We start from the raw sequence: 72,089 nt of genomic DNA, 5'->3' as shown, positions 1-72,089 counted from the left end.
ATTCATCTTGCCTTGGAAACCCAAGATGGTGTTGTTTGCAAAGATCCTTCGACTGGTTTTCTAGGATTTAGTTCCACAGTCTTGTACAAGCCCTTGAGAAAGTTTTATTTTGTACACAGGCAAGCTTTAAAGGTTAGATTTGTGGATTTATATACACAGAAGCCAAAAGTGTATCCAGTTGAAGGAATACAAAATTAGTAAAGGCATAAAAGTGTCCACTTATCTTTTTTATTCTGCATTCCAATAGTACCTCTTGAAACTGGAATGCTAAATGGTTAGGGAAATGTGCAGTTCTAATTGGGGAATTGTAGGAAGGGTTGATGTTTCAGAGCTTTTTTGGAAAGGACTATTCTGAATTCAGGTTCTGTGGAGTTCCTAGTGCTTTCTGAAAGGTAGAACTAGCTAAATAATGTCAAATAGTCTCTGCTTATTCTTTCATAAGTACTGACAGAAAAATATGTTTTACAAATGATGAAATAATGTGTTCACAAACAACTGATCTGAAAATAAGGGAATACATAATTCACAGCAATCAGCTCTACTGTAGTTGTTAATTGATTATGTTGTTGCCTGGTTAAAGTCCATATGCACTTTTACAAGATAATCCCTTCCTGCAAGTTGTTTGAAGAGACAAACAGAAGTGACTTCTCACTAAATTTGGCACATTCCTTCAAAACCTTAAATGATTTGCTATTAAACATGTATGTACGTGAGTAGCCATATTCTTCTAACGGAATGGCCTCTTATTAAACAACATACAAGAGGAAGATGTCACTATAATAATGACAGAAGTTTTGTGGAGATAAAAGCAGCCATACTGGATCTGATCAAGAGCCACTTCTCCACCTAGCAGTGACTCTAGGGGATGCCCAGGCAAGAGTAAGAATAGAGCAAATAAGTGTTAAGTCTCCCTCAGTACTCTCCCAGCCTTCGTTTTCCTTCTGCTCAGAGACTTCCCAAGTTGGATGAGATTTCTGTGTAAAAGCTATGTGAATTCTATATAGTCCTCAATAGATTTCTCTTTTATAAAATTGTTCAGTCTCACTTGAGTTCACCTAAACTTACAGCATCCCCAGTATTCTCTGGCAAGAGACCTATTTCCAATCATACCTTCTTTTGTTTATTCTGACACTTTCTACCATTGTTTCTTTGATGCCTCTGTTTCTTTAGAAATGACATTCACTATCATTAGAAATGACAGAGTTCATTAGAAACAATAGTGAATAGTCAGTCTCTGTTCCCCCTCTCCATGCCACTCCATGGGTATGGAGACCTCTACCAAATCTCCCTAGTCCAAGTCTCTTTTTCAGACTTTTACTTAGGCATACTTCACATAGAAACTAATCTGTACTTTCAGTCATCCGTTTTTCCCTTATCAGGACCTTTTGTAGTTCCACTACACATTTTTGAGAAAAAGACACCAGAACTGCAAACAGTATTCAAGATGTGTGTGAGCCATAGTCTTTTACAGTGGCATAATGATAGTCTCTGTTTTATTCTCCATTTCTTAGCATTCCTAGCATTTGATTTTCTCTTTTGATTACATATAAGCTCAAATTTTCATGGAGAAATCTTGGGAATACACCCCAAAGATTCCTGGTAATGTTCTGCTCAGAGCCCATTAGTTTATATGTAAAACTAGGACATTTTTCCATGTGCATCGCTATTATGTTGAATTTCATATACCACTTTATTGCTTGGTCACAGAGTCTTGTAAGGTCTTTCTGTGTTTCTTCATAGTCAGCTGTTATCCTTACCACATTGGATAATTTCAAATTGTCATTTATTTCCATGAACTCAGCATTTCCCCTCCATAATCACTTTGCTCAATGTACTGGCTACAATCCTGTTGATACAGTGCAGTATGCTGTTAGCCTTTGCCGCTGCCAGGTTGCACTGCTGATGTGCATTTAGCCTGCTAGTCACCAGGACCCTTGGGTCATTTTTGTCAGATCTGCTATCCAGCCAGTCAGTCCCCAGCCTGAATCATTGCAAGGGGTGAGTTGCTCCTGTCCTAGGAGCAGGGCTTTGTGTTTATCCATGTTGATTCCTGTCAATGCACTCCTCTAGCCTGTCTAGCTCCCTCTGCATGGCAGCCCTGCCCTTGGGCATATTGACCGCACACTGCAGTTTGGTCTCATCCATAAGCTTGATGATGGTGCATTCCATCTTCTTTTCCAGGTTATTGCTAAAGATACTAAACAGGATATGTCCCAGAGTAGGCCTGGCCTCAGGATTGAGTACGCACTATTAACCACTGCCTTCTGAACCTGACCATCCAACCACTTCTGGTTGGATCCAGCACATCACATGGTGTTGCCTTTTCAGCTGATGTTGTCCCAGATTTGAGAAGATATGTTAAATTCTGTGCAGCTCTTCGTAGAGCCAGAGCACAGAACTCACATTTCTGTCATGGTTTTGACCTGCTGTAAAGCTCCATCCATAATTTAGACAGCCTTGCATATTAAACTGAGGCGTTATAGCTCACTGAGGCTGATTGTCACCTGTTTTGCCCCATCAGGAAATATGCAGCCTACTGTCCCTTCTGGGGCAGCCCCTCCTCCTTTTCTTTCGCTCTTACGCAAGAGCCTGTGAAGTGATCCTTTAAAGACCCCTTTCTACCTATCATCTGTGATGCTTCTAGGAGTATTTCCCAAATGCTCCTTTAGGCATCTCCAGCTTCTCTCTACGGTAGAATGAGGCCAGAGCAAGAAAGGGGGGGGGAGTGGTCTCACATGGGAACTTCGCTCTATTGAAAACAAGTTTTTGAAACCTATCCTGGTTTGCTGTTAACTTAACTATCACCCAACTACAATGGTTAACTGATCAACCTTAGGTCAACCAGCTCTACCCCATAATTGTTTTCAGAGAGGATCCTCTTTCTTTCATGAAATCCTTCATTGCAATCTTTTCTTTTTATAACATGCTGCATTTAGGGGTAAGGATAACAGGCAGTTTTCATCAGACTCTGAGAAAAGTATTCCACTAGTTTCAAGTTTTCAAAGATCTTTTTGCTGGGTCCAGACATCAGACAATTACAGGTACACCCTGCTTTGGCTGACCTAGCGGCTCTTGCCAGAGGAAAAAAAAAATGTTGGACATTATGCTGAAAGATATAAATCTTCTATGAGAGCTTTTTCTTGACAGTTCAGTGTTACTAATAACTTCAATATTATCATTTTCAGTGCAGGTTTTATATTTTCCTATCCTACTAGAAATGAGCAAGGTGAAAACCCAGTGGATACAATTCCTGATCATTTATTTTATAATATTTACCTTACAGAGCAGTTATTCTTATAGTTATTTGACTGTTTTTCTTTCTGTTCTTTTTATTGATATCTGTCACCATTAGAAAATTCACAGCTCATCCAGACTGAAGTTTCCGAATTCTGTATTAAAGGTAAGAACGTTTTAAATAATAAAAAAAAACCTTAAAAATTGCCTCAGTGTTAGTTTAACTAAGTATTTCCTGATACTAATGTCACTGAAGGCTGGAAAAGCTATGAGTGAAGCCTTTGTAATTTAACAGCAGGGATATATGTGAAATAATGTTGTTTGTAATCAAGCAGTAGATTAGGACTGGCTTCTGGCTTCATGCTTTGCTTCATGTTCCTTGGACAGTCATTTAGTTACTTTGGTTCAAATATATCCCTGAAGTTAGAGTGGGATAAAACAGAGACGCCTAATTAAGATCATAATTGCTTTAGGTTCCCTTGCTTGTCAGTGGAGAGAGAGAGAGAGAGAGCTCAGAGAGGCAATTCAGATTTAAAAGATAGGTTTGCTTACCCTTTGATGTCTTTCTCCAGTGAGTAACTGGGAAGATGAGGACAACTGCAATTTTAATTAAGTGCTTCTGTTACATATCTAAAATTAGCTAACATTGATCTGATTTTTTGTGTCTTAATTTCCTTTTGTAAAACAAAGTTAAATTTTCTTTCTGTGTGTATGCGTAGCACCTGACATCACTATGATATGAATTTTAGTGATTATAAGAATGACAATTACTAGCAACAACTGATTCACATAACATAGAAATCATCTTTGCTTGAAAAATCTGAATCACTAAGATTCAAAAAAGATTTAATGATTTTTTTTTCATTGCATGTATTGTTGATTGTGCATAGTCAGAAAGCAAACTTGTTCAATGGTTTCAGGAAAGCTGCTCCTGTGAACCCACTTAGAAGTACCAAAAATCATGTGATTCTCAGATGAATTTTGTAGAATCCTGAAGATTATATTAAACACTTCCAACTCCTTACATTGCAATACCTACCCACACTACAAAATCCTCACCACCAAAAAAATGTCAGTTGTCCTCCCAGTTATAATGCTGCCATTGTGGCTATTACCCAGAGCTACAATGTCACTGTTGCAACCCACGGCCACAACAGCATAACTACTAATACATACTACATACTAGTACACTATTACTGGACCCTGTTACAATAATAGTCTTATCAAGACTGTTTATGGTGGCATGAAAATATGAGTGCGTATGAGCAATGGAGTGCTCAAGCTAATTCCTCCTACATCCTGCACTACTTAGTTCAACAAAACTCTCACTCTCTCCCCCTCTCTCCTTTTGCTCTCTATTAGCAGCTGCAAGATTAATATTTTTTTTTAAGTCAGGGGAGTTAGGTTGGAGGATCTCCCCCTTGCAGCTGCAGATATGAGACAGGTTTTAGCGGCTGAAGTACAAAGGAGGGGAAAAAAATGTTTAAAAAAATATCACCTGGCTTCTTGCCGTATGAGAACTTTCCTCCTTTTGTTGGAGAGCTCAAGGCTCTCTTCTTTTTGTTCTTTTGGGTTTAATAAAACCTTTTGTACCCCTTTCACTCCCTCTCCCCCGGGTGGTCTACATGGCTGCTGATTGAGGTCAGCTGCAAGAGATGTAACGTCCTGAGTACAGTATAGCAGCCTTAATTCTGATGTTAGACTTACAGCACTCTTGAGGCTTGAGAAATTATTGTTTTCCTGGCTGACTGACCTCAGCCAACAGTTGTTCTGGTCACCCAGTGAGAGCCCACCTAGTGAAGGCATTAGAGGAATGCTTTACACGTGTTTTCTGAGCAGAAACGGTTTTGCTTTTGTAAGGGAAGTGCCACATTGGTAGCCAGGGTGTTGCTGGTACAGAGGGGAAGCTCACTAGCCTCCCGCAAGGCTCAGCATAGGTTTTTGGCCATCAAGACAGATGGAGACTTTGGAGCCCAGAGACCTTCTGTGAGCAACGGTCCACAGGGCAGAGCTGCTGTTGCTATGTGGGGCTCTAGGGTAACTGAAGGGGACAAGAAAGGATAGTGCACTCGTAAGCAACAGATTTCTATCCCACTGATAGAAATCACTTTGTCCTTGAGCACATGTATTGACATCTAGCTTATTGTGGATACGGCTGTCCTATTTCCATTTGTTTAACTCTCAAAGTGGGAAAGGAGATGATCTATTTCCAAATCTAATCAACCATTTACAAATCTGCTTTTCTCTCTTATTAAGAGCCAGATTGGGAAGTAAAAAAGTCCACCTTCCTTTTATGTTCTTATTGGACTTTGGGACAGAAACACAGCAGTTTGTCTGTCAGAGCTTGGACCCACACCAACCACCCTACTAGAGCCGCACACATTGACCAGGAGGTAAGCAGGGACTAGATAATAAATGGCTCCATACTGAGTTATATGCAATTCAGTTTCCTCTCACGCCCCTCTCTTGATTAACAACGAGAAAGTTAAACCATGCAACGATTTGAGTCTGATGAAAACTAAGTACAGAGGTGTGTGTCAGCTGTGTAATAGTGACACCAGAGCCTGTATACCTTGGTGATGTGTGGTGATAAGTGGAAAATCAATATGCTCCACGCCCATCTCATCATATCTATGAAATATGTAATATATAACAGAAAGAAAAAAATACAGGGTTTTGGTTGGTTGGTTGGGTTTTTTGGTAGATGTAGCAAGTGTTTACCATGCTGGCAATCACCTGAGTCAATTAACTGGGCAGATTCCAGTGGTGGAAGTGAATATTTTCTTTCTTTCAGCCACTGGCAAGATAGAGGATTTGGAGAAGTGAAAAATAACTTTGCACAACCTAACAGCATTGAACAAAGCCTAAGAAATGGGCACCTAAGCTAGTGAGAAACATCACTGTGATGTTTTCCATGCATTACACTGTTTTTTGGTTTTGGCAACACAATCATGAAATGCTGAGTTGCGAATCTATTGTGGGGATACTGGAGAGAGAGGGGGAAGGAAAAGCAGTTCCTCGTATTTCTGACTGTAGGAAGAGAAAGACAAGAGCTTTCCTTTTTTTGTTACCCTACATGTAACTCAGTACAAGTCACCAGTTCAAATTCCTGAAAGCATGAAGCAACCTTCCCTCCTCCAGAAAGCATTGACATACTTCTGTGTCCTCTCTCTTCTTTGGAGTAAATACGTGAACTTTTTTACAGTAGGTTTGTTTTTCAAGACTAGGTTTAAAAATAAACCAGAAGAGAGACAGAAGGGCTGCAACTCAATCCACAGCCTAGAGGAGCTTTCCCCCAAAGGACTTTGTATATCAGGATCCCAGTGACAATGGGTTTACAATGGGCAAATCACCAGACACCTTTTCTTTCCCCCTATATAGTGTCTACCCTAGCTAGCTGAGGGACTACCATGATGCAGGAGAACAGGACTATAGTTACGAAGTTCTCCATCTGACAGGTGAGTTGCCACTTTTTTGGTTTGCTTGTTCCTAATCTTTTCTCAAACATATCCTTCTCATATGCAGCAGCTGCTTCCTTGTGCCTCTGTAAATATAGGAACAAGAATTTCCTGCTGCTGGAAAATGCCTTCCAGTTTACTTGCAGTTCTTACCTAGGGCTCTCATTAACATTCCTTACTGTTAAGACAGGAAAGTTGTGAAAAGTTTTCCAACTTGGAGTCATGGATTTAAATGTTTTTTAAAGCCAGTAATTTAACAGGAGTGTTAGCTTCAGTGGTGGACTAGTTGAGTGGATTTTCCCCCTTGGCTTCAGCATGCCAGGAAATCTAGCACATGGTAAATATACATAACTCTGAGGTCATTGTTGCTCAGATTTTGATGTTTGCTGTTCAGCTGTTGACTCCAGATAGATCAAATCCTGATATTTAATAAACACTGCTGCTGATTTAACTTGGGGACTTTTAACATAGTTTTGGGGATTTTGAGTCTTACAATATTGAAGCTGTTAAACAACAGAGCTACTTGGATCAGTCATTAATACTATGTGTTTTTGGCAGGGATGGGAAGGGGCCAGAATTGCACTAGATTCTTGGTGTTTTGAGTGCAACATCTGGGAGTGTTAAAAAGGTGAAACAGCATTTACAGGTGCTGGATTGTGGGAAAAAGAAGGAAGGTTTATAGGAAAAAGTTCACAATGAAGTGTCCCCTCAAGAGTCCTTATTTTTAATTACTGTTCTGTATTGTTCCTGTCCTGGTACCTTCCCAACTGACTCAGCAAGCTCATTGACATGCTTGTGGCAAACATGTACCAAGAAGAAAAACTGACCTGCTCTCAGATGAGATGGAGTCACAGAACTGCAGTTATAAAAACAGTGGATATTTGCTATTTAGTGTGTCCCCTCACTCTCTGGCTGGGAATACAGGTGAAGTGTGGTCCTCAGTGACCAGCAATTCCAGAGTTATAGTCCCAGCTCTGAAAATTACTCCTCCTGTGGCCTTTAGACAAATTACTTTTCCTCTCTAGCTTGGTTTCAATATTTTTTAGAAGTGTTAATAATACCTACTTGCCATAGACATTGCCTTTGAAGCTGGAAAGTTCTTTTCATACAGCATATTTATTCTTGTATTTCTCCAGTAATCTGCATCTCTAAGCAATCTCACTAACCAATCAATTCTGTGCGTTGTTACTGAAAAACTTACAGAAGAGGGAGATCAATACATGGCTGAATCTCCGCATCATCTGTATACAAGGATATTTGGGGTGGAGATTAGCACAGTGAAAGCATGTCACATGGTTGTGTTATTTGTTATGCATGTACTGGCAGTACCTAAAAGCCCTAGTCAAATCTGAAGTCACCATTCAACTTGACGCTTATCTGTAACAAATGGACACAGCTTCAAAGATCTTGCAGTCCAAGTGTATTTTGGAAAGCACTGCAATAAAGCAATCTTCTGGAAAGCTACATTTCTGAGGCTTACACCCATTTCAGATAAAAGCTCATCGGAAAGTTTAGCCTGTGAATCAGCATAAATGCTTGGTCCAACCCCTCATTGGAACTGTACAGCAGGGTTTGGTCCACATATGGCACATTATGAGGAATCCTAGAAGACAATTTGAATGCTACAGAACAATCCTGAATAAGGAAAAATCGAAAACACCATGCTGTGTTTTCAAAGGAACTCTTTGAAGCCCAGCTTTTAATCTTGTGGTGTTTTGAGTGCAAACATGTGGCATATTTGTACTTACCCATTCACCCAAATGTTTTATAAGATAGTTTGGGGGGATTTTTCTGCTGCTGGCATGTGATTCTTCTACAGAGACCCTGTTAATTCTGAAAAAAAAAAGTAGTTGTTTCATAATCAATATTAATTAGCTAGTTAATAGTAAATAAGCAAATAAACAGATAAAAATATCTGGAGCTGTTTCACAATTTGTTTTGAGAAGGGTTCCTGTGAGATTGTACTACAGATAAAGGCAGTGGCCACCTTCTACACAGACGTCTGCAAAACCCAGATATATGTTTTTGAGGGTATTAATTAACATAAGATTTCTTTTACCTCCCATAGGAAGATACTTCCTCACACTCCTTGACTCTGAATATTCTTGTGCTCATTTTTCTTTGAAGATTATCTTATATGATTTTCTTTTATTTTTAAGTAAAAAGATCATTCTGATCATTTTTATGTAGGAAATATAACAGACCATATTTTATATAAGAAATATACCGGTCAAAAAACAGAGAGAGAGAAGATTGAGAAACCGTGAAGAAAAAAACACTCACTCACAGTCAGTGATGTTTAAAAAGTTGAATCATTTTCACTGGGGGTCTCTCCTTATCCTGAAGTGCTCCTTTCTCCTTTACAGCAGGCTTTTTTCCCTTCCCACCCATACTGAAGCTGTCCTTCTTCCTCTTGCTGTTCTTCTGAATCCGTTCCCTAAGTGACCTTCCCATACTATCTCTAAACCTCAGACCTGTAAATTTTAATCTGCATGTATTCCTTCCATAAAATAACTTCTGCACCTCTGTACTGATCATGTTCCACACTCTCCTGCTACCTCATTTACTTCCTTCACCTGGGATAGTTTGCTACCACTATACGAGAACATGTAAGAACTTGCATTCTGTTAAAAGCAGGCAAAAATGGGTGTTTGCTGTACTATGTCATTTAAGTGGAGAGCTGATTCATAAACTTCAGCTCGTACCATCTGACAGTTCAGAAAATCCAAATCTTCCTCTATTGCACATTATCTAAGATATAATTAAATAGTGCTATCTAAGAGCTCTCGGTATCTGCCTGCTGGGAAGCTCCAGGGTTCATATCCCTGTTACCCTAAGAAAGTAATATGTTCTGGATCCCAGTATGATACCAGTTTTGCAACTTCTGCCAAGACTGACTATCTAATGAGACAGGGGAAACTTTTGATAGTAGTAATATGCTTTTTCATAACTGGTTAGAAACTGTAGTAGTAGAAATGGGATTGAACTGGAATATCAATAATGCATTGAAGCAAAGCTTAAAAAGTCCTGTAATTAATTAGTTTCACTTGAATTTTACTACTGAGAGCTTCTCTACAAACTCTTGGAATTTAATGGCTGGACACTAATGCAGTAGACTGGGGAAAAAAACAGGCAACATCTATAATAGAGACAGCCAGTTTTTGTTGTAAATTATATAAGTAAACTATGAGCAGAAAAGTAGGAAGTTCTCCATTAAAATAAGAGCAAAGCAAGTGCCTACAAACCAAAGTACAATAAACATGATTACCTGAGGTTTTTTTCTGGGAGTTAGCAACCCAGGTCTTGATATTTATAAATCACCCTAGATTATTTGAGAAGACTCATTTGACTAAAAACATTCATCGTTTGCTTAAGTAGCCTGTTTTTCTAAGAAGAAAATATTTTGTAATTAAATTGATGCAAAACATTTAATTTTACAGAACTGTGCTAGCAAATATGTATTGTGGTGGTGTTGTTGTTGTTGAACAAAGTTTAAAAAGGGTAAGTTTGACCAGCTAAACATATGCCAGATCTATCCATCTTACCAGTGTAATTCCCTTGCTACTGTCCCTATCTTTCTTCTGGGTAGATGGACAACAGAAAAAAGGAAGGTTATCTGCTATTCGTTTAAATGTTAGAGAAGAACTGAGGCCTAAACTTTTTGCAGGAGATCATAAGCAAAGTTTACATAACTGTCACAAGGGAAATAACACTCTGATAGTATGTTGATAGTAGAATTAAACATGCTGCTGTCAAGTACAAGCAGATCTCATCATTTATGTTTGAATTGTCACCTGTCTACCATATTTCATTATTCTGGCATTTTGCTTGTGTATTCCAAGGGTATTCAGGTCATGAGGCCTGATCCTTCTCTTTTTTATGTCCTTATCACCCCATTTCCTAGCTGAGATGTAGAGGTTTTGGTTAGCAGAGAATCCACATGTTTGTGTGGAAACTTTATATGCCACGTTCAAGTAGGACACTCTGAAGCATGATGGAGAAGAAAAGTAGAAGCAGAAGATGATAAAAAAGGAGAAAAAAGGGCAAAATAAAGCAAGCAGGTGAAAGGATGGCACAGTAAATGAAAATGTAATTGTAGCTGAAATGCAAAAATAATCAACTTCCAAAACTGAGGCTACGACACTATCTTAGGCTTATAGTAAGAAAGAAATTAATTCATACCTTCTTGTGATTTATGATGTCACTGTTAAACCCTTAAATAGCATTAAATCCATGCAATTCAAAGTCTCATGGCATTTTTTTGGTATACTATATATAACAACTTTGTAGATATTTCTCTGTTTCATACACAGTCACAAATGTGATTTTTTTAAAAAAACATTGCATCATGGTAGCCACTTACTGTTTAATTAAAAGGCAAAGATGCATGTTTTGAAGGGAAATCAGCTGAGAATCAAACACCTCTGTAGCATTCTAAAAATATTAGCTTTGTCAAGAAACATTAACAGCAAGGTGCATCTATGGAAAATACAATGTCCCTAATAATTCTAGCAATCTATTTTTAAGTATTGAAGGACAAAGTATTTGTAGGGTCAGCCAGAAGTCATCACTGACGGGAAATATGTGAGATCACACAGAGATTAAGGAGGAAATACATTCGATTCATCCAAACATTATAATAATAGGATTAGAAAATAATAGGATTATAAATACTAAACCTTTGAGGATAAATTCTACTGTTGAGGAGATCTGTGACTGGATCTCTTGATTGTCTGCAGATCTCTTTACACAAGTAGAGGGATAGGAATCATTTGGAATGCTTCCTGACTTAATTTGGGTGGTGTTTCAAACGTGATTATTTTTGACCAACTCTGACATATGATGTAGGTCTCTCTAAAGCCTTTTCCAGGGGCTGTATATTTTTCTATAATTCTATGATGGCTTAAGTGTGAATTATTAGTATAAGGAGTTTTGTTCATCATGCCACACACATAAAGAAGAGTTGCGTAAAATAAAAGCTGCTGCTTAACTTCTTTTTACAAACAAAGACCAGGGTCGTAGGACAAAAATGATTGTTTCATGATGGATTATCTCAGACAATGGATGTAATTCTCCACTACTTTTCAGTCTGTTTTGTCTTAGACAAAGCTATAGTTTGTATATGATTCTGTTTTATGTTGCTTTTGAACAAGTATTTCCACTAGTTATAGTGCCAAGTATAGTCAGACTCATGTTTTTTAAAACATATAAAATATAACATAAAATTAGACCTCTGTCATTTAACAAAGGGATAGGTTCCAAATTTCCTCTCCTAGCAGAGTACAAGGCAGGCTGCATAAGAAGAACATAATATGGACCATAGTCACAGGTTTGATATTTAAATCATACTTATTTTGCTCTTGTGTTGAATGCCAGACTGGTGCAAGTTGTAGTCCTTAGCCATATATATTTATTTTGGGATCAATTTTAAATAGAAGTCAAGTGTATATCATGGCAATCCTCTGCTGAATTTGATCTACACATTCCAATTATACTGATTTATTCTAAGCTGAAATTCACACAATGTTTTAAGAACACTTTTATGAAGTTTTACTTCAAGACACTAGCTTACAAAGTTGTTCATTTCTTTAGACATGCATGGTTTGAATTCTTGCTGTGTATCAGCTATTCTTCGTAAGTGATGGGAATTTAAGCCAGGTATCAGACAAGGCCTTCCAAAAACTGAAGAAAAGTGAACTAATGGGGAGCAGTGAGCAAGCGTCCAGGGGCCAGTGTGATGGGGGAAGGTCTCAGACTTCCCTTGTGAAAGCAGCAAGGCTGGGAGTGCATCATGCGTGTATGTACATGAATGAGTGTACCATGGGGAACAAATGAGGTATTAAAAGTCCATGCACAACTGCAGACCTGTGATCTCATTCGTATTACAGAGACATAGTGGGATAGCGCACACAACTGGGTTGAGGCGATGGATGGACACAGGCTCTTTAGGAAAGAAAAACTTGGTGGACAAGAAGCTGGGGTTGCAGCTTAAGCAGAGGAGTGGCTCAGATGCACGAAGCTTTGCTTTGAAATGGATGGCAAGCCAGTCAAGAGTTTATGGTTAAGAGTCAAAGGACAAAGAAGGTGCCACCATGGTAGACATCCACTTCAGAGTATCTGAACAAGAAAAAGAAGGGGATTCGGAGGTCTTTTCAAACCTAAACTCTTCTGTCATTCTTCTCTGTTCCCTACAAGAGTAGTGCAACACTGAAAAGATTTTGCAAGAAAGATGAAGGAAACCCCCTTGGAGGTTCTGAAGACCCAGTTCTAGACAACACCATGGCTTCAAGAAGAAGAAATGCTTCAAAAACTCTTTCGTGAATTGCAAGGAGTGTGATAGGAATTGCTTCACAAATTTTTTGTTTTAGAAATACAATGGGATGAGACATAGGCCTTCATCACAAGTCACATTTTTGATTGCATACATCCTGTTCTTATTACATGTAGACAAAATGGTAGAGGAATGGAAATGGGAAGAAGTTACAGAGTCTTTTGCACCCTGTTGTACACTTGTTGAGTGCCTCAGAACAGGGAATGTGAGAATTAGGGCAGGTTTGCATTCTCTACACAGCTAGCTTTTCCAAAGTCTAAGCATAAAATGGGCTGGCCGTTGCAAAATATGCTGCTGTACTACAACAAAGTGGCACCGGCACAGTCCTCCCTGATGTTCCAGGCACAGCATTCCCAGCGCACCTGCTGAGGTGATGCCTCTCCTCAACATGCCGCGTCCTCCACTGAGGCCCCTGCATCTCAAAAGCTGTGCTCAGAGCACCAGCGGCTTTTGAAAGAGGTGTGTTATTGCTCAGTATCATAACAACAGGCTGTCTCTAAGCTGACATGGTTTTCATTGTTTGATATTTTAAAAGAGGAGGCCCATGAAGAAAAAATAAATAAATAAAACTACAGAACGAGAGAGTTATCTGTTCTGGTAATAGCTGTGCACTCGGAACTCATATCCACAGGTGACTATACGTCAGTTTTGATGTGTCTTTTTCTAACAGGAGGGATACCAATCTTGAGGAAAGATCTTTCTGAGAGATATGAGTGATTAATAATGACCTTGCATAGTAGTTGTTCTGGTTTTGGGTTTCTCTCCATAGCAGTGTAAATAAAATATATCTTTTATATTAAGTTCAAGAACCTGGTGGAAAGATTCATACTGCACTAGAAAGCATGAGAAGAGTCAAGAGATGTTCATATAAACAAAATTAAATCCATATAAAATATATACATTTATAGGTAATTTTTTCATAAAATTTATAGAAATTAACTTTGACAAATTTGGAGGAAGCAAAAGCTTTTTTCTTTGGCATTCAATGAGCTTCAGAAAGTAAGAAAGTTATTGGTCGTGCTTGCAGAGATTTTCTGAATCACCCTTAAGCAAGAGCTGTCTCTTGGCAGTAAAGCTATTCCAATGTATGGAGTGGATTAAAGGAAACATTTCTATTTTTTAATAAAATTAGGCAGAATTTTGTCAATCCACAGCAAGTGTACTAACCATTTGTCTGCCGAGAAACATAAAGCCACATTTGTCACTTTCTTCTCCTCAGTTCTGTAAATGATATCTAAGCTCTCTTATCAGTGTAGCCCATCATTTAAATTTCTTCTGTTTTTATTAAAAATGTCTGAATTTGTAATGTAATGTAATGTTTCACCCCAAAGATCCTGTTTCATTATTTCAGGTTGATATGGTCTTTTTTTAATTTATTTTTACGTTAGCAAAAATGTCAGTTATTCACATAAGTCTATTCACTATGCAATCCAGAGGAAGAACTCTGTTATTGCATTATTAATTGTCTAATGCATCAGAGACAGAAAATGCATCAAAAGTTATGCTCTAAGTGCTTTAAAAAGTTGATTCCCAACAATAAAAATATAGATGGCCTAGAAAATTATGAATGAGTTAATTCATATGTTTTTCCCTGGTTTTGATCAGCTGTCAGTTCTCAGGCTACATATACATATGTTTTATCTTGAAGGTATCATAATTTAGCATATATCATGTATACATATTACAAGAAATGCTGAAAATTGCTGTCCCTAAGTTTGTGTGGTGGAGCATGTCACATCTTTCATCCCAGACCCCTTTTCGTACCATCTCCCTGCTACCTATTTCAATACATATCAGGAATATTAGAAAAGTGATATTCCAGAGCTTGCTCTCTGATGAGGAGGTGCCAACTGCACTTTTTCCTCAGTATCCCTCATGGCAGATAGCTGATGCAGCATTAGCTGTTGCTGAAGAGCTTTTTTCCTTTTCTTCTCAGCTGCAGTGACAGATGGTAACAGGGATGACTGGAGCGAATATTAGTGACCCATGTGGTGGAGACCAAAGGAGGAATTGGAAAACAGAAGCACACGTCATTTTTAGCTGTGGGTGAAATTAGGTAGGCACTCTGACTAAAAAAAGAAAGACTCCAGCAAGGGCTGCTCTAATAATTTATATTTGGAGGGAAGAAATATGTTGTTATAATTATCCTGTATTTTATTAACCAGCTGTGTGGTCACAATTTCACAGTTAAGTTGACAATGAAGTCAATATGTTTGCCGTGAAAAGACAGAAACTCAGGATGTGTCATTCAGTCCTTAGTACTGTACAGTCTTGTAGTCCTAAGGGGTTTCATGGGAATCCTGGCTATAAATAAAACTAGTTCTCCACTTACAGGACTGAAGGGAAGGAAAATACTGGTACTGCTACCTTCACTCTTTAAGATGAAACCTCTCTCTGAAGTGGAAACAGAGGGTCCAAAATGAGGTAAGGGAATGATAGAAATTCAGGTGAAAATGGCCTATTATATTGGCTTTCTTCATATACCTTTGAACATTTGAGGTCAATCTGCCATGTATTGACCTCCCACTTTTGCATCATTCATCGCTGTTTTTAGAATGTGTTGCAATAAACTCGTTATTCCTGCCAACGTGCCCCGCTCATCCGTCTCTGGAACATTTTCTAAAGTGGGCAGTAATTTTGGACTAGATGCAGAACTAGCTATATAACAACTTCTGCAGCTCAGTGCAATTAAAAATAACTGTTGACCCTGACACCTAAAGAAAAGCTCAGTATTCGAGTACACTTTTGCTTTTCTCCTCTACTGAGGCATTTGGTTTAATACTCTCCTTTCTGTCTAATAGTAGAAGTAAGTGAAGTCCAGGACAAATGGAGGCAGAGGTGTGGATTGTGTTCTTTTGGTGTCTTATTTCTTCAAAGCCATTTTTAAAGCCTCTGTTTGGTTATAAGAGATGCCAGACATTCAAGTATGTAGTTCATGAAAAGAAAAAGAATTGCATGAATAGGAATGGAGAAACAAGTACATTTTTTCCCCAAAACTTCCAGAAATGAACTTTAAAAAGTTTTGAAATGTTTATTTTATGTTACACTTTATTTTTCTTAATTTTTTAACCGTATATTGCTATGTTCTGAGAAGAGCCAGAAATACAAAGAATAAATACCTTTGAGAGAAGTTGATCCTCTGATATTTCAAGCCCAGTCAGAAATAGAGAGGGAAAAAAACCATAATTAACCCATAATTATAGTTTTTTTGCAGGGTACCCAATAACATTTTTTTTCATAGGTTGTTGTAAGTTCTATAATCCTGGATTTCAAAAGAGATACTTTACCAGTGTATACCCTTTTAGATTTTTGAAGCAGGTCTTTGATTCTTTGCCAGGCATGGCATTGGATACAGCAATTGGTTCTAAACAAATAGTTATTGATATTTGTACGTATCATAGCCAAACATCAGATCTTCCAAAGTTTATTCATCCATTTAATGCTTATTATGTAGTATTGTGGTCAAATACATCGTAAAGTATTCAAAAAGAGAGCAAAAATTAAGTCAATCTTTCAGAAAAAATGCATACTATAGCTTTTGTGATATGCATATTTTGGAGAATATCAATTTTTTAATAACAGGAATGTTGTCTAAAAGTACTGAGAATAATTTCTTCATATTTACATCCTTCTGAAGGATGGATATAAAAACAAACATTCTTGGTCCGATCTTTCCTTGGGAAAATACTAAGGGGGAGGAAAGCTTTGATTCCCTGAATAGGAGGTTGTGGAAATAGAAGTGTTTTGGAATTTATGAGATTCAGACTCCCAGTATAAATTAAAGGATTTTTGAATTCAAACAGTCTAGAGAGCACTTCTGAAATGGGCCATAAGTTCTTCCAGGAAAAAAAAATGTCAATGCTGATTGACAATGAACTATAGAATACTTTCACAATTTCACAGCAAGTTGAAGAGAGACAGTATTTTAAGGGACTGCATGTATTCCACTTTAAACAGGGGATAAAATAAATCTTTGAAATGTTTTTGTAATGTAGGCTTTGCTAAACATCTACCCCATTTGAGGTTTTGTTAAAGGAAGCCTGTTTACAAAGTCTGAAGCTGATGAGAAGCAGAAGAAAATCAAGAAATGTTAGCTAGGTGAGTCAGTATGAACAGTATGAAAGTCATCTGGTCTCCTTCAGACATTTACAGAGGGCTCAAATAAATGGACAGAATGTTTAAAATCGGGCTGCACTTAATGAAAGTGCCTTGTTATAAGTACTAAACACCGAAGACAACACAAAGCTCTTCAGACAAGTACTGAAGTCTGAATAGCAGCTCTGCATTGAAAAGCTAGGATTGTAAACCAGCAGGGAACCATAGCAGCATTTCATATGACTTACTCAGCATCCCAGCCAGGGCAGGTTTTATGTGTGTGAATTGACGTTAAATTGAAAGGAAGGAATGTATAGGTAAATATCTATTTAACTTTGTCATTATCATTGCTTTGTTATAGAATTTAGTTTCCATCTTTTATAGATTATTGTCTACATTCCACTCAGTAAATATCTTTCCAGGGATTCATTTATTTATGTATGTGTGTGTATATGTATGTATATATGTATGTATAATATGAATATATATGTATGCATGTAAGTATGTGTGTGTGTCATTGTAGAAGGACAGGCTTGAAGTACCATAAATCATCTGGGAGTAAACATACTGTGAAGCAGTATATTTTGTGATGGTTTACACAGAAGCATCAAGTGAGACATACAGATTATTCTTTGTGAGTTCAAAAAGGCCTATCCATCTTTACTTAACCTTTGACATAGAATTTAAAATGGGTTTAAAAAGACCTTTTAAAATGATAAATAATGAAGTATTTGGCCACTTCCTGAGATATATTACACATTATCTGAAGAGAATTCAAGGATTCATTTCTGTTAGGTGAAGAAGGACAGTACTGGCATGCCAATAATGTATCACAGAGACCCAACAAAAGGAAAGTTTTTCTTATGCAACAAAATGGTTCAGGTTTTACAAAGTCCCTTTCTGGAGCACAACATTTTTTTTATGATATTGAAACATTCTAAGTAGTGCATTAATTTCTTGCCTGTCTTTTATGCTGTTCTTAAAAAGTAAGTCTTCTGCATGCTCTTTGCTAGGCAAGTCCTTAAAAGATAATTGTTGAATGTGCTTTTGCAGGCTCTTCTTTCCAGCAGACAACTCCACTGGTTTTGGAGTAGATGACAGCCAATATGCATAAAGTTTATTGTTGTTATTGCCCATTTGATGAGCCTGTGTCCCTAATGACCGTCTACTGGCTATTGAAATGAAAAAAAAACTGGCAAATTATATTGCAGTATGAAATAAGACTCCCAAGGGGAAAACTTAGCCTTACTTCTTTTTCTTACCCAAAACATAAACCAATTGTGAACTGAGCATGTCCCAGTGTTCAAATGCTTATCACAAAGCACCATATCTGACTGTCAACCTTTCCTCTCTGAACTGCTCACTGGTTGCCAGATGCATAATCATTGTACCAGAGGAAACTAGTTTCCTGACATTTTCAAACCTCCCTTTATCTTTATTCCATTCCTCAGGAACAAGATAGCAACCAAGTGAGCATTGCTGAAATACTTCTCAAAATGGACCTGATGGGAAGCAAAATTGCAGGGCTAGTTTGTGCAGGGGGTTGATGACAAGATACAGGCCTTTCACAGCTAGTCTGCCATTTCTGATCTGGTCTAAGTCATTCTGTTGAAAAGGCACTACCATCTACTAGCTATTTCGTAACTACAGAAAATGAGTTGATGGTCTCAGTCTGCTCTCAATGGACAGATATATTAACATACGAAACTTGCTAGTAATGAAATTGTAAGTTGATTTCAAGACCATGGATTCTGTTTGTGAATAAAAAAAGAAAACACAACTTTCTAGGGAAGTCTTCCTAGAAACGTCCACTAACACTAACTTTATACCAGAATTGGAAAAACGACTAATAATAAATGTTGACAATGTTCACTTTTGGTTGATGCTGTTAATCAAATTGTCCACATTTGGTGGAACCACTGCTTAGCAGAGCTGAAGGTGTGGTCCTTTCATTTAATTTCAAAACCACTTTTGCTACTATTCACATGAGAAAATACATCTACCTGAAGAAGGCTGGCTAGTCATCCCCCATTAAAATTTACCCAGAAAAGTTGTTATCATCGATTAAATCAAGTCATTAATTTGACCCCCAAGCTTCAATAAAAGTAGCATATTTTCTCAGTATTATCATAATCCAAAATAAAAACTTTGGGAACCATAGGAAATTTTAAACTAATGAAAGGACAATATAAAACAAGACATCAAATTATCTTGTTGCAGGTGAGGAGGAATGTTGGCACCTTTTTCATCTTAAGCCATGATGAAAGCAATCTGCTTTGGTCAGATAGGAAACATGAGAGTTGTTTTTCACTGTGGGCTTTCTGACTGCGCTTGTTTAACCTATGTGCCATCTAGGAATCTTCAGGGTCTCCCTGAAGCCCAGCTTCTGTGTCTCTTTATTCTAACTTTGAGAAGCAAGACGGGACATCAGGACTTTGAACGCCTCCATTTGGGAGGCTCGTGATCTGATTTTTTCATTTTGTTTTGAGGAGGGTTAATCATTTGTCCAGCAGGGCCTTCTCTTGGTTTGTATAATCCTTCATTTTCTTTTATGTTTTTATTCTAACATTGGAATTCATTTTATAGCCAATCTCTGTTTTCCTCTAATGATACGAGCATAACAGATTCTGCTTCCCAGAGTTCTTTTCCTTGCTGTACAGACCATTTAACAATGTACTTTAGGATCAGTCCAACTTACTCAACCAGTATCACAGCAGAGAAAGATTTCTGATATGCTTTGTTAACAAGTATTAACATCTCTTAGTTAACAATCTCCCATTTTAATAGAAAAGGGTTGAAATTTTCCTGTCTGTTAGAAAGTCACATCTAATAGCCCTGTTGTACAGGTTTCACAGACTATTTAAAAAAAAATTTGCCATGTTTCGTGTTACATCAAAGTAACAGAGGTAATTATGGATCTTGCTGTCAAACTGTAATGTAAGTATAGGACTCTATCTGTTTAATAGAGCTATGTTATCATTACTTTCAGTCAAGGTTTTAGATGTTCTAAAAAGTATTCAGCACATGTTTACTCTGTTGGAAACACAGGTTGAAAGTAGAATCTAGGTTTAGTGCTCTCATTACAAAACTGGACTTTTCTTTCAATGATAACGCTAAATAGAATTTGTACATATTTCTAATACAATCAGGAATTAATTGTACAGAAGGCTATTCAAAACTTGTATTTTTCCTTAGCTACTTTTTCTTTTTAATGCTAATTAAAATAGTAATCATTTGCCATAGAAATTTTAACCCTTGCTTATCCTCAGTTAGGCTATTAAAAAGCAAAAGTTCTGTAATTTCTATTTCCCACCAACAAACCAAAATGAAGCCATATTAAGAACCTGCTTGTTTTCAGATACAGTCTATAGTGCTACATGTTCCGCAGTTCCATCTGTCTTTATCTTTTCTTTTTCTTTTTTTTTTTTGTTGTTTTTTGTTTTCAAGTCCACTGAGTCCATTGAAGAATTGGTACTCAGAGAACTTACATTTTTAACAGGGCCATATCCCGTGCTGAACCAATCCTACAAGGTCTTGAATCGCTTTTGAGATGCACTAACTTTTCTGAGCTCCAGTTGTTGTCAATAAAAGAAGGGGAAGTTCTGCACCTATCAAGAGTCCTTGCATTCTCTGGTCCAAAAGGAAATCTGTATCAATTCTGTGTCCAGAAATAGTTTGCTCCCTCTGCCATCCAGAGGTCCAAGGGTCTTTTATTGCTTTGACCTTTGGTTTTCCTTTGGTCACTCTACCTAGATACGAGCATAGAAGTGACCTATCAGATGCAGTGAGGCATTCAGGGAATGTAGCAGCATGTGCTTTTGGAAGCAGGGAATGATATATAATACAATTATTAATAAGGCCAGTTCCGCAAAGGTATTTGGGAGCCCAGCTCCCACTGATTACCTTTGTGCATCTGGGCCTATGTCTCTTTCTTGGCAAGGTGAGCTTTTATAGAGAGGAGAAACCAGTCTGGTCTTAGAGATGTAAGACTACATACACATGCTCCGTATATCCTGGAAACAGATGTTTCAAGGATAGACTGGGTATTTCTTCCACTCTCCAGAGATTAAGCATAACTCTGCTCAGCAGAAGTAAGATAAAGCTTCCTGTAGTCTGGGAAGCTCTAATCCTATTCTGAAGGTTATTGGACAGTAAGTCTTGAACAAATGGAGGTAACTGTTTTGGTGTGGATGATGAATGTACCTACAGCAATCGGGAAGCTACGTCAAAACAGGAAATACATCTTGATTACCAACTGTATTCCCAGGGTAAAGGCAAAGGAAGGGAGCCTACTTATATCCAGAGATTTTTCTCAGACTTTCAGCTCAGACAGGATCTCAGGAGATATATCTGTTTTCTAATTCTTAGAAGAATATATTCTCATATTTCTTTTGGTTGCTTTCCTTTGACTTGCAGAGAGGCAGGATGCATTCTCATTCCTGTAGTGAAATAGTCAATTCCTGGAGTTGTTAATATCCTTTCAATGCACCAGAAAGTGCAGACAAGAGTTACAAAATACCAGACAAGTCTGCCAAAGTGTCTCTGTTCATTCTCCAAACTGGGATCTCATTCTCTTGTTCCCGATACAATTCCCATCACTCCCGAAAAAGAAAAAAAATTTTTTTGAATGAATTTCATGGGATTAAGATACTTCTGCAGAAAAGGATTGTCTTATGATTGGGTATTTATTATCAGAGTAGCCATGCAAACGGTGTGGAATATCAAGATCATACACTGTACTCTTGCAACAACTATTACTTGGTGCACATACTCTGTGTGAGGTGTTACGTGGACCTTAACAGCTAGGTAAAGTACAGTCTGCTACATACAGATTAACAGCTCCAAGTATTATGTCTGTGCTACCATAGATGAAGACCTCACATGAATTTATAAAAGCTCTGTGCCTCTCAGGATTTTAGGGACATTGCTCCATCACTTAAGAAGTTGAATGAAGTCTCTGTTGACAGGAGGAAGGGAGGGATTCTAACCTCTTTGCTCTGCTGAGAACACCAGCAGCAATGTCAGCCCTAGGTTTCCTTGACCTGAAAATTCTGGGAAAGCAAGCTGCTTAACAGTTAGCCAGGAATTCTCATCATCCCATTTTAGGCCCTGAACACGGTCAGGTAACCCAGTACATGAGTAACTTCCATCTCTATACAAGTAAGTTAAATTCCTTCTTCAGTCAAAGGGGAGAGAGAGTCTCCTGCAAAAGTCAGTTTAGAATTAAATTAGTTAATTTAGCCTTTGGGAAAAGCCTACCTATTGACTGAAGAGGGAGCCAAGGGACACTGGGCAGCTAACTTAGCTAACCAAGTTGCATGCTTAAGTTGGAAGGTATAATAATGTCCCAAGATACTAAATTATTTGTCATCCTGCAAATGCCAGCACACCTGGCAGATCACGTTTGCCTTCACAGAACCTGAGGCAGGGTTATTCAGTGTATTTCTTTCCCTGTAGGTATTCATCAAGGGCTGAACCCAGTTCACATTTATATTTTTTTCATTTGTTAATTCTGTATATATTTCTTTCTCCTGCAACCCATATGGGGTTCTTAGTTTAGCAGGCATTCTATTATTTCAAAATCAATTACAAAGGGAAGATAACTCCTGAACATGGAAGACTAGAGCAACAGCTGATTACATTAGATGGTCCCTGACTGTTATTAAAGGGCTAGGAAAAATTAGCGTGTCTTTAAAGAGAATTGAATGTTCTTAAAATTCAAAAATAATTTGCCTATGTTTGCATTGGAAATCTTGATCCTTTTTCTTCTTTGTTCTCTAGCAACTTCTTACGTGACATCTGGAGAGTGCAGCTTGTAGTTATGACTAATAGTCCTACTAAGCTGACAGAACCTGTTCATGAGCTCTTTGTATAACACTGCATAAGCAGATTTCCCAAGCCTACCTGTAGAATTCCCCCTTCTCCACAGCTTCAACATAGTAAAGCCCTCAAAAGCTCCTTGCAAATTATTAGGCCTATTCAGCAAGATTAGATGCTTCCTTTACATTGTATTTTTGTTGTTGCTGTTTTCTTTTTTTTTGGTATGGGTTTCTTATTATGTCTTTGTTTTTTATACATGCACAGATCAGTAAATGGTGGCCTCACTACAGACAGTGAAGCAAAGCTGCAAAGTTCAGTGGCAGGTCCATGCTAGTTGGAGCAATGGTTTTGCACAATTTTTGCCCCCTACCCTGAAAACATTGTCTTTTTTTTCAGAGTGTAGCTAGATTATGCAAATATATAAATAACTTTCTCTAAAACTCTGTCTACAAACATCCTCTGTTTGTAGGTGTTTATTTTATTGGTTTTATGCAAACTCTGGAACTTCTAAATACCATATCTGTCAGTTACAGGAACCTCTCCCTTTTAGCTGGAAGAAATGAAGCCTGTAAATCAACTTTCCTCCTGTTTTTCTTGTTGCATTTCACTTACACTCCCTCCCTCATTTCTTCATTTCTCTCTAAAGATTCATAATGTACAGTAACACCTGCTGGGGTGGTAACAGCAGTTTGAGCTTTCCCATAATGGTGTTCTGCTAATGTTTAAAGGGATACAGATCAGTGTCTCAGTCCCTCTCGCTGCCCACTTTTCAGGTATATCCTCCCTCTCAGGGATAGTCACGCTCCAGAGCAGCCCTCATGCCTAGTGGGGCAAGACCTAGAAACTTGGTGCTATTTGCAGTTGTTATGAACCCTAACAGGCTGATGGAGCTGAGAATAGAATCATTGTCTCTCTAGTACAGATGGTCAACAGACTTAAGTGAGCTAATGCTTTGAGCACAGGCCAGATCTATTTTAATTACTAAAAACCCTATCATTCCTGGGTGTCTCTGTCATGAGCTGTCACTCTGCTCAGGTAGTTCTTTTTAGTACATAAACCATGCAGTTAAATATCTGCTAACTTAAAATGCATTATTTAAATAACCTTAAAATCTTCCCTGCTTTAGCTTTTTCAACCTTTCTCAGGAAAACCTGTGCATCATTTGTATGGATTTATGGAGATGTAAAAGCCTAAAGTAATGTTTCAGCACTAACAAATGTCGGTAGATGTGACTTAAAAACAAGCTGATCATGCATTGGAACAACAAAGACTGGAGGATTAAGGTAGTCAGTGAAGATGAAAGTGTAGGCAAATCTGCAGGAAAAAGAAATCAGCTCATAAGGAGATCCTAAACAAGCTGAACAGGCAGGAAATGTTTAAAGATTGGCCTTCATGGGTGTTTTGGGTTTTTTTTTTTATTAACCAACAGTTAGATAACAGTGTTGTGAAGGTATATGTTTTCTCAGCTTTAGATACGTCTGGTCTTTATCTGATTTCCTTAAAGGAAAGTAGTTTTCTGACCCCTGTTGTCTTAAGGCATCCTTTAATGCTGGTACACTTAGAAAAGTTTTTAATGAGTTCAGTTGGGAAGATTTCACAGAATGATATACTCATGAGGGAAAAATCCATGTGGAACTACTAGTTACCTTGACTGTTTTGTGCAAGTCTGAGTATACCCCCTCATAAAGAACTTCTGTGATATTTCCTTGTTAAGTGCACACACTTTTTTCCTATTTGAACAATGCCAAAAAGTGGTAACTCAGACTCTGAGAATTGTGCTGACAGTCAGCTGTCATTCATTGTCCTTTATTCTGACAACCTCAGGCATTCAGCCATGGATTCATGAGTTTTCCCCTTTCTCTTTATTTTTAAAGGGGATGGGGGATGGGTGAGTATATCAGAGGATTCAGCCCTGAATAGACTTTTGTTTTGCTCTTTCTTTTGCCTCCTTACTGTGTCAAATGCAGTGTGTCTCTCATGCAGTTTCACTCTTTAGAGAGCCTTGACTGGGCTGGCTAGTTAGTATTCAGAAACAAGCCAAAGAGGATAAAATTCTTCTCTCTGGCTTGCTGAGACTGCAAATAAGCAATTAGACTAAAAGCTCGGTATTGGAAAAAAGAAGACTTTTGCAGCCTTTATTGTTGACTGGGGCCTGCCAATATACTTTATAACTTTCAGAATTGCATAAGAGAGAAAAATTTTAGACACTGTAAGGGACATATGCTAGTTAATATGCTTGTACTGTATTTTCTTAAAGACAGTTCAGCAGTGTACCATACTCTGTGAACCGTAGGATTTGCCATTTAATGTTGTTTGCTTACTGTAATGAGAAACAAGTGGAAAAGGTTAGCAGTGGAAATGGAAAATTCATCTTTTCCTCATAAGTAATTGAGATGTTTCAAAGTTAGACGTATATGGTAGAATACAGATTTCCATCCCCATTTCAATCTGTGTTCCACACAGTTTCTTGTACTGCCAAACTCTTCTCCAGGAGATCCATGTCCAATCTCCTTGTCATCACCTACATGTCTCTGCCCCTTTTTACCTACCTAGTGTTGTCTCTGATTGTTTCATCCTCCATTGTTATACTCAGTGTCTTTTTTTCAGACCTACCCTTCCATACCAAGTTTCCTCCCTGAACTGATTGACAAGGTTACAAAACCATTCTCCTCTAAATTCCTTCTTGAAAACCATGCTTTTTATATTACCTCTGAAAACTGGTGATTTAGTTGGGAATTGACTGAGTGGTTGGGGGGTATAAGTGATGCTTCTATATAATAATGTACAAAATTACACTGTAATTAATGTACAAAAAAGAGCGCATATCCAAATGCATCACCTCATCTCCATGTATTGTTAGTGTGTAAATATGTATGTATGTATATATGTATACACACACACATATATATATGAACAACCAGAAAAAGAATCTATTGTTAGTTTAAGTTCAGTGCCTCATGTATCACATCATTGGTAAAAAGAAACTGAATCTTTATTAAGAACAGCATTCACAGAGATGTTGCAATTGTAACTAGCATCCTAGCCATGCAAACATGGATGGATTTCTCAAGCCTCTTTCCTCCTTCAAGCTGCACTCTTGCATCCAGGTTCTGTCCTTGTTGTTCCCATTTTCTTTGTGAATTATTAAAAAGTTTTTGTTGACTTGCAAGGGTCAAAATTTCTTGTACATAGTGGACCCTGGGGACATGGCTTTTACTTCTATCTCACTGTGGTCTGTTAGGCCTCATTGCCCTTCATGAGTTCTGAAGTTCAAACTAGCCTCCTCGCTTCTTGTTTTTATCATTGCTGGTAGTGTGGGATTCTTCCCCTCCCCACACTTCTACCTTCATAGATGCCCTGAATTACTTTCGTATATCACTTCTTTTCTCCTATCTCAAACAATGAATTAGTGAACTTTCTTTTATGTCTGCATGTCCCTGGCTTTAACCACTTCTCTTTAGTTTCTCCACCATTGCTGTACTGAATCTGTAGCAACCTTATATGACCTGTGAGCCACTCTGGTTTGGATGGTTACTTTTGATAATGTTTTGTTTAGCTCCTTGATAGATGGTCTAGGTTCTGCTCAGCTGTGCATAGCAGCCTCAGGTTCCTTTCTTGTAACAGGCTGCACATTAGCTCTTGATTGTGTGCTTTTAGTCTTCCTTTGGCCTCTAGTAGGCTGTCAACAAGGAGAAACAGAGTCTTCATTCTCTGACCTGTCACTCAACATGGTCTCAGTGTCCTTTGCATCTTTCTTGGTGATTCCCCCTACAATCAGGATATTCAGTGCCTGCTTCAGTTGATATTGGAACACCTCTGGGGCTAGGCTGTACCCATGGATGTATGCTACCCAGCATCATTTATGAAACAGAGATAATTTTGTAGATAACTCATCTAGCTCAGCATGCTAGGGCTCGCTCTTGATATTACCCTCAGTAATGTCTTGCAAAAGTATGTCCTCTACCTCAATATAGCTTGTGTCCATACTGCAAGCGGAAGCATGCCTGAGGGGCAAGTTTGAGGGCAAATGTGCCGCCTGCCTACATTACACTAGCCCGCAGTAGTATTGTGAGGGAAGGCTCTGCAGCAAGCCAGGGAGCACTGCCTGGGAGAAATACTGGCTACAGCCACCTGTGTGTTAGAGCGCACACAAGGGTGTGCATGCCTACCCAATCGCCAGCAGCATGCAGGCCTGCTCTGTCTTCTCATCTTGTGGTAACATCCTGTGACTGACATTAGGCAGAGAAGAAAGTCCTGGGTTTTCTATCAAAAGGTCTTGAATTTGCCCCCATTGAGGGCAGACAGGCTTTCTGGTCATCCTGAACGGCACTGTTATTGAATTATTAAAAGACAAGAGTAGGTAGTGTAGTTGTTCCCATACGCTGATACCTAGGCTATACTGAAATACTTAATCTCTGGAGGTCTACAGCCTGATGTAACTCCTGATTTAAAGCCTGATTGACATGTTAGAGTCCGATTTAGACAGGTGGCCCTGAAGTCAATGGGAGTATGAGCTGGCCTTTAGGAAGGAGCCCTTGTGGTAATCCCTGGCATGCTATGCAATGCCCACCCATCCTGAGGGAGTTCAAGGCTCGTAGGTAGAGGTAATAAGATTTAGTAGACTAACTGGTATAACTGGAAAAATTAAACAAGTTTGGAGGCTTTCTGGCTCTTCTTTAGATCTACAGAAGCTGCAGCTTTCAAAGCCCAATACCGTTTGAGAATGATTGCTCAGAAATCAGTTAGAAATATACCAATTAGACACCTTCAAGTGGCAAGAGAACTTATCTGTGGCATAGAAATGGCATGGGGGTGGGGGTGGGTTGAAGAGAAAGTCCTTACCCAAAGGAAAGAGAGAGAAACAAAGCCTGAATGTATGGCGGGAGATAATAATATGTCATAAAATCAATAACTCTGTTGAGTCCATGTTTTTTGATATCCAATAGAATTATGAATTTTAGTTCCTTAGCTTGTCTTTATAAAGAAGAAAGTTGTAGGCAAGGAAATGTGTTTCTTTAGACCAAGTGATAGATTTCCTACAAAACAGCTGCAGATTTATCTAATGAGAGGAGTTGCCTGTACATAGAAGTCTTGTTCTGTTTATATCCCTTGGTGCTTCACAATTGTAGCAAAATACTACTATAGCTTTCCAAAAGTTGTGCAAGTTCTTATCTCTAAGATAAGCCCAAAGAACTGATTTTCAGTTGTCTAAACTGTATCCAGAGAACTAGAATAGAATGACTGCTATTAAATCAAGGATCTTTGAATGATAAATAAGTATAATGGGGAGTGTAATGAAGCAGTACATGCCCAAATCTCTCTTGCTGTTGATGTTGTATTGGAACTGGAACTGACTTAAGTTAGCAGAAGATTTGCTAATCCTCATAGTTCTGCTTAAAACAATTTGTCTACAGATATAGTAAGCTGATAAATACCAACCAAATGCTAAAATGAAAAACTCCTTTGCTGTGATACTTACTTAGGACTCTACATTATATTTTACATTTTTATGTATGCAGTATTACTTTTTACTATAAAGAATCATTGTAACTTGGGTGGCAGCTGAGATGCTCTGAACTGTCTCCTAGGAGCAAGAAGACATTGCAGTATAACAACTTTAAAAAAAAATTGCATTGCAAATCAGAATTTAAGATTGTCAGAAAGGGTTGATCCAGGCAAGTCGTCTTTCAAGACTATTTTAAGCCAGACAGGACTTTTTAAAAAAACTGTCTTGAAGCACAGACATATGTTGCTCCATTCAGGTGAATACATTTAGTGTTTCTTTCCCCAGTACTAATAAAATTCCATGTTTCTTAAGAATCCATCAATAAAATGAAAGAATATATTTTCAAGAAAATGTAGTGTTCAAATGTTTCATTATTATGTTTAATTGCTTACTGTTATATGGAATTAAATACATGCATCTGTATTTATGTTTCTCTCTTTCTCTCTCCTGTATACAGACAGGCTTTTCCAAGCATTTAGGGATTATTCAGTTATTTACGAGATAGAGACATAATCTGCAAAATGTATAAAAACATATTCATATTCATATTGTTTTAATTTGTATATAAAGTATCTGATTGAGAGAATTGTTCCAATATCTTGCCTAGTTTTACAGTGTGATTGGCACAGATAAGGCTCTTTGCATGTGTGAAACCCAGTTGACTTCACTGATATTCTGCAGAGGCCCAGCAGATTTATTTACGCAGTAAGATCTAGCCTTAATGATCAAGTTAAATAAACAATGTAGGCACATAAGCTTAGGAAAATCAAAACAAAAAGCAGCAGTTGCTGCTCCAATAATTTTATATTACTTTTAAGTAATATATTTTTTAAGGTACTTAGAAAATAGAAACAATAGAATGTTTTGTAGGCACAGAAACTTATCATAAATAGAAGTGGAAGAGAGGTTCAGCCACTGTAGTTTCTGTAAATCCTGACTTCTCATATTTAATCTCTATTTCTTTAAAAAAATGAAATCATAATAAATCCAGTCTCATAAATCAAAAGGGGAAAAGATATGATTCACTTGTCAGAATGAAATCCAAAGCATATACAGGCACAGGTCTGCGCTAGTCATGCTAGCTGTTTAAACATGGTACGTGGATATCATTTCTATATGTGCAAACCTTCAGAAGTAATGTCTACAAGGAAAATAGATGCATCCTTATCTGTAGTTCACTTTACAAGGCAACTTTATTAGTTTGTTTTTATCAGAGGATTTGCAGAATCTTCATACTGTACTAAAAGCCATATATATGGATTGGATTTTTCTTTTTATCTGATTAGATATTTTTCCATGTAACTTTTGCATTATATAAACGTTTTCTAACATATTACTGCTTTCTGCATTTTTCTTAGTCCTGAATGGTAGTAAGAAATCCATGAAATCAAACTGTGAAAGTAAATGTCTTTTTCTTTTTTTTTCTTTTTTTTTTCTTTTTTTGTCTTCACGAGGACATTCTATAGTAGGCAGTGAGGTATTTAAGCCATTCCAGAGTCATGTAAACTATCCTAAAAATGCACTGGGAAGAAGAAGAGGTTGTAATTCATTATTTTTTGCAATGAACTGACATGAAAGACTACATTTTAAAGAATCCGGTGACTTCATTTTCTTTGCTCACTGAATATCAATGGTTCCATACCAGGGATGTTTTGCCTAGTTAATATAGAATGAGTTCTTTGATAAATGAGGGGTTGATTTTTGGTCAAAAAGAAAAATGTTTGGGGGGATTGTGTTTTCTGGTCTGTCTTTTTCTGATAGTAAATTGTAGCGGGTAACAGCTACTTCTTTAAAATCTTTTGGTTTTTATGAATAGCTCTTCAAGTCCCATTAGAATTTACTGTTGTTATAATTCCTAAAGAGTGGAGCACTAAAATAGTTAGGAAAATATCTTATTCCCAAGACAGTGTAGTGCACACAAAGTCATAATATGTCACCTCTCCTCACATGGATTAATGTAAAGCCCTAGTTCAGCAAGGCATATATGCAAATACATAATGTTAAGCTCAAACAGGAGTCTCATTGACTTTGATGGATTTACACATGTGCTTAAAGTTATGCCTGTGCTTAAGTGTCTTGTTGCTTGGGGACATAAAACACTACTTCATGTAAAGGAGAATGGCATAATCTGGTCCATGGATACAGAGAATTCACTCAAAAATTTCAAATACTAATCTAACCTTATTTCCAAATCAAATTCTAGAGCTATAAAGGAATCAGGAACTAGGTGAAGGAGTGGGAGTTATATAAGCAATACTGCTTATGCTGTTGACTTCCAGTGTCTTGGTGTAAGACTATGGAAATATAATAGCTTGCTGTTGCCAGATAATCTATCAACTTGTAATTTTTTCTTTTCTTTTCAAAGCAGGGTTGCTTATCATAGCAGGGTACAAGATTCTTTCTTTTTTGCATGGTGTATCCGTGACGTTTTTGCCATTCAGAAGCAATGCTGACACACGCAGGAAAAGACAGATAGCATTAGTGTAATAAAAGAGTTAAATCAAAACCAAAGCACAGATGTATTTCTAGTTGTTTTTGAAAGCACTGACCTAAGCACCTCTGCAGGATTTTATTAGTAAAGTCTAAAAATATTTGGAGGTGAGCAGTGCTCTCTTGTAACAGCCTAAAAGAGCTGACTTGTCATCAAGTGTGTTTGAGATGCCTTTATCTAGAGATAGTTTCATGCCTGTTTGTGAAAGAGGAATTTTTTAGGCCTTTGTCCATGACTGCTGAGAGGTTATTGAATGTCAGGTGTTAGGGCTCAGACCAGCCTGCCACAGATGCAACACTGTGAAGGGGAAAAAAAAAAAAAAGGAAAGAGAGAAGAAAGGAAGGAAAGAAAAAAAGGAAAGAGAGAAAGAGAAACAGCTAGAGAGCCAAAAAGCAAAAGCTGTATGTGGAAAAGCTTTAAGAAGCCCTTATATCCTGAATCTGAAGGTCAGCATGTAACTGGACTAGTGCAGGCTGTGAGGAGATGTGGTCACTGCCTCTGAATCTTACTGTATTAAACTAAAATGAAAAATGAAGGGTTCTATTTGTAGAATTATATTCAGATTCTAGCATTGGAGTCTGAATTTTCTTCTTGGGATTAAGTGGCTTTAATGTTCCTCATTTATTTTTATGGCTCAAAAGACATGCAAGGCACTTTACTGAGCTAACAGCCTCTGTCCCATAGACATTGCAAATCAAAAGCTTCATACCTGCAGCCCCAAATTCCTGCAATCTGTCCTATGCAAGGGGAGTTCATTGTGTGTGTATTCCCATTACAAGGGGCAGGGCTTAGGAGAAGCAGTGTATATGCCATCCAAAAGGAACATAAATAAAGAGGTTTTGCCCCTTTTTCTTTCTCCTCAGAATGAATTGGGAATTCTTCAGCTTTGTTACTGCTGAAGAGAAGCTGGTGTGTTGCTGTTTTTGTTAACATCCACCTTTCCTTCTACATGTGCTCTGCTTAACACGGAAGGAATTAGCTGGAATTTCAATGTGACTTCTTCTACATGATTTATATGTGAGCATGCTCTACCACAGCCTACCTGTAACTAAATATCCCTGTATCATGCTACATTAGGACCACTTTCAGCCCAAATGCAACTAGGCAGAGAACTGTTCAGTAAGGCTCTGTAGTTACTTTTAATGAGGGCTGTGATGGAATAATTGAAAACACGTGTTACCCATGCAACACCCAAGTGACTACAGAAGCAGGAAGGGAGATGTCCTTTTGCTATTGATTAGGACTGATCCTCCCAGAACTGAGTAGCAGTAAGATCCTGAGAGTTCTTGATTTCTATCTCACTTAATTGTTCTTGAAAGTCTGCACTGCGATCTACTTTGGACATTATTATATGTTTTTCAATATGTTTGACTGTACCTAATTAATAACTGTCCTATAGTACATTGCCCTCTTCCACCAGCTACAGCTTGAATTCATTGATATCATCTCCTTAAAAGTTTGAAATCCCCCAGCGACAGGAATATTAATGTGCCAACACTGTCATATCTATTTCAGCTCATACATATGCAATGTCTTTGTTTTCAAAGATTTATGTCAGACTTTGCTGAAGTGAGGTAGTCTACCATTTTAGATAATAGCATGCCAAAGTGATGTTATCAGGTACATTCAGCACTCACTCGAGCAACGGGATGGAGCATCCATTCCTTCAAAGCTTAAACACAGAGAAACTGTTATTTATCCTTATTTGATGAAGAAATCTTTCAGGGGGAAATGGTGTATTTTTAGAAGAAGATTTTGGTCATCCTGTGGATTATCTTTTAATTAAGAATGGATGATTTGTGCCCACTCTGCTGTAGCAAACATCTTGCTGCTAATGAAGTTTAAACAGACTTACTTTATTTAATTACAGCTAATCGCTAGGGTAAAATGTGGAATTGTCTTTGATACGCATGTAAGCCTTGTGGCAGATAGCATCTCTTATTCCCTCAAACTCCTTTCAGTTTCTCCAGGAGGTCCCAGCTTAACTAAGGGTTAATTGAGATAGCTGGACTGGTGTGATTGATGTATTTTTGCTCAGGGATGCCATCCTGCTTTTCCAAGGACTTTCTTTTTCTCTCCCTTTCTCTCTGCCTCTCTCTGTCTGTGCAGTCACCTTCAGGCCATGTAATGTAGTAGATGCCTGCTTGTTTGACATAAGGGACCTGAGGGGGCCATGGTCCTGCTGGATCAGTGAGTGAAAGAACAGAAACTGCTAGAGGGAGAGCAGAGGTTAGAAGAGGGCAGCAGAGACCGATGTAAAGCAGAAGAGGGCACTAGTAAACTGACCTATTTCAGCCACAACTGTTATACCCCGAGCTGGTTATAAAACAAAGCAATTGATCTAATATTGGGGACAATAATACAGTTTGGCAAGGGAATAACACCGAAGTTATTGTATTTTATTTATTTTATTTTATTCTATTTTACTTTATTTTATTTTACTTTACTTTACTTTATTTATTAGGTAAGTGATCCTCACATCCAGGTAAAGCCTTTACACATCAGTAAAGCCTTTGACTTTCAGTTTTTTAAAATGTGGCAAGTAAAAGCCAAGGAAGTGAAAAGTCAGAGAAAGAAGTGGGAATTCTTATTTTTTATAGAGAATTTGTGACCTCATATTTTTGTCTTGTGGCCAGGACCTTTCCCCAACAAGTTTCTTTGCTTCCTACATTCACAAGTTTCCAAGACTGGTGAAAACTGTGGAAAGAGCCATCCATTATGTTTGTCTTTTGCTTCAGACTTCTAAACTTTTCCAGCTTGCTGAAGCCAGTGCTAGGCCCTAACCCCACAAATACTTACATACACAAGTGACTTCAGAGAAATTATTCTCAAACATAACATTTCCTATAATGTTACTTACAAGGTTAAAGTTGGTACAGCTGGCTTCTTTCTATATTTTGTATTTCACAATAATGTTGATTTCAAATTACTGGACTTACTTTTATCTTTTAAACTAATTTTTTCACTTTGTCTTTTTATTTTGTTTGTCTTCCTGATCTGCATTGTAAAAATATGTCTCCGTTGTCTGGACATATTCTAGTTTCTTGTTACTTCTCTGTTAAAATAGAATAACATTGTTTATTTCAGTCTTCGAGCGCAGGAAGTCTGGGCTTCTCTGTTTGTTTGTTTGTTTGTTTGTTTGTTTGTTTCAAAGAGTAATTTGAAATGGAAACATTTATCTGTCGGCCTGTTCAGAAATATTAACAGCTTTAATTAGCTTGGTAAAAAAGTTACTTGCTTTTATTTACAGGAACTATTAACTTGCACTCTGGCAATAAAGGCAAAAGACACAGAATATGCCTTTTGTATAAAATTTAAATAATTAAAATAGAATAGTTTGTAGTTAGTTTCCACAATAATGTGTTAAACATCTGCAGTTTTGTCTCTCCATCGGGATGCATAGTTGTGCTGAAGTCACATCCTGATAACATCTGCACATTAGTGATAGCTTTTGCTTTATTCTTTATGGTCTGCTGATGAGGGATTCTTCAACAGTCCCTCAGTCATCAGAAGCACTGTTGAAAATTTTGCTTGTGACATCCTGAAGGTGGCTTGATTTACATTTACCAAATGTCATAATATGTGAAGATACTCTCAGTTTAACATCTCATCCTGGCCCCTTTTTTCCTTTGCTTCTTTGGTCTGGGTTTTGTTTTCCTTTCACACGGTTGATTGTGTATCTAAACTAAATTTTCAATGAGATTTATTTTGTTCCAAATTTACTTCAACACCAGAAACGAAAAAAAGTCATTAAAAAAAGTTTGCAAGGAGGAACAGCACCTTCATTCCTGCCTGCATGGCAACAACAGCTGCATTCACATGAAAAGGCCAGCTTGTTAGACATCATGTAACACTGAATGTACTGAATATTTTAAAGGTCAGGTATTGACAGGCACTGAGCTGCTTATGTTTCCCTAATGACCCCAATTACAACCAAGCTGAGTAAGTAGTCAATAAACAATGGCATTAATATATGTAGAAAAAGTGTTTATTTTACATTTCCAAGACAATTGGCAATCTCCTGGTTGTCATCTAAATACAGAAGTTAGATCTTGGACCCTTTGATGAATAAGAAGAACAAGAGAGTGGTTGTGGGTCTTAAAGACCTCAGGCCTGTCTGAGAACTTTCAGGCAGGCTATCTCACACTCGCACACAAAGCTGATTTCTCTCTGATTATGCAGAAGTACAGAATCTTAAGGGGAAAAGATAAATGCAGAAGTTTCCTTATAATGCACCTTATGCAATGTAGTGTGCAGTCAGTCATATATGTAGCAGGAATGTATTCTAAGAATCCTTAAAGACTCAAGCCTTAAATTAAACTAAAATGCTGATGATTTGTATTGACTGCATATTCTCAGTGCTGCTGTGGAAATAAATCCTCCTTCTTACTTTTGAGCACTTTTTCTCATTCCGTGAACAAAACTTCTAACTGTCTTTGGAAAAGTATAGTAACGTCACAATCCGTTATTTGAAGCATGCATAGACCTGTCAATTAATAAATGAGGTATTGGGAGGCCCCATGCAATACAGTATAAAGGGGAAAGAGAATTATCAAAAGAAATTGTAAAATATTAACAAATAAGACAAAAGACTGCAGATTCATTCAATTTCCTTCCCAAGCTGCAGGCCAAAGCTTTAGTGTAGGTACGTGAGCCTGCCAGCTGCCTCATGCTGCAGCAATTATCACTGGCTGCTGAAGGAGCAGCTTGACTCCTGTCCCAGCTAGCAGTTAGAAGTGGTAGAACAGCAGCCAGGAAGAGAGGGGCATTTAAACTGCATCAAGATGCAAGCTAGAAGAAGCTGGTAAATAGCTAGAAGAAGCTGGTAAATACCCCATGAAGTTTCCATGTGAATGATGTTTTCATAGCAGTATGTTGCTTCCAGAAGATGAGGAGAAGCTAGTTCATTAACCATCATTGCTTTGCAGCATATTAATATTTACAGGCTTCAGCTGACATCAGAGATCATTTGGTTTCAGTGTTGCACAGGTCAGAGTTTTTGCACCAGAAGTTTTTCTGTAAAAATAAACTATGGCAGAATGTAAGTATTATCTCCATTTTACAGCTAGAGAAATGAGCTCAGACAGACTAAATCTCCCATTCAGCAAGGACTTAAGTCTGTGCTTAACTTTCACGGGACTACTCCAGGGTTTTAAATTAAACACCCATTTAAGTGCATTTCTGGATCACAACCAAAATCACAGAGTAAGTCTGTAGCAGATCCAGAGCTTGAAACATAAGTCTCCGAGTTCCAGTCCAATGCCTTAACTCTTGAGAACATCCTTCTTCAATTTAGGTCTTAATCTGATGATTTTTCAATGAGAAATGAACTTTCAAAAGGTTTAGAAATTCCCAGAGATCAATGACATATTTGAAGCTTTTCTGAACGTGTAAAAAGTGCATTGTTTTTAAAATTGAGGAGAAAAATATGTTCATATTTTACATTGCATTCTCTCTCTCTCTTTTTGCAGAAAAAAAGAATCAAGGACTGCAGATTAATTCTCATCCACTTTCAATGTCTGGCAAAGCTTGTCTTAGGTCTGAATATTTTCTCATTTTGTTCAATTTTTTTCTAACAAATTGATAAATAGAATAACATGACTTAGTGATGCTTTGTCAACATCAATTTATTTGAAGACATTCATAAAGTGTTTCAAGATAAGAAAGAAGTGTTTCAGCCTGGTTCACTGAGTAAAATACAGACCAACATCCTCCCTTGTACCACCAACAAAGTAGTATTCACTGATGGGTTGTTTCTGATGAAGAATCCCTTCAGTCTGTTAGACCCTAGACACTTCAGTGAACTGCTGGAGAAGTTTTTCCCTCTGGAGTTCAACTCAATCAAGACTCTCCTGGTGTTTTTTAGACTGATTACAAAGTGCAAGAAGGCTGGGTGGGAAGAGTATATGCTGAGCCGTCTGTCCCATGCTCAAGAAACACGTTGCAATTATCATACTGTTTTCTCCTGGTTTCTGCAAGGCTAAAGCCATAGTGGGGAAAGTGGCTATGAATGCTGCCTTTCTGCTTTCAATATCAGATATTAAATGACCTTAATTTCTTTTTTATGACATATGAATTCCCAAATAATGAACAGTTATCTTTTCCCACTCTTTTCTGTTTACCACCTTTTTAATTTCTGCACTGTTTCTCTTCTCAATTTCATCAGTCCAAGCTACAATTTAATCAGTACATGCCTGTCACCATGCATATCCCGTGGTTCAGATGGCCCAGTATCATGGCAGCCATAGACAGATTGACTTCTTTCAGACTCAAGTGGAGATAACCATAGAGCAGACATGAGCGGATAGCAGGTAAGGAGGAGAAGTCCAAAAAAGTAAGTATGAAAGGAATTTTCTGCTTCTGACTGTTGGCCAGTTTTGAATGAATGGTAAATTGACTGAAGGCCAGAAAGACAGTAGAAGGCACAGTAGAGAGCTCAACGTTGAAGCAACGTCAAAGTAGGAAATCCAGATTCCTGGGGTGCTTCTGCATAATATGCCAGTTCAAGTGGTACTTCTAATAGCAAATATGAAGCCATATCTGAAACTGCTGATGTCCAATGCATCAATCGCCTTTTAGTTAGTTTTATTGTAAGCTGATTAACTGTTCCAGTTTGGGGATTCATGCAGCAAAGAATAATGAAACTGGTCATTTTCAGAGTTCACAATTTTCATTATCATAATTGCCTTTCAATTTTGCTGCCAGTGATACGTATCTCTACATTATTGTGTGAGTGTGCCCTTCCATTGTTGTTTCTAGTATTCTGGGAACAGATGGCCTTTTACAGCAGATATATTATGAAAGCCAGAAGAAGAAGTGACTCTCCTAAAGAACATTTAGTCTAATACTAGAATAATTACAGTACCAATATCAGAGAAGAAGTATTAGATGTAGATGTATTAGAAGTATTATTCTATCTGGACTTTAGGGTATTATCCAAGAAGTGAAGCTTGGCAAGTGATCAAAAACAAGGAATGATGTATAACAGATACAGCTTGATACAATGCGTTAAGGGCAGTAGCAGCACAAAAGAAGAAACAAAATGTGGGGGAATCCTGGGTGTAGAAGGTGGACATTGCAAGAAGTATGGCAGGAAATAAACTCAGGAAGGAGAGAGTGAAGGTGTAAGAGCTGTGAAGAAGAAGGATAAGAATCCTGACATTTGTGCAGAACAAGAAAGTCAGAGCTTATGTAGTAAGAAACATAGTTTGAGCAATAGGAAAAGACGAGATTGTTCCATTTATTTTTAGTGGACTCTCTCCTCTCCAGACTGTGCTGCTCTTGTGCTTTTCTTCTAACTCCTAATCTGATGCAGATTTCTATTTCCCTTTTCAGCTCTGGCAAGCCTTTAAGATCAGGCCCTGCTTTGCAAGACAGTGTTCAGAATATTGTCCCTGAAAAACAGGTACCCAGTCTGTCTGTTGTTACCCCTTTTCTCTCTGCAGTTCTTCCTTGGCTCACAGTTAGAATGAGGTTGGGAGGTACAAACAATCATTCGGTCTCTCCCAGTAGACCCCGAAGTGGTGTTTCTAGTAAACACTGAGCCTCAGCAAGTCCATTTCCCATGTAAAGTCTAATTCAAATCTATACTGCTCTTTGGGGGATTGGGGTTTTTTGGAGCCTTTCTGCTTTATTTGTTTGGAGCAGTTATTTTAATTTTTGCTGTCCCTTCGAGTGTCTCTAGTACTTTGTTTTCTGTGAAACTTTACTTGATCAGAATCTTTCTAGAAAGAAGCATCATACAGAGCTCAGAATAAGAGCTCCAGTTCGTGTTTCTGAACATGGTGGCAGAGATCCTTGTGTGCAGCTGCAATCTGTGAAAGTATGTAAGTGGTGGCAAATTTAGCCATCACACTGCCCATATGGCTGCCACAGGAGCACTAGGGTATGAAGGTCATGAGCAAAGTCACGCTCTGCCGTGCCTTTGTTTATAAAACTCCCTGGGCTTACAATACATGACCATGCAACTGCTGAGGTGCTGCAGCCCAGGGTGTCAGGGAAATATCACTTTCATTAAGACTCTTGAACCCTATCACATTACACTTCAGAAGTAGTGACCAGCTTATTTAAAACAAAGAAGCTTTGACCTTTCTCCCCTTTTGAAACCAAAAACATATGAAGCTGAAGTGACTCATTTCCGGCTTTAAACAAGCTCTAAGAAACATTTTTTACCAAGTACAGTTTGTGCGCTTTCTCTTCTTCCTCTCTTTTCCTTCTCTTCCCCCCTCCCCCCTTTTGCATAAATATCTCATTCCCTTCTTGTCAAGGTCAACATATTTATCACTTATATTCACTGTGTAGTTCTTTTTTACTTCTAGTTTTCTTTCTTTTTCCTTCCTTTCTTTCTTTTTATCTGTGTGGTTTATAACCATGACCCTTGATACTCCAAGTCTTAAAACAGCTTGGCTTTCAGCAGCTAAATCTGACAAGGTCAGCATTTTTCTGTTTATTCTGAGAATAATGTTTACCCTCTGGGGTTTTTAAAAGCAATTCTGTAAAACATCACTTGGAAAAAGTTTGTAGCATTCAAAGACTTCCACAAACCTAGTGCCCAACCAATAGTAACTTTTAATTCTGATTGCAGAACTCAGAATAATTAAATTTGATTTTCCACCTCCCCCCGCCAAAGATGTCTACACAAACACATTTTCCAAAATTATTGTTTAGTATTTCATTCTAAACACACTAACAACCTACTAGTAGTTAGCACAATCTTTTCCAGCAGTGGCAGATTCATGTATAATGAAATCAGACCTATTGTATGACCAGCTAGTTCCTAGAATAACCTTATTGTTATATACACAGAGCAATATTAATTTCTCTTTCATTGGAAAGAAGTGTATGTTGTGTCAGCTTTCTGTCAAAATAGTAAACAATCCTGTAATCTTTAGAAAGTCAGAAAATGACAGAACCAATGATACAAAAGCAAGGTGTCCTTGGGCTAATACCCAGACTCTTTGTAAATGATGTTAAATTTATACCCACTTAAAACAAGCCAATTTAAACAACCTGACTGTCTCAGAAGATTTTCAAGAAGAAAGTGATTGCTCAAATGCAAGTGTCCCCAAGGCCATAAAAAAATGACACTGCTGTTAGTGCCTCTTGGGGACTGCAGAAAATTGAAGATTTTCCCTCTGCAATTTCCTTGCCTTGCCTTTCTGTTTTCCTTTCTGTTTTCCTCTCTTTTTTCCTTTACTTTCCTCCTCCCTCCAGCTATCCATTCATTGGAATCCAATGGAAATGGAGCTCTACAGAATAAGCAGAGGGTAGGGATACAAAGAAGTAGCAGAAAGACATCTGCAGCAAAACTGGAGGATTTCTGTGCAGAAACTAAAGTGAAAAATGCTGCTGTTTAAAAGCTTGTTTTATGGGTCTTCTGCATGCCTGCTATGAGGACACAGCAGAGAAACCTGCCAACAGTAGCCAGATTACTAGGAAGCAAAAAATATCTTCTCAGAGCAGTCTGTTAGAAAAAGTGATGGATGGATAGATAGTCAGACACACAGGTATACAGATTAAGAAAGTATCTCCCCAAAATCTGTGGATATAAGTAAGGTGCAAACGTCAAAATCTGTGGCCTCTAGAGGAAATAGTTTCAGAAATATTTTTAGAGTGAACTTGGGAGTTTTTTACCCAGCTCAGTGCTACTCAGTACCTCTGCTGTGAACATTTCTCAAGAGACTGAGATCTCCTCCACTGTGAGAGCACAGTGCTCATCCATCTTTTATTTGCCCCCTTGTTCTTTTCTACAAGGAGGTGAGATCAGTAAGAGTAAACATTTGAAGAACTGCCCTGAATTTTCCATGCTTATTCTCAGCCTGAAGGTAAATTCTTCTGGAAAGTTTGGTAAGATTCTGTTTGGCTGATTTTGAATTAGCCATGCATGAAATAAAATGTTTTTCATATTTTAAGATGGTTTTCAGGATGCATTTTTTTGGCTTAGATAATTTCAAAGCTGGCTTATTTTAGAAGAGATTGCTTTCCAGAAGGAATGCATGCTTTTTTCAATTTGAAAAAGAAATGGGGAGTGGGGGGAAAAGAAGCTGAAATCAAGTTAAAATTGCATAGAGAATATTAAGAACGTATCTTTTTCCTTGGTGAGGGACTGAATTTCAGCTTGCATTGAACATGCACGTGACTGAGTATTTAAAATGTGCTGAAGGAAGGATGAGATCAGGCTGATGTTTCAGAAATGTCTTTCTATCAATGACTTGCTATGAGTTCTTGATAAATCACTACAGGTCTCTGGCTCATATTCCATGTCTGCAAAATGGCACTATGGTGCTTACCTACTTTACCACAGTATTGTGAGAAAGCATTAGGTGGCTATACAAGATGCTTTAAAGCATCTATTTTGTTATGATTGTCATGATTAATGATATAAATGATACAAGTTACATGTTTAGTTGTCAAACTATTTGAAATCAAATGATTGGATAGACAAGGAAATTCCCCTTGGTAATGAGGGTTAACCCAAAGCCAATTTGGGTTAACCAGTACAGTTTGAGGATGCTTGAGTGAATGGCTTAGTTTGACATACTGCACGCTTGGCAAAATCTAATGTCACCATAATCAGGCCATACTGAACATGCTTTCACAGAACCTTTATTCTGGTAGAAAAACTTACTGCAATGCACCGGAAAATACTGCATGCAGGGTGGAGGGCTCAGTTATAATTGTTGTGAGAACCACAAATTTGATTTAGAAAAAAAAAAAACTTTTCTGCATGAAAATTTTCATCTAGAGTGTTGCAAGAACAAGCTTTTAATCATTATTTTTTCATGGCCTTTCTTGAAATGAATACATTCCACTGTTTTAACATTTTATATAAAAGCATGGTCTAGACATGTACATGTACCAGTGGAATGAAATCATCAATAATCACTATCTAAAATGAATTACATTCCAAAAGCACAGACTAATGATTTATCTTTTTTTCATGGGACCGATCTCTATCAGATTGATTTATGTAGCAGCCAATCATGTTTCAGTAAACTCCAGCATGCTCATGCATCTTTAAGTGATGATAAGCTGTGACTGTCAATTTATTTGTACACCAGAAGCCAAAAAAAGAAGAACCAACCTGCAATAACAGTAGTATGCTTCTCCAACAGAAAAGCTTGCTGAAAAGCTACCTTTTGTTATTGTTCTTTACTTTCCATGTCAAATAGATGGACAAATTAATGTAGCGAAATAGATATTCAACCAGAAAAAAGACATTTCCTGAGGGGGAGGGCTAAAAATGTATACCTTCCTATGACAGCTGATAAACAAGCTTTTTTTTTTACTTGCATGTTACATTATTTGCTTTGATAGTAGACGCTTTTGTTGGTTGTTGGAGTGATTGACAGCTTCAAGCTGTTCTGTTTAATTGCCTTTCTGCTATGCAAAATTCTATGTTTAGAAGACACCATTTCACAAATAAATCAAGTGTGTAGATGTGTGTGTGTATGAGAGAGAGAACTGTAGAGAGAATTTTTTTCAATTGGATTCACTAACCATTCTGTTGCATACTTATCTGCATTTCATTTGACTGTATGTTGGGTTGTTTCTATCTATTTTTCAGTCCCTCTCTGAAGAGTCAACATGGTACTCATTTGGATTAGGACAATCTGTAGTAGCCCTGCTTGTTTCACAGGAAGCAGGGGATATGATGGTGTCTTAAAAAAAAAACAGACTAGAGTACATCCAAAGTTCATCATTTGTTTTTGCATAAAAAGAAAACAAAACATACACATAGAGAAAAAAAAAAAGATGTCTCCATTGTATTCTTTGTTTTTTTGTGCTTTATCCTTTGGACTAGTTCTTAGAGGATTTTTTTAGATTTTGTTTTGAATCCTAATTAAATTAATTGTTCTATCTCCTCCAGACCAGAGGATATGGAGCCTTTGGAGAGTTTATTTTTGTTTTGTGTTTTACTGGCAAAGGAAAGTGAGTTCTGTTTTATTGATTTACAAGGGTTTGGAAGCAGGAGAAACAGTGTTTATAGCATGAGTGACTGCTGCTTGAGTCTGAAAAGAGTTGCTGCAAACAACCAACTTGAAAACTTAATGTTTGGTGACATCTTCATGTTACAAATTAGCCAGGACAGCACTGAATTTACTATTTATTTTATTTTATGGAATTATAATGGGATGTTCAGAAGGTGTTTATTTCAGTGGTGACATTATTTTTCTTTGATTACCAAACTTGAACACTTTTAGGGGTTTCATGAATCAATAGGCATATGGTTTAAATGGAAACATTTCCAACAACGATATCTAAAAAAGTATTTTTTCCTTACAGTCAAGTACAGAGATTTTATGAAATGAGGTAGAATGGTAAGATGGAAGTCATGTTATGTTATTCTGTATTATGAAATGTAATAAGTAACATTGATGTTGAATGGTAAGGGTGCAAGACTTTTTCAGGAAATCAAGGTTTTCAGAAAATGTTGTTTCTCTATCTCAGGTTAAATTGTATAGGATATTAATCATTGAGCCTACTAGTCAGCAGTTCTTTTTCTTTTTAGCATCTTAATAAAAGCTATCACAGTTGTTTCAAGTAAAGTCTTTCCCTTTAATTTTTCAGCTGAAAAAGGAGTAAAACAGCATAAAGAATCTCAGAAGAATAGCATTCAGTAAACGTCATGAATAAGATCCAGAAGAGACTGGGTATTTCCATTTAAAGCCATTGTCTTGGATTAGGAAAATACACATGGTACTGTGTAGGTGATGCCAATGCCATAGTGGATAGGATAGCATGCTCTTTAGTTACAGAGGGTTGTGTAGTGTATTTCTACTGTACTTGTTTTATCTCATGATGAAATTACATTAATAAAGCATAGAGAAGATAGAGATGGAATATGAAATAAATATGCAAACAAAAAGCAGAGATGGAAAAAGTAGAGCAGGTTGGATACTGTGTTTTTTCCTGAGAATTTAATGTCTGTCTTTAATAAACATTTGTTAATAACACATTATTGATACCTTATCTGGAACATGAATGAAACAAAGGCTGATCAATGTAATCATGCATATTTAAAGAATCTAATATGTGCCAGTTTACAAATTTACCTTGGAAAAGCAATGCACAGCAATGAATACTCATTTTTTCAAAACATCAACATGTCTAAGTAATTCTGACAGATTTCCTTTCTCATCACCCCTCAACCACCTTCCAGATTCAATAGGCAAATGAGACAAGGTGAAAGCCAATGACATCAACTGAATATAGATAGCATGCATAATATATTGCATTAGTGTCCTCTGCATGACATTAGAAAGCTGTAGTCATCTGTTGGACAGAGAAATAAACAACAAACACATGTTTTTTCCCCACAGTGAAACAGCAGAATAAAAACAATCTCCTGTTACACATGAACTGTTCACACGAACATTATCACAACAGCCACTTCTTGCCATTCAGCCACATAGCTGAAAATATTTTGGTCTATATGACTTCCATGGCCTTGATCCAAAGCCTTCTGAAGCCAATTAAGAATCTCCATTGCCTTTAGTGAAATCGGACCTAGCCCATTAAGTGATTTTGCCCTAGGGAAATAAATGGAGGATTTTTAAGGGCCACCCTCACATGTCACTTCAATTTATCACAAAGAAAAAATACTTCTCTTCATTAACACTGTATACGTTAGCTTCCTTTTCCAGTAACTCTGTTGTGTGTGTCAAATTCCTTCCCTTAGCTCTTCGCTGATCTTTTATACCAAAGATGACTGCAGATATGTTATAATATTACTTTTCATAACAATCCTTAGGAAGTTGGTGTTTCCAGAAGTTATCCATGTGATTTTTCCCTGCCCCAATACTCATGTGGGTAGTTTGTGAATGACGAGAACTAAATTAAAAGCTATCCTATCTGAATGAGCTAAAAGAATGACAAAACTTGGGAAACTATAAGCTAAACAGAAGTGACAGTTATGGTCCCCTTTCACACAAAAAAATTGTAAACCATTTCCTGTTGTGTCCCATTTCTCAGCTGGAATGTACTGCAAGGAGCAGGAGTGGATTAGGGAGCTAAAACACTTCTTCATTCTTTTTAAGGGTGTACAAACATAATGCTGAGTGTGGAATTTTACCAATGATTAATTTAGCCTAATAACTTCTGATTTCTTAACTGAGTATGGTTAACCAAGCAGTAAAACTTAATATAAATATGCATTCCAAAGATAGTTTCTTTAGAAATAACTTTAAAAAGCAGTGCCTACATGCAGTCCTTCAGATATATTCTTGTGAATGTGTTTCCTGTGATTTGTCTGATTGCACACAAAAAGGCTGTCTCAAATAAGGTTACCACTGGTGTGAATTAGTAACAAAAGCAGACATTGCTGACTCACCCGCAACAAGCCAGTCTTTGATTCTTATAATGGTCCACATTACTGTTATAACTGATAATATGTCTATTTTGACATGGGTGGTAATAACCAGGAACCTACTGAAATCTTTGATCCGGCTGGTATGCATCGGTTGCAGTCACACAGGAGAGGTTTCAGGGCCCTTCTGAAGCTTCTTCTCTGTTGCATCGATACTGCGTGTAGGACCCAAATGATCACCAGCCTGTCCTCTGCACGTGAGTTTTTTCACCAACAGTCAGATGGTACATGTCAAAATGAAGTCCAAACATGTAACATCAAGGAAAGAGCATGGCCAATCTGGAGAAAAGGATGAGAGAGCAGCTGGAAATGCACCAACATTACAGATGCTTTCTGAATGCCGTGACACGCTTTACTGCCTCTTTCCTTGTAAGAGGCCTGTAAAGCAGGTGTGCACTCTTTTCCTTTTTTACATATAGGAAACCAAGGTAAAAAGAAACATGGGACTGTTTCGTTTTGTTTAAGATATTTACATTCCAGAGGGTGGAAATAAGTCCCTTTGAGGATTTACAAATTCATCTAGATACACTTAAGTGCTGGGACACTTTCAAAATCCTGGCAGGCACCTTTCTTAAAATAGTTTCAAATCTTGAAAGTTGAAAATCACCCAAAAAGTGCCTGGTGGAATAGGAAACCAAAGATTAATCAAAGGCTACTGCCCTACCTGCTGCTACCTTGCACTCCCAGCCCACAGAGGTGCAGAAAGAACAGTTCTGTGAGAACATCCCAGCCTCACCCTGACCCTTGCAGAAGGCACAGTGCACATTGCCTTGCTGCGTAATGCACAGCTATAAGTTTTGGTGATATCGCATAGGAAGAATGACACTCTTCTGTTAACAAAAAGTATAAAACTTTTCCAAAAATCATTTCCTAGGAAGTATGTTTTGAAGCTTTATTTTGTCTGGAAAAGGTATATCAATGTTATTTTATTACATTCAAGGAAAACATGTTTTAGTTACATCTCCTGCCCTTAGGAAGATACTGTAATGGAATACACAGTTAAATAAATTCAGAAAACAATTAAATGTGATTATGACTCTCTTAAAGAATAAACATGTCAAGTGTCAAAAAACATTGCAAATCTTCTGTACTTCAATTTGAGTCAAAATAGATTGCCTACCATTTGTTCCTTTTCAGTGAGTACTTGAGAAAATAAAATGATACACCTGTTAAATTAACACATTTATTGTGTACCAAAGCTGTTCATTTGTACAGTAAATAAGTTAAAAACTTGATTCTCATATAATCCACTATTCAACCTGACTGACTGTTGAACCTCCCTAATCAAATACATTTACATGATATTGTAAGCTACATTACAGCGCATTATTAGCTTGTAAAATGAAATTGCTGCAACATTATGTACTATGTATTTGAAGCAGTAACAAATTTACCAGTGATGTGCTAATGGATATGTTGTATTGCAATAAATATAAATTTAGAATAGCAATTGGAAAACATTAACATTTTTATATATGAGATTAGGCTTTTATGAGGCTGATCCAGCTAGCAGTAAAAACTGAAGAGGTGTACTTGCTAGCTGCCATTTCTGTTTTGGACTATTCTGAGCAAAAGATGAGTGATCTTTCTTTGCAATAGAGCTTTTATAACCAACATAAGAGACTTACGACTGACAGAGGTTTTGGTAAGTAGCTATCATTCCTTCTTCTAAGAAAAAGCGCTCTATATACCTGATCCACAGGTCAAATCTAGACACCACTTACCAGCAATTTCCTGTGGCCTTACTGACAGTGTTTCTTCTTCTTTCCCCCCACCTCTGGCCTGTCTCTCCCGTTTTCCTCTTGAGCTGCAAATGCCACCATTAGTTTTCCAACAAATTGTTGATTTAAAAGAAACAAAGCCATAAATAAAGTAAAACAGCTGAGGGCAAGCAGAAAATAATGCCCACAGCAGCCAGCAAAAAACGTTGGAAGGAAGGTTGAATATGCTGCATCTCTCTCCTGGTGTTTGGGCATGTTTCTTAGAAATTTCTGAGAGAACAGGTCCCCTGCTATCCTGTGCTTTTCCTGTCATGCAGCTGGTACACCTGCACCGAGTTTTGGAGCACTGCAGGCAATGCCCCATGCCAAGGAAAACTGCCAGGACAGCAGGATCCCTGCTGAAACACAGGACAACAGCAGCTTCGCTAGCCAGAGCTGGGGCTCTCTCTCCAGTGGGCCAACAGCAGCTTAATAAGAGACTGAGATTAGGGCATGAGGTATCGAAGAAAAAGAAAGAACAGGGCTGCAGGCACAGGATTTGCTTTTGGCAAAGGACTGTAGGCTGGATGAGGAGGAGGTTGTAAATTGTTGGTTTGTGATATGGAAACGTGAAATTGGTTAGGAACCATTGGCACAGTTCTCTTGCATGTTCAAATCTCATCTTGTGGGCACACCATTTGCATGGCATGTTACAGATGTGTGTGTTTTATTGTGTGGTGATACTTTACTTGAAATATTTACTCTGCATTTACAGCCAATATTTTCTCCACATGCTATCCTTTTGTTTTCAACTTAGCAAAATATGGAGTATATTTTAGAATCAGATGCCACAATGCATTTATGATATCAACAGAGGCATGTCAGAATGTGGATGCAATTATAGAGTTACTGGAACTGGCAGAAATACAATAAAGTGGTTATTATAATTCAGCTTAATGTGAAGTGCTGTTAGTTTGCTTGTCACTGAATATCCTTTTAATTAAGGAGTCTTGATACCAAAACATGCTGTATTTGGGTAGAGACCAAAGATATATGCCACCATTATTCTAATCTTGTAATGATGATTATAGTAGACAGTCACCTATCTTGTTTAGAAGCAAAGCACAGAGGCTGGTGAATTAATCAAAATCTGTAACCTTAACTCACTGAAAGAGCTGTAATATACTTTTTTCATGGACACAGTCCTGTATTGACAAACATTCCTTCCAACATAGGGGTGGAAGGAGCATAGAGGCTTCTGTAGTGCAAGATCTACCCTGAATTTGTCCTAGTGTATTTATCTCATTATGTGAATTACTTCACTTTAGTGGACTCAGTGGATAGCCAATTATTTTAGACTATGTAGCCTATTCTGCAATTAAACAAATTATTGCCAAATCATTTCAGATTCTTACAGCTAAGACTTTTTCTAATTCACGCTGCTAAAAATTACTCTTGTACAAGGAAGAAAAGAACAATATAGAGAAGTCAAAAAGTTTTCAATGCTTTCTTTGATGAGCAACTTGTAAATCTGCCTTTTGTCTCTGCCTTTTGTCTACTTTTAAGACCTATTCCTGTAGTATATGTGGGCCTCACAAGTGTTTGTGAAAATATCTTAGCACACAGGTAGGAAAATATTATCAGAATTCTGCGAATGGAGACACACAAGAACAATCTACCCTGTGGGGAGCCAAAAGTGCCTCCCAGGTCTGGTAGCACTACCTGGCTGCGCACCAGCTCTGTGCTGTGACAGGATTCAGGTGCGCACCATACTCCTTGCAACCCCCATCTACTCATACATTCAGGTTTCCAAAGGACAGAAACTTGGATGTGCGGAGCAGAGGGAGTCGTGGTGTGCTGATCCAGGCTGGAAGACCAGGACACAGACCAAGCCACGCGACGCAGCCACCTGGCAGTCTGGGCAAGCAAGCTTTTAAGCAGTGCGCCTGAAGTAATACTCTGTGTTGTAAACCTGGGAGTTGTTTAATACAATCACAAGAAAGAAAGAACTTGCTGGATAATGTTTTGTAGCTTTTGCAGGGGTAAGTTCAATAACTGTAGGCCCTAAAATTATCCTTTTAGCACCCCAATAACAGCTCTTCCAAAGACAGTGGTTTGGGGCTGGATGTTCTTCCGAACTGATTTCATATTGATTACAATACCTAAAGAATTCAGCTTTCAGTTCTTAGTGTGTCCTTCTGCCAAAGGGGAAGAAGGAGAGTTCCCTCTCTCTGGAGTGCAGTCTTGTTCCTCCACTTCCAGTGATGAAAACTATTGAAGTGTCTGAGCTTTTATCTTTTCTCCTAATGTTAAGACACCTGTTTTGGCATATCATCAGATCCCATTGGCAAACTTCCCCAAATGATACCTCTTTAGTAGTCTCCTGATAGATGGTTTTCTGGCAAGAACTGTAAGTTGTACAGTGCCTTTTATTTTTCAGTACTTTCTTATTTGAGTAATTTTAATTCTTCTACAATTGTCTATATTTCTTCATTCTCAGATGCAGTGATTGGAGCCTCTCACAACTTCCTATGCTTCATTTCCCTCCTGTGATCTGAGACCATCCAAAGTTGTAAGACTACTCATACAGAATGTTTATGAAAAATGGAATGCAGATTGCCACAGATACTGGAAAACACCAAGTCTCTTGCAGGAGAAAAATATCCTGTCACCAGGTCCAATTATGACAGAGGTAAAAATTCACTCTGATTTTTTTATTAGTTTCTCTCCTAACATATTTTGGAAAGAGTTACTGGAACACTGGAGCTTAAATTTGTCTTGAAATGGTGCATTGACCAGCCAAATATAGTTTATCTGCAGTGAGTGTCCTCACAAAATTCTGTCAAAGATTGGTTCAAAAAGCAAACCTGTTGTGTAATTACTTCTCCAAAGATTATCTGAATTTTTTGCTCTTGAAATCTACCAGCAAATCTTAGAAGGCTCTATTTGGCAAATCCCAGTTCTGATCACATCAGAAATAAGGGCTGTTGGGGTTTTTTAAAAAAAGCTGTTTTTATATTGCCTCACCAAGTCTACATAAGCAATGAAGCATAAAAGCACACAGTAATGTATAGATAAAGTGCCTCACTTTTTTTAGTTCATTTTTAATTCATTTTGAATGGAATTTTAAGCAAGGGTTCAAGTTGACTCCTTTTTTAAACTAATTTTCTTCTCACAATTAATACATTTCATAGTCTTGACTTTGAAATACATTACTTATTTAACACATCTCTCTGCTAGCCGTGAAGAATTAATTCTTCAAACTCTGCAGTAGACAAATATTCTGTAGCTGAGACTGGCAAACTCTTTTTCACTTGTGGATTTGAACTCGCAGGCCAGATTCATCAATGAGATAATGAGACATTTTCTGTATTTCAATTTTTAACAATTTTCATATCCGTATTCATTAAATTTTAAAAGAAGATAAATAATGGATGGTTCTAGTGATGTCTGTTAAATAAATTCCATAGGAAGAGAAAACAAGGACTTCATAAATGTTGAATTGCACTATTGTTTACATTTATAATGGTTTCCTTAAATGGATAAATTAGGTCATTATTACCAAAATTTTTCATTATTTATTAGTGTTTGCATTTTAAAGACAGAATTACACATGTTTCCTTGAGATTTCAAAGGGAAAGATTTGTAGTAGTTATTGCTTGTAAGCAGTCCAGTTTTGTGTCTGTACAGGTAAAATGCAAATACAATAAATGTCATCATTCACAGAATCACAGAATCACAGAATCGCTGAGGTTGGAAGAGACCTCTGGAGATCATCTAGTCCAACCCCCCTGCTCAAGCAGGGTCACCTAGAGCACGTTGCACAGGATTGCATCCAGGCACGTTTTGAATATCTCCAGAGAAGGAGACTCCACAACCTCTCGGGGCAACCTGTTCCAGTGCTCTGTCACCCTCACAGTGAAAAAGTTTTTCCTCATGTTCAGATGGAAGTGTCTGTGTTTCAGTTTGTGCCCATTGCCTCGCGTCCTGTCGCTCGGCACCACTGAAAAGAGTCTGGTCCCATCCTCTCGACACCCTCCCTTCAGATACTTGTACACGTTGATAAGATCTCCTCTCAGCCTTCTCTTCTCCAAGCTAAACAGGCCAAGCTCTCTCAGCCTTTCCTCATAAGAGAGATGCTCCAGTCCCCTAATCATCTTTGTGGCCCTTCGCTGGACTTGCTCCAGTAGTGCCACATCCCTCTTGTACTGGGGAGCCCAGAACTGGACGCAGTACTCCAGAGGTGGCCTCACCAGGGCTGAGTAGAGGGGGAGAATCACCTCCCTCGACCTGCTGGCAACACTCTTCCTGATGCACCCCAGCATACCATTGGCCTTCTTGGCCACAAGGGCACATTGCTGCCTCATGCTTAACTTGGTGTCCACCAGCACTCCCAGGTCCTTCTCGGCAGAGCTGCTTTCCAGCAGGTCAACCCCCAACCTGTACTGGTGCATGGGGTTGTTCCTCCCCAGGTGCAGGACCCTGCACTTCCCTTTGTTGAACTCCATGAGGTTCCTCTCTGCCCACCTCTCCAACCTGTCCAAGTCTCTTTGAATGGCAGCACAGCCCTCTGGTGTATCAGCCACTCCTCCCAGTTTGGTATCGTCAGCAAACTTGCTGAGGGTGCACTCTGTGCCTTCATCCAGGTCATTGATGAAGTTGAACAAGACTGGACCCAGGACTGACCCCTGGGGGACACCGCTAGCTACAGGCCTCCAACTAGACTCTGTGCCACTGATCACAACTCTCTGAGCTCTGCCATTCAGCCAGTTCTCAATCCACCTCACTGTCCACTCATCTAACCCACACTTCCTGAGCTTGTCTATGAGGATGCTATGGGAGACAGTGTCAAAAGCCTTGCTGAAGTCTAGGTAGACAACATCCACTGCTCTCCCCTCATCTACCCAGCCAGTCATTCCATCAGAGAAGGCTATCAGATTGGTTAGGCATGATTTCCCCTTGGTGAAGCCATGCTGACTACTCCTGATCACCTTCTTTTCCTCCACATGCTTGGAGATGGCTTCCAGGGTGAGCTGCTCCATCACCTTTCCAGGGACGGAGGTGAGGCTGACTGGCCTGTAGTTCCCTGGGTCCTCCTTCTTGCCCTTTTTGAAGACTGGGGTGACATTGGCTTTCTTCCAGTCCTCAGGCACCTCTCCTGTCCTCCATGACCTTTCAAAGATGATGGAGAGTGGCTTAGCAATGACATCCGCCAGCTCCCTCAGCACTCGTGGGTGCATCCCATCAGGGCCCATGGATTTGTGGGTGTCAAGTTTGCTTAAATGATCTCTAACCCAATCCTCCTCCACCAAGGGAAAGTCTTCCTCTCTCCAGACTTTCTCTCTTGCCTCCAGGGTCTGGGGTTCCTGAGGGCTGGCCTGAGCAGTAAAGACTGAAGCAAAGAAGGCATTCAGTAACTCTGCCTTCTCTGTATCCTTTGTCACCAGGGCACCCACCCCATTCAGCAAAGGGCCCACATTTTCCCTAGTCTTCCTCTTGCTGCTGATGTATTTGAAGAAGCCCTTCTTGCTGTCCTTGACATGCCTTGCCAGATTTAATTCCAAACGGGCCTTAGCCTTCCTCGTCGCATCCCTGCATACTCTGACAACGTTCCTATGTTCCTCCCAAGTGGCCTGTCCCCCTTTCCACTTTCTGTATACTTCCTTCTTCTGGTTGAGTTTTGCCAGGAGCTCCTTGCTCATCCATGCAGGTCTCCTGCCTCCTTTGCTTGACTTCCTACTCATAGGGATGCACCGCTCTTGAGCCTGGAGGAAGTGATGTTTGAATATTAACTAGCTCTCTTGAACACTCCTTCCTTCTAGGGCCCTCACCCATGGGATTCCTCCAAGTAGGTCCCTGAAGGGGCCAAAGTTTGCTCTCCTGAAGTCCAGGGTTGCGATCCTACTTGGTGCCCTGCTGCCCTCTCGCAGGATCCTGAACTCCACCATCTCATGATCACTGCAGCCAAGGCAGCCCCCGACCTTCACATCTTCCACCAGTCCTTCTTTGTTTGTTAGTACGAGGTCCAGCAGCACACCTCTCCTTGTTGGCTCCTCCACCACCTGTGTCAAGAAGTTGTCACCGATTCTATTTCTTGATTGAAAATATACTGCATATTTTTTATGTGACCAGAAAACTCAGTACACTGTTTCAGTTCTATTCAGTATACAACATTCACATGGCTTTGCATGTCAGAGAAAACTATGTAGTCCTACCTCTTGGAATGTACACATAAATGACTTGAATATTAAGTTCTTTATATGGTTTATATCTCTGTACTCTCTATTTGTATTTTGTCTACCTTATCTATAACTCTAGAATGCTGTTATAGAGTGGAAATGAAAAATATTACACTGCAAAACTCAGTTACACAAGCAAACGGACAAAGATAGCATTGCTCATCAGTCACACATTTCAGCTTCAGAAACAGTTTTATACTCATACCAGAAACATGTGCTAAAGAATATGCTCAACTTTTTTTCCTTTATAACTTCATATAGTTGTTCCTTTGGTCCACTGTTAACCAATTAAGGCCTTTACAGAATGTTACCCTCAGTAGGAGAAGTGTGCCTAAGAATTCAGTGACACCAGCGAGTACTGGAGTACAGGTTACAATAATATTGGATGGCACGAGTTTTTTCCTGCCTTTGCAGAAACTGTTTTACTTTTAACTGCATTGCTAAGAGTAGAATGCGCATATACCTACCAAATCCCATACATTGCCCCTAACCATTACACGAGAAGGAAAAAACAATGCACATGAGCAGTTATGGCACTGCAGAGGAAGCCCTGAAAACAAAAGCAGTTAGAGATCTAGAAGATCTTTGAAGAAACCTGTGTGGCTGTAGGCTTAAGTGTCTCTGTCCATCTCTAGGCATTGTGTGATGAATATGCTGCTAATAGTGCACAGCCATCATAAGAAGCATCACTGCCTGCATAGCATAGACATTTATGTAAAAGATTCTGAAGCCTAATGTTAACCTATAAGGAAAGTGAAGAAATAGATCAGTTTCAAATCTTGAATGAGGACAAATTAACATCATTCAAGTATTCACAAGACTGCGCAACAGACTAAGAAAACAGAAGGAACCCTATCTGGTTAAACTGAAAAAAGGTGCTCAGAGCTTTGTACTCATCATGCCTGAGGCTACCTTCTCTAATGAAAGATGCCAAAATGAGTTTTGCAAAGGAGCTATTGATTCAGGTGATAAGCCTGTCACTGGAGCATCCCCAGTTAGTAGGATTAAGCCTCTTGGATGCACTTCCATATGTATCAAGCTGCTGGAGCTCCACAAGTCTGTGAAATGAGTACTTCTCCACACCAAATACAAATACACAAATGCAAATACACAGCAAGGTGATGAAGTAATGTCTTGTTGTGTTTTGGGAGGTACTACACCTTCAGGTAGGTGAACTCTGTTCATTACTCCATTTGGGAGAGACAGATTCAAAAGCCTCCTGTTTGAGATATCCTAATATTTCAGAGGAGAAGATGACCTAGAATTTGGTGGGCCTGGAACAGTAGGACCATCATCAGATGGTAAAATGGTCTCATTTTTAATAGCATGCAATCAAGACCCATGATGATTGTCTGCTCAAAGCTTTACAAATATTTGAAGAGGTAGGATCCATTCTGAATGTGAGAAAACATGCATTAGAAAAGATGGCATCTTTTTTTAACCCAATTGCTTTGACTTATGGTCCATTTTAAAGGACAAAGGTTATTCTGTGCTAGATATAGGGTAGAAAAGGTAACTCTCAGCATGAATCTTGATAACTGTCCAGTATGGACAGAGTTATTCACAACTACATAATCCTGCTCTGATTTAAGCATTTAGATATTTTCACAGTTTCATCAGAGGACTCACTATATCTTTTGAAATGAATCATAAACCTATTCCCCTACTTAAACATATCAGCTCCTCTAAGCACATATGCAATAAATGGTTTATGTCATGATGCACTCTTTCACAGTCCTCCATACCCTGGACAGATTTTCCTTGAAATAAATGCTCTGTCAAGATGTCCCATTTAAAGAAGACTGATGACACATGCAAGGTATTATTGGCATACAGCACTACAGTGCTTGCAAAGAATTTCAGCCTGGTTGAGCTACTCAAGAGCAGACATCCCCACACTCCAGTATCAGTAAGTCTACTGTGACTTAAGCAGCACACCTCTGCACTCTTCAAGAAAAATAAGGTGCACTTGGAAAAAGAACAACTTGGAAAAAAGAAAAGAAAAAAGAAAAGAAAAAAAGAAAAAAAAAGAAAAAAGAAGAGAAAAGAGAAGAGAAGAGAAGAGAAAAAGAAAAGAAAAGAAAAGAAAAGAAAAGAAAAGAAAAGAGAAAAGAAAAGAAAAGAAAAGAAAAGAAAAGAAAAGAAAAGAAAAGAAAAGAAAAGAAAAGAAAAGAAAAGAAAAGAAAAATTGTTACTGACCTCAAGGAATGTAAGAATTCCTGGCTCTCTAAGGATGTCAGTCAGCCTGGCTCCCAAGAGCCAAGCTGGACCAAGGTGGTATCTCTCTCCAAGATTATACACTTTTAATTCTGGCTGCTCCAGAAAGCTCTTATGCTCTTATGTTCATCCCACAAGCAGCTGAGAAGACAGTACAGAACATCACACAAAACTTCAGTGGCGAGCTGACATCAGCTCTCTATCAAACTCTCGACCTGGCTGTTCCCCAGCATTTGCAGTAATAATACCAGCTTCTGCCTTTTTTATTGTGAGCTGAACCATGAACAATCATTTTGGTAAGAGCTTACCCAAGCCTGGATCCTAATGCCACATTTCATTTTCTTTGCAAGCAATTTAATTTGGCTTTTCAAAGAGATAAGATGAGCATCAACTGTATGCTTACTCCCTCCAGAAAGCAGTAGAATGTAGCTTTTGCATCACACACCACTGACAGTGCCTTAACATGAAGTGTTTCACTTTGCTGGTCTGGCTTGCTAACAGCAGAATAAACACACACAATGCAGAGTGCAGGATAATGCGCGTAATTACTATCTAAGTAAATCATTAAAATAAATAATTAAAAGTGGATGCTCTGAGTCAGGTATCTTTCTTAGTGAAATCCTGTTTATTTACAAAATATGTCCAGAAGTCCTCTTTACACGTGAGTAATGAGCATCAAGGGGCAGTTTCTCAGCTCAGAACTTCATATATGAGACTCCAGTGTCATGTATGCCCAAGAAGGGACATCTTTTAACTTCTTTTCAGGGTCTTGCTCTTGTTTTTTAGACTGCCTGGCATCTTTTTGGTCTGGCATCCTTTAGGATTGCAAAAGCAGAGCCCCAGACTCTGACTTTCAGTCACTTTGCTTACTTCTGTCCTAGTCTGTGCCTTCACCAACCATTTACTATTGTTTTGAGTACATACAGGAGCCATTTCTTTAGAGTCTGAGAAAGTTTTAGGGGTATCCACTGACTTTAAAGAAATAGTGATTATTTAGGGATTCAAGACTCACTTGAGGACAGCCATTAATCGTATCAGTGCACCAGTACTATTATACACTGTGGCTTACAACACATTTCTGGCCAGTCCAATTTTTATGAAATTTTCTGGTGAGTTACGAACTGTTCTTATGGCATACTCTAAGATGGAGCTCTGTAAAGTTTGTCTTGCTAGATAATCAAAGCGCATGAACATTTGTGCTTCATATGTCCTTTCATAATAAAATGCAGGGGGTGAGTAAGCTCACATTGCCTATTTGAGACTTTACAATATGCATTTAAAAGTAGAACCTCTTTCATCACAAAGTTCACGTATTGCTTTACCTCCTTTTTAATTTATAAAGCCACTCATACCTAAGTGTTAAATATTGACAATAGTTATTACTTTTATAAATGACTTTGCCTGAAAAACAAAGCACTAATTCTGTTCTGCTACTGAAGCACTTCCATCGCCAAAACCAGCTCATGCTTTTTCAGTGCAGGAGCAGCCATTTGGCAAAACCTCCTTACAGTCTTTTAAGCCACATTTTATTTCAATTCCTTTTGTGCTGGATCTGAAGTTCACTCCATTCAGTTGAGTTACTACCATTGATTTCTGTGAGCTTTGGATCATGCTCTTGGTGAATGGAGCTAGAGAGTTTGGTCACAGTGTGCCAGCATGTAATAACTGTAGATATGAGCACTGAGGTCACTCTTGCATAATTAACCCCTTTTGTGTACTATTTCCTTTTGTCTGAGAAAATTTGTGAATATGTGAGCATTGTTTATGGAGTCAGTATGAACCAATGGAATTTTCCATAATACTCAATATATTAAAAATACATTGACAAATCCTGGATTCCTTAACCTGATTTATGCTATTTATTTTAGGCTGAGCTCTTATTGAACTCCATTCTAGTTTTGCCTGAGTAAGAATAGAGTTAGAATATTGGAATATCTCTATGTACACGTTGATGGGTTTTAAATGTCAGCTATTTTGATCCTAGTATTGAATGTAAAAATATGACAGACAAATCTATTTTCTATTCGTAAAATCTACAACATATTTAATGTTCAATGTGATCATTTGGTTTTATGACAGGGACAGAATAAATAAATGGAGCTATAAGTAAAACAGGGATTTACATATGAAGTTCCCTTTACTACTAATGGGAATTGCAATCCCAAAGACTCTTCATGCATTAATAGGAAAGTAAAAAACAGTGCCTTGTTTTTCAAACAAACATAATGTTTACTGTAAGTATTTAACACACACGCATATATGTGGGTTTTTTTCGTAAATTAAAGAGGAGTTAACGCAATATGTGAACCTTCAGATGAAAAAAAGTGAAAAAGCAACACAAAAAAGGAGGAATCTGACAGTTGAACTGAATCAACTGCATAGATTGGATAGGAAGAGGAAATTAGAACTAGCACAAAATGCTAACAAGCACAGAACAAATAAATAGATAACAGGAAGGGAACTGAACCAATATAAACAGCTGCAAAGGGTATTGTTGGCAGGATTTCAGGCCTAACAGTTTGAAGAGGACAGAAACATTTCATTGTTGAGTAGTATTTTTAAAAAGATGTTTTACCTCAACATGATTACATTTGAAAAATATTTTCAAAATTGTAAGCTTCTTGTAACCATGGGGCTGCTGAATTAACCTGAGGTTTTCTCTAGTGCTTCCCTCCCTTTTTCTTCCACTAGGGAAGGTAAGGAGCTGTATTTGTCTTGTCCTCAAGCACCAGACTGCAAGTAGACCCTAATAGCACTTATGTGGGTTGTTATGCTTTCCACCAACTCATGGACCTAGGGACCTATCCCTAGTTCATGGTGTCTCCATCTTTTGGGGGCTTTCTTAGTATAATTTTCTCTTACCCCCTTGGATTCTATTATAGGGGGCAGGCTCCATGAATAAGATACCTCAGTCTGAATTTTTATTAGCATTATTTTAGTAAATCTCTGCTCTGGATGAGAATGATCTACTTCCCTTTTACTCCAACCCTGTCTGAGACATCCATTTCCCTCTGCAGGTCGCCAGCTGTTACCGTCTTTCCCAGCACAGACTCCCAGAACATCAGCCTTCAGAGAAAGGGCAGACAGCACAACTGGCTGCTTCCACTTCTTCCAAATGACAGAAAGAGAAATCTAATGACCTATCTTCTTTGGCCTTGGTCTGAGGTGAGATTACAATCCTCCAGCTAAACAAGGGATGCTGGTTGCTGCTGGACAAAGATAAAAGGATTGCTGAAGTGATCTAGCATAGCTGATCCTAGTATAATTAATGATATTCACCAACAAGTGAATATTTGTGACTATTCTGCTAATCAGAAGACAAGTGTTAATATTCTGTGCAACATTTCAGTTGAAGCAGGCAAAGCATGCTTAAAGCTAATACTCTGTCTGTTGTGGACCTTGGGGCAGTCCATAATTCCACCTGGCATGATGTACAGTCCCTCTAAGGCACCACCCTATGGCAACGGTGCTTTCCTGGACTTTATGTTTACACATTCTTTTTAAGACCTCTAATTAGTAGTTAGACATGTAAACAAGCCATAAGCTTGGCACATTTATTCAAAGCTTTTTCATTTGTTCCTTTTTCAACTATTTTCTTTTCCACAATTGTTTTTTCAGAAGACAAATGATTTCTGGGAGAACAGCCCCTTCTAGATGCTTTAGATTGGGTATTTAAACTGATAGTCATTTTAAATGAAATTCCAGAAGATAATCTTATTTTAATATACATATTAACTCTATAGTGAATAATCTTATTAAAGTGCTTTTGATTTATCTTATAGAATCTGTTTCTCCACTAAACATCTTCCTGTTAATATCACTTCATCAAATAAATTCCAGAGGTCTTTTAGATTTGATCTTTTCACCAAATAGATTATTTTGTAACATTTTATTGAATGTGTTCAGATTCTGTGTCATATGTTTTTTTCAGTATTCTAGTTGTCAACAATCCAAGTAGGATTGTGTGTGGGATATTTTTAAAAGTCCTAAAGATGCCTTCAGCGGACTATTCCAAAGAAGCTGGGCAGCTATGTGCTTTCAAAATGCCTCTAGCTGCTGTCCACTTTTTTAGGTGGCCAACAGAGCTTAAAAAATCTGGATACAGTCCCTTCTGCACAGACCTTACAACATAAGAAGCCACAGTAAAATGTAGAGAAGAAAGAGAATCATGCAATTTTTAAACAATTTCAGTCATAAATAACAAATATACGATATTCCATATCTTAAAATTATTCTACTTACAATTTTTTTTGTCTTGTAGATCAGAGGAGATGTAAGGAAATGTCCTCAGCAGCTCTTAAATAATTACCTTAATTTTTTTTTGTATTCACCAGGGAATTCTCCTTCAGGTTTTCTTTGCTTACTTATACATGACAGGAAACTCCATGACTCAGTTAGGGCTCTTGGGTTCTACTGCAAAACACAAGCAGTTTAGAATTGGGAAACATGTAATAGAACTGACCTTCTTTTTGCTGTTGGCTATGTAGGAATGATCACTGATGATGTTGGAAAGCACTAAAGAGTCACCTCAACTTACAAAAATAATAAAAATCAAGTAACCTAACAAATCTATTAGGAAGTCTGAGACACTCTGAAATTTGAAGATGACAAGACTCCCTTTGCAATTCCATATTGTGATGAAACAAGCATAGGAATAAGAATCCAGAATAACTGAATTCTAGTTCAATTTCTACTACCCATATGCTTAAAATGTACCTCATGCTTATGCAGCACAACATTTACATACTTAATTTTTTAAAACCACAGCATTCTACTAAAGTTTTATTCCTGTATGTTGCTGATATGTATATGTGAAATTTGCTTCTCCTTTAACAAGGATCTTTGGAATCACAGCATCTGACATGCCAGTGAAAGATAGTCTATGCAGTGCCACACAGTGCTGTTAAAACATAATCTTATTACAGTGCAATGTTGGTCCTTTATTTTCATCTGATTGTTATGCTACAACAATGATACTGGGGAAACAACTGAATGAATGATTGTGGAAAAGAAATGCTTTCAGAGACTGCTTACTCCTGCAGGCTTATGTGTTCACTGATATGTTTTTAACCATATTTCCTTGCCATTGTAGCAAAACTAGTTCATAACAGTTCAACCACTTATTTGTGAAAAGGTCACTTCAGTTTTAACACTGAGTTCTCATTCTCTGCCTATCTGTAGTGAAAAGAGGGCATTATCCCAGCATTTTGGAACTGCTTTTTGGACAAATAATTTGGCCCTACCTGAATAGGTAATACTAAACACACAGACCAAAGGTTAGGATTGCAAATCCATTACTTTACATGAAAGATGATGAAGAAGAAAGATTAGTGGCTAGGCATTGACTCCCTGACTCAGCCGTAGACTTTATGTGTGGCTCTTCATGATGAAAAATACATTTTATTTGGGCTGCTACTAGCTGAAAAGGGAACTTAAATGTGCATTACTAAGTTTAAAAAATTGCAACTGATTAGTAGTTACCTTGATAGTACAATACTGAGTGCCATAAAGATAGTTAGAAAGAGTTTGAATTGTGGCAGCATTTTAGCAGAGACACTGTAGTTCAGCTGGTTCATTTGACGTATGTGGTAACAGAATCTGGTACAAAAGGAATATTTAGAAAAAAAATCTATGGTAACTCTGGGCTTTGTTTCAGCCTGTAACTAACTCCAGTTACAGGAAGTATACAGTGAAAGATCAAAGTAAGAGACACTAAGTGAGCCTGTTGAAATGAAGTGTTACAGGCATATGTTCTTCATCTCACAGCTCCGTCGACTGGGTGCTGTAACAGCTGGGATATAAGAAAAATGTTTCAGGCAGATTCAACAGAAGAGCCTGTTCTTCATTTGGCCGGCTCGGAGCTTACATCTTACTGAAGGGCTGTAACAGTTCAATGGGTGTATTCTTTTCTTTTCTTTTTTCTTTTCTTTTCTTTTCCTTTCTTTTCTTTTCTTTTTTTCACAGCACAGGGGATACAAGGAGTTTATTCTTGTTAATTGCTTTTACAGACCAGATTATGTAAACCTTGTTGGATGGTGAGTAGCTGTAGTGGCCCAGAAGTCACCGGCCTCGGGAATCACATTGCATTCCCTGCTTGCTGGCGTGAAAGGAGGGCGTCTGCTGCAGCACCTGGAGCGCTGCACCTACGGGTCAGGTGGGATGCCTAGAGGGGTCAGTTCCTGCGCTTTCTCTCTCGTCTCCCAAAGCAGGAACAAGATCTGCCTGCTGCTCCTGTACTGAGGCTGCATCATCATTACCCCTGCTCCTACACATTTGCACAAAAGCCAGTTGCAATCTGGATGTATGGTAACGTATGCAATATGCCCCAGAGAATACAGTCAGGACTTCTGTTGGTGAAGTCAAAACAAATTAGAGGGATCCATGCACAGTTTGAATTTGCCAATTAATTCCCTTAGCCATCAAGAGCAGCATGGTCAAGTGGATAAGCCTGGGAGTTAGCAGAACGGGGTCTCTTACTAATTCTGCCACTGACCTGTTGTGTGACCTGAGGCAAACAGAGCTCCTCTCTGCTACCCATCCCATTTTGGGTCTGCCCTAGCTATTTAGACCGTAAGCACCTTGCACAGTGAAAATTTGCCAGTCAGGACTTGTCTATGCAGAATTTGCACTGATTTCACCAAATCATCACAGTAATCAGCTGAATTAAATTGTTACATTTTTCTCATGAGGGAGCATCACAGCAATATAAACATCTGCTTTATAGGGATACCTTGTTTCAGTCAAATTATAATGAATGCTAAACATAATTGTAGTACACCTGGTGTAGATATGTCTCAATAGTCATAAATCATCATGCTACTCTAATATAGCTAATTGTTATTATTGGTGCTGTTGTTATTCCTATTACTAATAGCCTCTGGTATCTAGTAATATTTGGCTTTAAAAAATCAAGTATGCACTTGTATGTATCTGTATATACATGTTATAAAATTGATATGTTTGCACTGGTATTTCTGCCTGGACTTTACTATCTTGGAAACACACTGCAGTGGCAGGAAGGATTTTAAGGTGCAAATGCATGTACTTTAGGTGGTTAATTTCTGTAAAGTACGAAATCCCTAGTGTTAGAAGCCATGCTACTGATTTGGGCTTTATTTTAAACTTACAGGTGAACATAAAGAAGGTTAGATAAGACAGAAATTGTAGAAGCAAATACAGTCCAGGTATTTAGGAGATCAGAGAGTAGCTCATGCTGTGTTGTAATATCTTTCTGACTTTTTGTGGATCCTCCAGACCGTTATATGACAGCTTAGCTTCTCACCAAGTAATATTAATCACTTCTTAATCAAGGTATGCTGGTTTTCAGCTTAAGACTGAAGAGAACTATTTAACAATATAGCTTTTTCAAAAATGGTTGAATATTTCTTTGGTGGGGTGGGGAGGGTGAATCTTTATTTATCTACAGAATTAAAATGTTTTCTGCAAGCAAAGAATATTTCTTTCCCCCAAATCCAGCCCTTCCTAGCTGCCTGAAATTAAAATCCAATCACTGGGACTGAGCACTCTAAGTACTTCCATTTCAGGCTGAAAGCTTTGTAACATGTAAATTTGAGGCAAGTTTTATTTAAATGAAGTCCAAATCCTAGTTTAAAAACAATTCTGTTACCATAGCTAATTGCTGCATGTGACTAGCACTGTTAGTTCTTCTTTATGCCTCTTGGTTCAGCCTCACACTGTACAGTAAGTGATTTGGCAGTACTGTACCCTCAATGCTGCCAAGAAATCAGCAACATTTACTTCTTGATTTCTGAAGTGAATCTGTATTTAGTGGATTTGGGGAAGAAATCTAATCATTTTCTTGTGCCTAAAAGCTATATTGGCAACAGTTGTTATATGAAAACCTTTTGTACCTGCAAAACTAAGTAACTCAGTAGCTCCCAGATTACAGAAAGGCTGATGTCTCCATTTGTACATGGTTCAAGGCATATTTATGAAGTAGGTTTTATTTATTTGCTTACAGACATTTTCAGTCTTAGCATACAAAGTGTTAGCCTTGGCCCCCAACTGATGCAGTTGCCACTCAAAACAGAGTTTCTCTCAGTTGTTTCATGTACTATAACTGATGAATGGCAGTAAGGCTCTGCTGTTACTCACTGTACCCATGTAATATCAACAGAGTTATGCTGATTTACACCAGCTGAGAAGTTGGCCCAAACACAAGCAAGGTTAAATGCGGTGCCTGAGACAGCTGCACAGTTGGTAAAGCTGAAAATGGAAGTTCTCTGTTTATGCAGACCCAAAAAGGGAGGCTGCAGTCACCAGGCTATCAAGATACCGTCTAAGTTTCTCAATATAAACACACCAATTATTTCAACCTTTGAGGCAGCTCTGTTTTTTAAAATCAATGGTATTTTACATTCTTTGATGTGACTTATTTTTGAATGTCTTAAGCAGAGGCTAACAGCTTTTGCCAAACTGTAATGAATTGCTTACTAGTGATTTCCTATTTTCTCAACCGATATGAAAAATACAGAGTAAGTTGAATATGATGTGAAAATAATATTTTAAGCCTTCTTTTTAAAAGTCATATGACAAAGAATATCTTCCATATAAATACCTTTTTTAAGTTTGTAGCTTTCATTAATTGTAAATTCTTTCTTTTCTTTTATTATTATTCTAAGAAGTGTGAAGTGGTTTATAAAATAGCTGTTAATTAATTTAGTTTTGTAGCAATTCGACATGTTGATTTTATCTCAAAAGCAAAGTGTCAATCAAAGGAACATATATCAAAAATATATATATAAAAGAGAGTTTTCCCTCTTGGCAAAGACAGGGTGTATTTTGAGTCACCTATGTCCCAAGAGGATGTTTATAGGTGTAGACAACACACACGGTTAAGTTAATCTCTGTTTACAAACTGCTAGGTGAAAGGGCAGAGTGTGTTTATTCTGTTTTGTGTCTCCTGACAACTTGAAGCTAGTTCTTTCTCTTAATGGTCTCTACCAGTGATGAGGGCAGGAGGAAAAGTCATGAAAAGCTTTTGGCAAAGTAGAGCAAAATGCTCTACTTTAGACCCAGGTCCTGAAAAGTTATCATCCAGGTGCAGGAGGTAGACCTGGGAACAACTGAGGAGATTGTCCTTGAAAAAAAAATCACAAATTTTAAATTGAACCCAGAGCATGCTGGCACAACAGTTTGAGAGCTTAATCAAGACCACATAGATACCCATGCAATGGAGTCATGTTCAATAAAGCCGTTAGTTATGTACCTCAGTATCAATGCTCAACACTTTGATTCAAGGAGAAGCCAGTAATGAGGGACATAGAACAACTTTACAGGTTGATTAGTTTGGTTTTTTTGAGTTTATGGGAAAGACCTACTGAGTTTTCTGTTCCAAGACACTGCTTCTTGACAAAGCTAATGGTAAATAATCAGTAAATACCCTAAATGGTAGTGGCAGGCATAATCGTGGAGGCAATTCACAGGCAAAATGTACTGAGGTAACACACCAACAATCCAGAAACAAATGCCTTTACTATTTTTGCAGATATTGACCATTATTTTGGGTGTAGCATCTAGGACCCCCCAAAAAGGAAGTGTCTCCTTTAATTCAGTGAGATCTGGACATTTAAACACAATACTTGAAAGCTGAAACTGTGCTAAATAAAGCAATTATGTTTGGTATAGCACTCCCAGAGAATGGACTACTTTAAATGCACGTAGATATTCTGATTAGTTTACCATTCTTCTCTTTCCCCAAAATATCAATAATGAATCAGGATACTATTTCTCAAGGTACGTAATTTGTGGCAATACTACAGCTGAAACAACATTGTTTTTAGGACTCCTTGAGCCAGCTTCAGGAAGTACTTAATTAGATACTCTAAGCTTCAAAAAAACCAAAATCATGAAATTTTTTTAATTGCTGTTTTTCATTAAAAAGCAATCCCACCCACAACCCTATGGGCATTGACAATCCTGGATGCAGCCAACCCCTGCAGAAGAGAAAGCAGCTGCTGGGAAGCGGTTACAGAGAGCCCGTGTCCAGTGTGGGGGCCATTCCTGAGCACAGCCCAGCGTGGGCTTGGGCACGAGCCACGGGAAGTAAGGAACCACCAGAGTGAACCAGGGCATCGAGATGTGCCAGCCAGCCCCCAATCACCCACTGGAAACTGCTCTGTTTAGCTAGGGCTGACATGCGCTCTGAAGATTAATGATGGTCGTTTAAATATCAGCAACATTAGCTGTTTCACTGTGATCATTTCACCAGAAATTCAGGTTAGAAAGGAATGTTGGGAGCTGGTTGCTCTCACAGTCTTCTGGAGTGGAGACCGAGATAGCCAACCCCTCCCCATTAACTAGATTTGAAGTTACCTTCAGTTCTTTTCTAAGGGTGGGGAAAGCCATGCACCCCTCTTTTCCATCAAAGCCCTGTACTTTCTGGGTATTGAAAAACAGAACAGATTTAACATGCTTTCTTTGGTGGAAAAAACAGCAAGTCCCTTTTGTCCGACCATTATTACATGAATATAGAGGCACAGCCCTGAATAAATTGCCAGGATTTGAAAAAAAAGAATAAAGACAGACTTTATTATTAACTATTTACTAATTATTATAAGAATAATTTCAGAATAAAGAAGTATCTTGTATAGATTGCAACTGGGAAAGCAGAATAAAGAGGAAGGCAGAGTTGCGAGAAGGTTTGTGTTGCTTATGTTAAATTTTGTATGCCATGTAGGATATGAGATCTTAACTATATTTGATGATACATGTTGAAGGCTAAATGACACACAGCTGATATGTCATCTAACTCTTCTGAGATCAACGGGCTCCTTTGATGCATGCTTAGAACCGTATCTTCTCATACCTTTCTAAACTACAGAAAAAAAATTTTTAAAAGAACACCCTCTGAGTAACCATTAGCCTTTCTTTCTCTAGTTTGTGGGGCCCTGGTGCTGTTGTGTGCTTTAAACCAGTGGCTGCTGCAGCTGAACATATGCAGATGCATATATTAGTTAGGGAATGAGAGATGTGATGGGGGTGTTTAAAATGGGCCAATTTCAAATTTTAAAACAACTCTTTATTGGATTGACATTCTTTAACAACATACATTGCCACATCACACACTCTTAATGACCATCAATTATTATCACTACATATAAAAAACAATTAGTGCTTAACAAGGTTATCCTAAATTCATTGCGAGAATACAGTACCACGGAGCCAGTGCCATTCAAGACAGCGCTGAGGCTGCAGCCCTTGATGGTCCTCAGCAGCTGAGGCCAAGGCAGGCGGTCCCTCAAACTCTTCCATGAAGGAAGCCAGAACCAAAGTGGGCTGCCTTCTTTCTTCCCTGTCTTTCCTCACTCACTGCAGATGAGGTTTCTTTGTGTTTCTCTACCTCCCTCTCCCCAAAAAAGAACAGGAGGTGATCTCTTCTGCCCTTGGCATCTTATTTTTGGGACCAAGATGTGTCCTGGTTTCACTTATTCTACAGGATTATTCTGTCAGAATAACTATTCTGACGGTTCTGCAGGATTATTTTGGTTTTACCAGACACCTTTCCTGCCTGCTCATTCTTATCTTGCAGATTTTATTTGGTGCGCATGCTTTCCTGCACCTCCTTTGGGCAACTATACCACAAGTCTCTGTTTGCTCCTTTGCAGGTATGGCTATTACTTATATATATAAGCTTAGCCATGTTACAAAATGCTGTTAGTGGGGTTACAATGTTACAAATGCTTATACACTGTCACTGGTTATGTTATTTTATTGGATTTATTTCTGGGTTCAAGGCAAGCAAATACTAATTACATTCTGCTTAGTCTGCTTCTACTTTTTTGGTGCAACAGGTGTCACCTTTGGCTATGCAACCCTGATCTAAACAAAACAAAGGAGATAGAGGTATCACCCCCAGCTGCATCATGTAACATGGAAGGACATGCCAAAGTGACCAGTGCTAATGGGGTCAGTTATGCCATTGGTAAATCAGCTTCTGGATGCCTCATTGTTTTTATTAGATAACTGTGCCAGTCAGCTCTATGAACCAAGATCAGAGCCCTAATCTGCTAAATCCCTATAGGCACATAAGAAACTGCCTCTACCTCAATAAATTTAAAATCTAAATAGATAAGAGAATTCCACAGCTCAGAAACAGCACAAAGTCACCATTTGATTTTCTGAACATCAGCCAGGAAGGTTCTTACAGAGCTGGAAATGAACATAGTCCTCCCAGGTCTGATGAACTGTAGCTTTGTCTATACTGCATTTTGAGAGTAAGTCTGAGCATATATTTGAATAAAAATGTGTCTTGCATCCACACTGTCCAGGAAGCACAGTCTTCAAGTATTGTTTGGGAAAACTAGGATAAACCCCTGGTTACCTGCACTCCTTAGTGCAGTACCTGACTACCTACCTACTCTATGAGCTGGATGGATAAACTTGTGTAACTGCTCCCATGAATCCCACCTGCACTTACAGTGGTGTTGCCCAGTTTTGTGGGATTATGGGCAGATGGGATTCATGGGCAGCATGAGGCTGGGCCTGCCACAGAGCAATACCCCATCCTCAGTTTAGCTACAGGCACCTGCAGGTCACACAAATGCCTGACCCTGCTGTCTAAAGCAGCACCTCCAGGACAGTGTAGCTGTGGACCAGAAGACCAGCTTTCCCCTGCCATCATTATGCAGATTCCTCCTTCATCAGCATATGAAACCTGACTTTCTTTTTCCCAGTCTCTTTAAATAGAACCCATCCAAAGCAAGATCAAAAAGGGAAGATCATACCGTCTGAAACTCGAGCAACTGTTCCTGGTGACTGAGCATACAATTAGAGCTTTTCAGAGGAATAATTGTGAAAGTGATTGAGTTGCAGTTTAATTGTTATTTGTATCTCATTCTTAGAGATACATCAGCGACAAAGTACAATTCATGGCAGTTTCTCTTGGAATTACATAATTGCATTATGTTATGTTAGGTGAAATAAATTCACAATGCCAAGTGCTATAATTAAGACTCTGTTGGCCAGCCATTTTTTAAACCCTTTCTTCAGTCACTTGTTTCTGAAAAATTTATCTTGTCTAGCAAACTGGATGACATATATCCATGTCAGCGGATAGGAATAATTACTCCAAGTATAATTAATGCAATCTGAAGGGCTTCAGTAGTCATGGAGTTATTATGTAAGTGCACAATAATTAAATGATCAAGTAACTACACAGTAATTTCATGGTGATTTGTGCTATATATGATATTTGCCTTGCACAAACAAACAATGCTGCCATACAGTTCAGAATGGATGTGACTGTCTGCATGTCAATATTAAAATATATGCCAGATTTTTGTGATGACTTGCTCCTGAAACAATCACTACTTTCTGGCATGTTTTGTGTAGGTATGAAGATCAAGTGGCATGTTTATTTTTAATGAAAATGTGCATCCATATAAATAAATGCACTTCAGTGGGTGAAGATGGAACTATGTAATACTGAAGACTTGAAATCTATAACAATGTATCAGAAAACAAAATATAATGCTGCACACCCAGGCCCTGAAATCAGGACACCAACATTGGAGAAGGCTCTTTACAAAGCTGATTGGTAACTGAGATGGAGTACACAGGCTTACTGTATTTTAGCATTCAGGGTTGTAAACCCCTTACTGAGAATTCACATAGCTCCACAAGGTGAACAAATCTTTAGGAACAAAACCTGAACATTCAGTCTTGTACTTTATGGAAAGCCAGACAGTATTTTTAAAAGATCTGCCAAATGGTCTTTGAAAGAGGGGGCTTCTATGGTGACAACTGAATTTCATCTTTAGAAGACCAGATTGGTGTCCTCCATTCTGAATGCGTGGGGGGGGGGGGAATTTCTTGCTGGATTCTCTTTTACATACATATCAATTTGTATCAATTTTAATCAAGCAAAACAACAATAGAGTGCTAGATAATATAGCTTGTCATTAAAAAGCTTATCTTTTTTGCTTAGATGAAATCACTAGTCTAGTGACACAGATGTTAGCACTTTCTTTTCTGTATTGTCTTAATAAAGCCATCTTGAGCCATACTCCAGATACCTATACTGTATCCAAATCAAAATATATTGATTCTGGTTAAATAATTCCATGCATTTTTAGTATTTTATACTTATGTAAAATAATATCTGTGAGAAGCCTTCTAGCTTCCTCTGTTGGGCACATCTCCTCCCAAAAATTTCTTATTTGTCAGCAGCCACCCAACCAGTTCAGGACAACAGCCTTAACTCGTCCAGTTCTGATGTTCTATAATTTTGTCCAAACAGCTCAGAGAGGAGCTGAACAAATAATTTCCAGGACTCTGGTGGAGCATTCACGGATTTTTTTTCTGCTCATGATTCTCTGACAACACCGTACCACAGAATAGTAGCTGGGGTGGCATGTTTTCTGGTGGATCAGGTAAGAGAAAGGCATGTTGCCCAAAACTGTAATAGGCAACAAGATTATGCCCAGCAGACTGTGAATAATTCACATACCACATAAGTTGAGATAGAAAGGTGTGAAAGACATCAGAGAAAAGAGCACTACCAATGAAACAGAGGTTCTGTCCAATAAAGTAGACAGTACGTAAGAAATATTTTCAGAAACTAACTTGGAAATGCTTTGTCATCTCCACTGTTGCTTTCACAACTATTTTTTTCAGATGTCGTAGTTAGTCCATTCAGGGATCAGCAAGGAACTTGGTTATCTGAAGCTGCTGTCAAATTTAGTTGTTAGGCTCTGTATCATGGAACATTTGGCAACAAAGAAAACAAATGGAGAAAGAAAGAAGGATAGAGAAAAAGAGAGGTCACAAGGGGGAGAGGAGAAGAGAAATAAGGATCATGTCACAAAGATGTCGGCCCAAAGCAGACAAAAGACCAAGAAGAGCACCAACTGCAGGTTATTCATAACCCGTTTCTGAGAGAAAGAATGATGAAGCAAAATAGAAATTGGAAGAAAAGGGAGGTTTGAAAATACTCCAGTTATATTCATCTCTGTCAATAGTGATTATTTGCCTTTTTTTAAATAAAGGTAGTGTATGTAATGTATCTATTTCTTCATTCAATGCAGGGACAAAGGTCAACACCTGTTATTTTGCTGCTGCTTCTTTAAACACTGGTAGCAGTTCATTTTCATTTTTATATTATGTTCTTAAGTTGGTGGGTATGGGGGGGGGGGGGTGCTGTGTGTGTAAATTCAGTTTCTTCCAGAGTAACAAATACCAATGCATTGGAGATTATATTTTCCTCCCCTTATGGACCTGAGTATAGTTGAGCAGACTTGAGCATAGTTCATGAAATCATTAGTGGCATCTATCAAAGTTTCCCCTCCTCCCCCCCACAAGAAAAGGGATTCATGGGTTGCACTTTTACCATACTGCCCTAAACTATTGACACTAAAATGTAGTGCTATTTGAAAGAGGCATTGCTATCTTCTTGAATGTCTCAACCCTCATTACATGTTAGCCTCCATATTTCACTCCCCCTCACTTGCAGACATACGGTTCATCTAACTCTTGCTCCAAGTAGTAATGCAGACAATAAACTTGACTAATTCTAAAGATGTCAGTGGAAGGTCCCCAACAGTAAAATGTATTGAAAACCTTCCCATAACCCTAGAAGTCTGGTGAGATCTTTCATAGGGCTCCCAGGCCTGAACAGATGACTAAACCCTAACCCCCACTTCACTTTTTCTGAGCTGGCAAGGTAAACTTGAGGAACATGCACACTACAATTAACAAGGGGAAAGGGTAATGCACAGCTAGACAGACCAAAGCCATCTGGACTAAACTATTCCTACCTACAGCATTAATCTTTGCATCCCCAGTCCAACTGCACAAGAAATCTGCACCTGGTGTATGCTAAGTGGCACAAAGGAGATGACAAAGCATGGGGGCTCTGCTATGCTGTTCTCAGCAAGGGTCTGGCATGCAATTTCTTCCTGGAGGCTTTTAATTTGGGTCAAGAGATGGGGGAAGCATCAGCATCACTCTGAGACACTACCTTCTCTTCACTTTTAGGAGAAAGATTTCCAGAGATGGTAAGCAATCTTGCTCACACAAAGGGCAGGAAAGAGGAATGAAAAATCTCCATGCCTGTTTCTAACTATAATCAGTCAGAAGCACGCGCTAGTAATGCCCACAACTGCCCATCTACCAGAGGGCAAGCAGAAACCCAGCCAAATCTTGCAACTGGGCAGTGCTGTCCAAAACAGAATGTACATTCAGTCCTGAACATCTCCAACTCAAAACAAAAGACAGCAGAATTGAGGTTAATGCCATACGGGGGATCCAGGGGATTTTTTATGGTAATGAGAATGTCATCTGTACTTCAGATGTAAAAAACTCCTGAACTACAGTGGCCTTTGACTGTAGGAGGAGATAGTTTTTCACTACCATCATCCACCCATCACAGCAAATTGAGTGACCACAGTGGGAAAATGTAGGGTGCTGTGTGGCTATTTGTGTTACATCAGCAAGAAGCAAGTTTCAAAGGTACCATCTGCTCCAGCCTTAATTTTTAGCTTTGTTCTATTAATTAAAATATATGGGGAAAGAGATTCAGGAGGAGGGGGGAAAAAAGGAAAAAAGAAAGAACAGCTGCTTTCTTTGGGCACCAAAAATGGAGGCTGAGTGTGTGAAAACATCTTCTGGA

The 72,089-nt window shown here is 38.3% G+C and overlaps 2 long non-coding RNA genes across 2 annotated transcripts; both read left to right on the top strand.

The window, feature by feature from the left end:
- The first annotated feature begins 15,367 nt into the window (after nt 1-15,367).
- LOC136995414 (uncharacterized) lies at nt 15,368-43,715 on the top strand. The gene is made up of 4 exons (XR_010887008.1): nt 15,368-15,447; nt 36,407-36,473; nt 37,102-37,246; nt 43,506-43,715. It is a non-coding gene; the product is annotated as an uncharacterized lncRNA (long non-coding RNA).
- Nucleotides 43,716-49,623: 5,908 nt separating this feature from the next.
- On the top strand, nt 49,624-62,272 carry LOC136995396 (uncharacterized). The gene is made up of 3 exons (XR_010886974.1): nt 49,624-49,695; nt 58,477-58,624; nt 61,468-62,272. It is a non-coding gene; the product is annotated as an uncharacterized lncRNA (long non-coding RNA).
- The last annotated feature ends 9,817 nt before the right edge of the window (nt 62,273-72,089 follow it).

Source organism: Apteryx mantelli, chromosome Z (genome assembly GCF_036417845.1).
Source record: "Apteryx mantelli isolate bAptMan1 chromosome Z, bAptMan1.hap1, whole genome shotgun sequence".
In the NCBI taxonomy this organism is placed as follows: domain Eukaryota; kingdom Metazoa; phylum Chordata; class Aves; order Apterygiformes; family Apterygidae; genus Apteryx; species Apteryx mantelli.
This window is presented reverse-complemented; position numbering and strand designations above follow the sequence as displayed.